Source organism: Eriocheir sinensis, unplaced genomic scaffold (assembly GCF_024679095.1).
Source record: "Eriocheir sinensis breed Jianghai 21 unplaced genomic scaffold, ASM2467909v1 Scaffold12, whole genome shotgun sequence".
Classification (NCBI taxonomy): Eukaryota; Metazoa; Arthropoda; class Malacostraca; order Decapoda; family Varunidae; genus Eriocheir; species Eriocheir sinensis.
In genome coordinates this window covers 1,179,590-1,251,678 of record NW_026110518.1, presented here as the reverse complement: position 1 = coordinate 1,251,678, position 72,089 = coordinate 1,179,590, and the positions used below count along the sequence as shown (strand labels likewise).

Genomic DNA, 72,089 nt, shown 5'->3' with positions numbered 1-72,089 from the left:
CTCTAGTTTTAGGGAGTTTTCCTAGATCTAGGGTGTTTCCCCCCCCCCCCCCCACACACACACACACTAAAAAAAATACGCGATTGCGACGGATTTCGTGAACCCCACCCGAAACCCCGTGTTCCCACCAGGTCCCCAGGCTTGTATGGGGGGGAGGGGGGAGTACGGGCAAACACTTTAATTTTACCCTCTTATACATTCATCCGTAAGACGCATTACAGCCTATGCATTTCATGTCTCACCATCCTTTGCCTCACATCTAACATTCCTCCATATATGTCTACCTAACTTTTCTTCTCACGACATTACACTTTTCCTGCATCTTTTTTTGGTTCAGGTTTTAGTTCCAAATAACTATCATTAGGACTTGGTGTTAGTTCTCATTGATGATTACAATGACAAATTCAGCACAGAGAAAACCGTGACAACAAGACATATCACTCCTCTCTGAATGGTTTATTTTTTGCTGATTCCTCGTTATTTACTCTTGTTTGCACCTATTTAAGACAATACAAACCTTCCTTAATCTTTTATATGCCTTCTACATAGTTCAATACCCCTAAATGACGTAAAATACAAAAAACCTGCACTGGAGCGATGTGGGTCATATTGCTTGCCTGGATCATTTTCCTGTTTTGGGAGTAAAAGGGGAAGGTACAGCATCGGCCTTTAGTGATCTTGTTGCCTGTGGAGACTTGTTGATCAGCTTGCTCTTGATAATGTCGTGCTGTGTGTCGTCTGTCGCCTTGAAATGACTTGAACAAACTCTGGCAGTACCTGGATTTAACTTATCTTTGCGACTACACGCATGAATCCACTGGCTAACTAGGGACTTGTCTTCGGAAAACCATATCAATGATGCTTTCCTAGCTTCTTACACCTGTTGGTACAGCCGTAAACACCACACCTTGTCACTGTTCACAGCAAGAAACTTCAATCTACTACTACTGCTATACTACTACTACTGCTATACTACTGCTATTACTACTACTACTACTACTACTACTTTTACTACTACTATTACTACTACTACTACTACTGCTACTACATCTATTAGAGTTGCGTTGTGAGCGGTATATTCTCTTATATCCTTTCACAAAGCAATTCATTGGCCCCACCCCGCCAATGACTGTGGCCGACAACCATCTTTATTTAATATTACAAACTTTACTACTACTACTACTACTACTACTACTACTACTACTACTACTACTACTACTACTACTACTTTTACTACTACTATTACTACTACTACTACTACTACTACTACTACTACTACTACTACTACTACTTTTACTACTACTACTACTACTACTACTACTACTACTACTACTACTACTACTTTTACTACTACTTTTACTACAACATAAATGATACCTCCACCCATGTTTATTTTCCCGACACATAATCAAGGAGGGCTCCATAGTTTGGAGGTCATTAGCCCCAACTCTGTTCGCTAATGACTGTGGCATCCAACCATATCGCTAATACTACCTGACACTAAATCACCTATCGTCTATTACGTCTAGATCCCCCTTTCCTTCCCTACTCAAGTCACTCCCGACCCACCCTAATGTCACTCTCCACCACTGTGGCTTCATAGTCCATATTGGAGATGGTGGTGGCTTTTGGGCCAGAGTGTCTGGTGCCCCTGAGACATAGGATGGCCGACCTGAGCAGGGAGAACGAGAGGCGACACCTCATCCAGGCGACAACGTGGCTCCTTGGCTGATGCTTCTTTTCTGAGATTAGTTCCGCGAGGCGTGCGTAGAAGCATTGGGCCCTGGGACCCATCCCGCCGGATGTGGTGAAGACGAGGGGGGTGAAGCTCCCCTGATCCACATGTTGGATTCTTTCACCGTATGCCCTTGTCTTCTCCTGCTCGTTCCTGTGGTGGGCGGCTTGCAGGGGCAGCTCACGGTGACAGGCAGCCATCGGGTCGAATATGCGGATGTCCATGAACGCCCGCTGTCCGCGCACCCAGAATCCGCGGGCACTTACATCAACCCGTGCCTCCTGTGAGGTATTGGCTGTCCTGTACCGAAGGTGTTCGCCGTCCAGGGGAAGCAGTGCCGGCTCGGTAGTGACGTCTTGGCATACCTCCCCGAGCATGCTGGCTGTCAGATCCTTCACTTCATCGTGTCGAATACAGACGAAGCTTCCTTTTTTACATGTCATGGTGTGGGTGACATCATTTGGTGATCCACATGCACAGAGATCAGGCAGTCCCTCAATCGGCCAGCCATATCTCAGAGCAATGGCGTCGACAAATTCTTGTTTGTTGAGGCTGAAGCCCTTTGCTCTGATTGGTAATGACGTTAGCCAGTTAGAGGCGCCTGCCTCCTGTGCTGTGTGTATTTTTCTACCCATTTCTGTGGACAGGTGGTGTGTAAGACGGTCCAGCTCGTCTTTTTGGGCCTGTTGCCTTTCTTCTGAGATTTTTCTTTTAATATCTCTTATTTCTGTTTGGTCTATCTCACCCTCTGCCTCCTGAGCGATGATCCTGTTGATGAGTGACCTGGTAAGGCTGATGGAGTTTTGGTTCTCCTTATCTGCCAGCTTCTCAGGGTTGGTGATCCCCATCCCACCCAGTCTTGGGGGAAGTGCTAGCATATCCCTCCTCCTCCCCCAAAGCATGATATTTCACCAGCGCCGGCAAGAATACATTCTTGACGGCATTTTCCAGTGGTCGGAGGAGTGGACTGATGCCGGGGATGGTGCGCATCAGGAACGTCCACCGATGTTGGATGCCGTGGGTGTACGCTGAATAGGCAGCGTGTGGCTCAGTCTTGGCAATGGCAGACAAAGCTTCTATTTCCTTCACCCATTCAGCTACTTTGTCTCCCACGTACTCCTTCTTATATACCTCTGTCCCGATCACTGCACCTAAGTGTCGTTGTCCGTCTTTTGTCACAATGACGCCACTTCCTCTAAAAGTTTCTGCGGCATGGTCTTAATGTTGGTTTGACAATAAGGACAGACTTGGTGGCGTTAGGGATGTATCCTATCTCAGGGCCGGCGGTGTTCACAGTGTCCCACCACCCTTTTAAGTCTGAGATTTTACCAGCACCTGAGAGGTCATCCGCATAAGCCACCTGTTTCACCCGTGTTTCTGCGAACGCGATTTCATTTTGGAGGACTGATAGGCCCAGTGCGTACATAGCCATGGCTATTGGGTCACCTTGTGTTGTTCCCTCAGATGATTTTAACACTTTCACTTTTCCACTGTGGCTATTTATGTATAAGTCGGTCGGGTATGTATAGGTATTTTCGACATACATAGCTAGGGCACTTGGTTTTAATGTTGTGTATCATAGTCTTTCTATTTATTGTGTTGAAGGCATTTTTGGCGTCAACAAGAAGCACTGCTTCGCACTCCACGTGGTCGAATATCTCCCGCATGGCATGGACTGCTGCTTCTCCTCCTGCCTGCTGCCCCGCACAAACTTGGAGGTTCCCTGCTGCCATTCTCACATCTTCTTTGACGACAGCCATGATGCATTTGCCTACGATGCGCCGCAGGACTTCTCCGACTCCTATAGGCCTGCATCCCGGCCTCTTGTCCAGGGAAATGAGGCGGCATGCCGTCAGGGCGTCCACATAGTGGCAGCTGGAGGAGGCGAGTTTTCTTGCCAGTGCTGCAATGGTGTTGCGCAAGTCACCAGCTGCATTGCCAAAGTTTGCGCTGCTCAGCAAGCTTCGCCATCCCCGTGCATCAAGTCCTGAGGGCCCCACGCTGCCACGAGTCTGGAGGGCCTTCTTCCACACCATCTCTCCTGTTATCCTTTCGTATATAACTGGATTCGGTGGTTGGTGACATCCTGCCAGTCTCAGTCCCTTCAGGTCACTCGGTGGAGGATGTTTTTCCTTGAGTTGATTGATCGTGTCCCTGGTGAGTGGAAGCACACCCCGTGTGGAATTTTCTGACAAGGCTCGTGTTGCAGACGCAACGTTGCTTTGTCGCATTTTGTCTGCAAACTTCCGGACCCTGTCTTCTGTGGAGGTGTTGTTTTGTTGGGGTCCGGAGAGCCTCTCCTGTATGGCTCTGGCTTCTCCAAGGAGGGCATCTAACTCGTTAGTTTGCCACAAGGCAACTCGCCTTCTTAATGCCTCGATATTTTCGGCTTGTTTGGTCTTTGGGTGTGCTCTTTGGAGGAAGAGATGGGGGAGAGTGAATACAATTTTCAGGGATAGGGGCGCCAGTGGTGTGTTCTGGATGTAGTTATTTAACAGGGTGACAATTTCTTTGATGATAAATGTCGTGGCTCCACATCTGGGTGGTTCAAAAAGATTTCCTGCAGACCATCCAACAACTTCGAGGTATGTGTCATCCACCCACCTCGTTGCTTCCCCCTCCGCTAGCCCCTTCCAAGCAAAGCTTCCCCCGACCTCCGCCGCGCCCTGTCCAGTCGAAGAGGAAGAGTGATGAGGGGGTGGTGGTAGTGGTGTTGGTAGTGGCAACATTGGAGGTGCCAATGGAAGGGGTGGTACCGGTTGAGGGGGATATAGAGGTGGCGGTTGTGCAGCAGCTCCCTCCGACACCCCCTCCCCCCGCTCACTCCTTCCCCGGCGGCCCTCATTGTCCCCGCGGTGTCGCGCTTCATCGTTATCCTCCCTGCTCTGATCCCTGCCCAGGGGATTTTGGCACCTGTCGCTCTTCTTACAGCTCGTACAGCGTTTTTTCTCCTTAACACATGCACAGTTTATACATCTGTGATCTTCTTTTGTACAAACGCAGCATCTTCTTTGGCTTGGAGGGTCAAGCATTTATAAAATTATAGATATTGATATTAATGACAACAGGAATATTGGTAGTACATGTAGTAATAATGACTGATTATTGATTATGATTGAAAGTAGTAGTGATATCTACTGTGGAATGACACTAATATTAATATTCCTATTAGTTTAGCGACATTGACAGATATATAGATAGGATTATAATCAATATAATAGGCTGACACATTGTTTTCAAAGGTGAAGAGAGTGGGGATGGAGATATTATCAGTGCGATGTGGAGAAATTTGTTAGTGTCAGCATGGCATCGAGGTTACAGAGGTTAGCGTAACCAAGGGGCGGTTGGTGCGGTGTGGGGAGCGAGGGGGCCGGGGGTATGGGCGTATAGTGTGAAGAGAGGGTGGGTGGGGAAGAGACAGGAGAGGTCGGTGTGAAGGAGAGAGAGAGAGAGAGAGAGAGAGAGAGAGAGAGAGTAATAATTGTAATTGCATCAGAACAGAAGTAAACAAAGTATTAAAATTATATTAATGACACTAACGTCGATAATAATGTAAGCAGTAGTTTTGATAGTAGTGATAGTATGAACACAAGCAATATGAATAATAATAATGACAAGAATATTATACTAATACTAATAATAATAGCAATAACAACAATGGCAACGCTAATAATAGTAACAATGACAAAAAATAATAATAATAATCATAACAATAATAATAATAGTGTCACTAAATAAACGTTGTAGCCTATATCAAGGTGTATGAAATGATTAATTATTGATTTATATAACAAAATTTAAGCTGCAAAGGCGCTGTGGCTGGCTCCGTTTCTTTCCTTTACATTAACATATGTTTCCATATCAATCATTTAATTACGCTAAGTATATATTTGCTTTTTTCTGGTGGGTATGAAATATAAATGAAAATATTGATAACACTGATTCGACCATAACCAACAACAACACCGCCCCACCGCACCGTATATCAGTGGAACGCCAGCACTCCTCGGGCGAGCAGCTGGGGGGTCCTTCTGCTGCGGCGTGGTTGACCCGCTTGGTCATCCTCGCTTAGGGCCCCACCGCGGCAGTCAAGTCGACCGGTCGGCTGCTCGCCCGTGCACCGCTACGGGTGTCTGCTGGGCGCCTGCCCAGAGAGTCCGTGCCTCCGTCGCTGCTCGCCGGCTGTTACCCGTGGCTGTGGCGGCGGCGGAGGCGTCCCGCAACGAGCTTGCATTGCTCGCCCACACGAGCGGGCTGCTCCTGAGCCAGAGCTCGGAGGGCCCGTTCCTCCGTCGCTGCCCCCCGGTTTATACCCGTGGCTGAGGCGGCGACTGAAGGGCTCCCCCACCCGCCGCACGCCCGCGGCGGGTTCCCCTCTGCGACGGGCCGTCCACAGTGACAAAGGCCCGTTCCCCCTTTTTAGGGGGTAAATCTTTAAGCAAGCAAGCACCGTATATGGACAGCAACTGTGCAGGGGAGAAGAACTGGCGGAGAGGAGCTCGGCAGCCATCTTGGATAGCAGTCCCTGCTCCCAGCCAGCCTTTTTCGCCTTGAGCGCCGACCCCAGTCCACTGTGCTTCACCAGACCACTCTCAACCCTGCACGACACTCCCGGCAACCCCCTGGATGTCGTCTGACCCGGGAGGAGGCCGCGAGGCCGCCTCCACCCCCCTACCTCTCCCATCCGGCGCCTCACCCGCCGGACCCCAGCAACAGCTCCCTCCCGTGGAGGACATGGACGCCGCCACCCTCACCTCCAAACGGCCACGCTCTCCAAACGGTGACGTACCAACCAACAAAAACAAACATCATGTCTCATACCACACCCCTGACCCCACCAACCCGCTCCCCGAGCACGCCATCCTACCCGCCACCCAGGCCCTCCCGCAGGGCCCCACGGACCCCCTCCATCAACCGCCCCCCGAGGGATCCCTAGGTGGCCCTGGACCCACTCCTGCTCCCGCCTTCACCTCCAACCTTGACCCCACCGGCAAGCCACCCCTAGTGGTATTCATGTCGTCCTTCACTCACACCCGCTCCTTCATCCACCCGTCCAAGGTGGCCACTGCTCTGCATGGCTCCATCTTCCAAAAGAAGGTAATCGAGGGGACCCTGCGGATCACGCAGGGTACGTTTTGAGGTGGCAAACCTCGACAACCTACCCCAGACGCCAGAGTCCGTGACCTCCCTGGGGGAATGGCCCGTCCGTTGCCGGGTGATTGACCCAGACCCTGCCCACAAATTCACATACGGACGAATCTACCCAGTAGACACAGCCCTGACTGACTCAGACATCCTCCACAAACTAACTGTTTTGGGAGGATCCCACTCCCTCCCGAGTGCCATTTGCCGGCTTCCCGGCAAATTCGTCGACGGCACCAAGACCCCAGGACTGGCGATCCGCATCAAATTCAAAGGCCCTCTCCCATCGCATGTGGCCATTGACAGCACAGCCTACACAGTGCGGCCCCACACCCTCCCAGTCCTACAATGCTTCCACTGCCTGGCGTACGGGCATGGAACAGGGACCTGTAGGGGCCATGCCAGGTGCCGCACCTGCAGCGGTTTCCACGTTGCCAAGGACTGTACAAGAGATCCTTACTGCCTATACTGCCAGGGCGAGCACAGGCCCACCTCCAAACTCTGCCCTGCTCATGCAGTAGCAGAGGACATCCAAAATAAGCTAGCCAGGGACGAACTGTCCGTGCCAGAGTCCCGGCAGCGGATGCGGGAAATAAAACCAGGATCCTTCCGCCCTGGTCAACCACCTCAAAACCCCCCCGCTGCCGCTCTGCAGACTGCCCCTGGGGTGTTGGAGCCAGCACCCCCCTCTCACCACACTGGCGCCACTAGCCGCTCCACACAACACCTCCCCTCCCTCTCACTCCCTCCACACCGCTCCAGCACCCCACCCCCACAGCCGCTCAGCACCACAGGCCCCTCACCTGCACCCCCACGAACACCTGCACCCCACAGCACCACACCCAGAGAACCCCTGTCTCCCACACCCACCTCCAAGACCGCAGCTCACTCCCCAAAGAAACAACGTTCTCCCGACACACCTCAACCCAAAACATTATTCGCCTTACCCCACACACAGCACACCCCTACCACCCCCTTCCCAGAAGGAACTGCCCTTCACCCCATGTCTCTTACGGGACACACCTCTGCCACCCAATCCCAGCCTCCTCACCCACCCGCCCTTCTCCCAGGCTGCCCATCCCAACTCCTTTCCCCGCAGACAAACCAAGCACAACCTCCATCCCTGTCCACCACACAGCTGCCCACTACCATGCAAGCCACCCCATTCCCACCATCTCAATCAGTAAACACTGCAGAACAGCCCCCCGCAACCCACTCACTCACCTCCATCATCTGTGGCCTCGCCCCTGTCGTCCTGACCTTCTTCTCTCTCCTCTCTGCTGGACACTCCCTCTCAGAGTGCTTCTCTAAAACCCTCCCCTCCCTCATTTCCTTCTTTGGTTCATTTTCACCCTGAACCCTCCACCAACCTCCCCCTTCCTTTTCTGGAATGCCAGGTCCCTCTACCATAAACTTCCACAATTTAAAACTTATCTTTCCTCCATCTCTCCTCTTCTCATTGGGGTCTGTGAGACCTGGCTCACTGACCCCTATTCCCCGTCATTCCCTGGTTACTTTCCCTACAGGAAGGACCGCCGAGCAGGAGTTGTGGGCGGAGGCCTACTGCTTTTGGTCCGGCGGCCCCTTCCCTCCTGTCAACTATCCCTCACTCCTTACCCGGGGGGACACTTAGAGTTCCTGGGAGTTCGGGTCACCTTCGGCACGGGTCCCCTTGACGTCCTTATCCTTTACAACCCGTGTCAGGACATCTCAACACTAGAATATCGCCACCTCTTCAATCAGCTCTCCTCCCCAGCACTCATCATGGGTGACTTTAACGCCCACCACACTCATTGGGAGCCGTCCCTCCTTGCGGCTCAACAGAACCGTTCGGGGCACTCCCTAGTGGATTTCCTCACCGGCAGTGCCTCCTTCTCCCTCCTCACCCCTCCTGATCTTCCCACCCGCATTGACCCCGCATCAGGCAGGGCATCCACCCTCGACCTTTGTCTGGGTAATGGCCCTTTGCACCTCACCACCATCACCACCGGGCCCCACATCGGCAGCGACCATCTTCCTGTCATCCTTACCTTCCCTTCACTAATCCCACCTCCCCCCGCTTCAGGCCGCCCACGATGGTCCCTTAGGGCTGACAACTGGCACTCCTTCCTCGACCACCTCTCCTCCACTCCTCTCCCTCCCAACCCTTCTCCTGACGTAGCCGTAGGGGCCCTAGCAGACACCCTGGTGGAAGTGGGGTCCCATTGCTTCACCTTCTGCTCCTCCCAGCCCCCGCGTCTTCTTCGAACTCCTTGGTGGAACCGACAGTGCGAGGCTGCGGTGAGGGCCAAGCGCGGGGCATTCAATGCCTGGCGTCGCAGGCCCATCCCAGAGCTGCGCCGGAGGTTCCACCAATTGGAGGCTCGCTGTAAGCGCACGATCTTGTCAGCCAAAAGGGCATCCTGGTCCGCCTTCTGCGCATCCCTTGATTTCTCAACCTCACTCACCAAAACTTGGCTATTCTTCAGGAAGATGGTCCGGCCCCAGGCCCCTCTCATGTTCCCTCTCCATCACAACGGTGTTCCACTAGCTGGGGATGCCCAGAAAGTGGAACACCTAGCCCTCCATTTCCAAACACGGCTGGGCTCCCCAGACCCAGTTCCTCCCCCTATCCTACCCCCACCAACTCCCACCCACCCTATCGACAATCCTTTACTACCACAAGAACTCACCGCAGCCATAGCTGCGCTGCCGGTGGGGAAATCCACTGGGATGACGACATTCCTAATGAATTTCTCAAACACCTCCCAGAAGCTTACTCCCTCTTCCTCCTTCAGATCTTTAACCATAGCTGGCTTTCAGGCACTTTCCCTCATCAGTGGCGCCACGCCATCACGCTTCCACTGCCAAAGCCAGGGAAGGACCCCACCTTACCCTCCTCTTACCGACCTATCAGCCTTCTTTCCTGCACCAGCAAACTCTTTGAACACCTCGTGCTAACGAGGCTTTCTTGGTGGTTGGAACACAATCATCTCCTTCCCTCCAACATGTCTGGTTTCCGGCCCCACCGTGGTACCCTCGACGCCCTCCTTGACCTCGACCATCATGTTCAGGAGGGCTTTAGCCGGGGGCGCTTCACGTTGGCCGCCTTTCTTGACCTTGAAGGAGCCTTTGATTCTGCCTCACACAATGCTATCCTCTCTAAACTTTCCACTCTGGGTCTCTTCGGCACTCCTCTACTCTGGATACGCTCTTTCCTCTCGGGTAGAACCTTCTCTGTCTCTATTGGGAACACCTTCTCCCACCCCTATCCTATCCGTAGAGGGGTTCCCCAAGGCTCGCCCCTAAGCCCTCTCCTCTTCAACATTCTTCTGTCTGATCTGCCTTCCCCTCCTGGCACTCATACCTTCCTCTATGCCGACGATATTTCCCTCCTATGCTCTGCCCCCTCTCTCCCTGAGGCACAAACCCTCCTCCAGAGGGGGCTCGACACCATCAGCCATTGGTGCACTCAGTGGGGCCTCACCCTCTGTGCACCAAAGTCATGCCTCATGTGCTTCACCCGTCGCCGCATCCCTGCCATCCCTCAAGCACACCTAACAGGCACAGTCATCCCTTTCCGCACAACACACAGATTCCTGGGTCTAGTGTTGGATGGCCCTCGCCTTACATGGAGGCACCACATAAGTGACCTCCGAACCTCCTGTCTGCCCCGGCTGAACCTCATGAGGGCCCTGGCGGGCGTCAAGTGGGGAGCCAACAGAGTCACACTCCTCCACTTCTACCGTGCCTACATCCGTAGTAAAATAGACTACGGATGTGAGGTTTACGGCTCGGCTTCCCCGACGCTCCTTCAACAGCTGCAGGTGGTGCAGAACACCGCACTTAGGATAGCCCTCGGTGCCTTCAGGTCGTCACCCACCCTGGCCCTGCAGGCAGAGGCGGGCCTTCCCTCACTAGACCACAGGCGCAACACCAAGACAGTCACCACCTTCCACAGAATAACATCCTCCCCTCACTCCTCCCTTCACACTGTCCTATCCCAACACCGACCTGACCCACTTCCAGCCCCACAGGCCTTCCGAGCTCACACCCCATTCATCACTCGAGCCCTCTCTATCTACACCTCCCTCTCCGTCACCCCTCCACCATTCTCCCCCCTAGCACACCTCTCTCCCCTGGGTCCATGGTTCCCCTTTCCCTCCTTCATTTCCCTTGACCTTCAGTCGCCGTGGACCAAAGCAGACTGCCCACACCAGGGGAAGGCCCTCTTCCTGTCCCTCCTCTCCACAAAATACAAAAACACCTTTTTCATTTTCACCGATGGCTCCCACATCCCCTCCCCTCCTTCCACCAGTGCTGCCGTTTACCTCCCAGCCCTACACACCTCCACAAACTGGAAGCTCCATCCCCACACCACCATCCTAGGGGCAGAGCTCTTTGCCATCAGGGAAGGCCTCACAGCAGCAACAACACTTCCCCCACACCAACCTGTCTCCCTCTTTACAGACTCCCTCACTTCCCTTCAACTCATCTCAACTCACAAACCTCACACACACCACACACTATGCTTTGCCATCCACTCCCTCCTGGCACAGCTGACCTCCGGGGGCAGACGGGTCCACCTTCAGTGGGTCCCTTCCCATATTGGCATCGCGGGCAACACCGTGGTGGACCAAGCGGCCAACCTGGCACACTCACACCCCCAGCCAATAGATAGACCACCAGACCACAGTGACCTACTGACCCACCTCCGACAGTCCTCCAACAGACACTGGACCACCAGACTAACAGTTGACCTCAGACAGCTCACCCTTGGACGATACAGACACACCCCTGCCCAGCACTGGCGGACCTACTCCCCCAGTCGTCCCCTCGACAAGGCCATCACCCGCCTGAGGATTGGCCACACCCGCCTCAACGCTCACCTGCACCGCTTGAACATGGTCCAGGACCCACACTGCCCATGGTGCCCCACACAACCCGACACACCAGAACACCTCCTCCTCCACTGCCCGAGATTCTACTCCCTCCGCACCAACCTCAAAGCATCCCTAACCAGCCTCCACATCCACAGGCCAACCCTAGAGGACCTGCTGGGCAGCGACGCCCTCAACCCCAACACAGCCTTCCAAGTCATCAAGTGTACGCAAACCTTCCTGCAGAAGTCGGGGCAACTCGACAGAATCTAACTCCACCCTGGTGACAGAACGACAAACAAAAACCTGATACCAACTACCACTGACGGGGCTCTAGAGGCTGTGGCCCCACAGCCTAACTAGCCCCATAAAACCACCCAAGAAGAAGAAGAAGAACTGGCGGAGACGGTACAGAACGCCCAGCCTCGAGGAAGCTGATTTAGTAAGAGATGAGATATGAAGTTTCCAGTTGAGATTTTGAGTTAAGGATAGACCGAGTATGTTTAGTGTTGAGGAAGGTGATAGCTGGGTGTTGTCAAAGAATAGGGGATAGTTGTTTGGAAGATTGTGTCGAGTGGATAGGTGGAGAAACTGTGTTTTTGAGGCGTTGAAGGACACCAGGTTCTTCTTGCCCCAATCGGAAATAATAGTAATGTCTGAGGCTAAGCGTTCTGCAGCCTCCAGCCTTGAGTCGTTAAGTTCCTGAAGGGTGGGTCTTCTATTAAGTAGCCTGGGGTGTGACCTGGTAAGAAGTCTTCAGGCCAGTGTCTTCAGCGAGGGGTTAGTTATGCTGGTAAAGGTTTGATAGCAGTGCAGCAGAGTGTTTAAGTAGCCTGGGGTGTGACCTGGTAAGAAGTCTTCAGGCCACAGTCTTCAGCGAGGGGTTAGTTATGCTGGTAAAGGTTTGATAGCAGTGCAGCAGAGTGTTTAAGTAGCCTGGGGTGTGACCTGGTAAGAAGTCTTCAGGCCACAGTCTTCAGCGAGGGGTTAGTTATGCTGGTAAAGGTTTGATAGCAGTGCAGCAGAGTGTTTAAGTAGCCTGGGGTGTGACCGAGCCACAAGTCTTCAGGCCAGAGTCTTCAGCGAGGGGTTAGTTATGCTGGTAAAGGCTTGATAGCAGTGCAGCAGAGTGTTTAACAAGCCTGGGGTGTGACCTGAGCCACAAGTCTTCAGGCCAGAGTCTTCAGCAAGGGGTTAGTTATGCTGGTAAAGGCTTGATAGCAGTGCAGCAGAGTGTTTAAGTAGCCTGGGGTGTGACCTGGTAAGAAATCTTCAGGCTACAGTCTTCAGCGAGGGGTTAGTTATGCTGGTAAAGGCTTGATAGCAGTGCAGCAGAGTGTTTATGTTGTCTGGGGTGTGACCTGGGGTGGGTGGGTGTGTCTGGCCGTCAGGGTGGAGGAAGGAGTAATGGCCTGGGGTGGGTGTGTGTGTCTGGCTGTCAGGGTGGAGGAAGGAGTAATGGCCTGGGGTGGGTGTGTGTGTCTGGCCGTCAGGGTGGAGGAAGGAGTAATGGCCTGTGGGGATAAGGCTGGCAGCGGTGAGGTGACGGCGGCGTGGCATGAACCAGCTGGCACCTGTGATGGTCTTAAAGCCCTGGAGGAGTGCCAGGCCAGGGTAGAGTCCCTTGATAGAGAGAGAACCAACATTGGCGGCCCTGTGTATAAAGCTTCTGGGCGCTTTTAGTGGCCCATCGAACACTGCGAGATATTAAAAACATAATTTTACCTATTTTGGAAGCGGATTTGGCTGCTTTTTAATGTGGCAACTCCTTGTAGCCTTGCCTTTGGCTGTAGCAACAGGCCACAGAGGGGATACAAAATTTATGAATTTCCTGCAAGCCCGCTGAGAAGATAGAGTTGTGCTAACTTTTCTTTTTTCGTCTTGGGAGGAAACCCTCTCATTGGTCAGGCTTGTGCCAGACATGCAGTGTGTGTGTCTTGCTGTCATAACTGCCCTCCTGCTGTCCTGATATGGAAATCATTGTGAGAGAGACACAGCTACAAGGACTGGAGCAACCCTTCGCCTCGGGCCCATCGACATCCAAGCTGATGAGGGGAGCTGTACGTCGCCCTTATGACCAAAATTATTAGATTTGATCTCCCCCTCAGGGCTCTAGCTGCTATAACAGACTCACAATGAATACTTCAGTCTCATTGGCTGGACGTGTTACAAAATTTTAGATGAACAGAAGGTAGCTTTTGGGTGTGCCTTACCTGCATTGATAAAACTCTAGAATCACACCCAACCCACTCTAATGACTAACACTATTTTTTTTTAATTGTATTTGCTAAGCATCACTCTGATAACTCTTCATTATTATTACTCATTTCCATAGCTGGGCTATCGCGATAAGTTATCGCGATAATTTAACCCCTATAACAAAATCGGATTATCGACCATCCGCTACTTATATAAATATATATTGGTATCTTCGTTACTTTTGTAACCAAACTAGCGATAATCGCTACTTCTTTTCCGCCTCTCAGAAAAAAAATGTTGTCTCCTTACTGCGCATGCGTGGCCCGGTGTTATATAAAAAACTTCGGGGTATGAAATATCTTCAGTGATGAGATTTCATACTTAGGTCATGAAAATTAATACACTAGGTTATTTTTTTATGCTACTCAAAAATCAATATATCATAGAGTGCCGAAAAAGGCACAGACAACTCTTCTGTTCCAGGGTGGACCTCTGACCACATGCTTCCCCTTCCCTGTCTCCGTTAAGTTTTTTGCTTTTTTCAACAAGTCCTGATCCTATTGTCTTTCCCTCCTGGTTAAGTCATAGGCCACTCTAAAGTTCTTCAAGTTGTCATCCTTGGCCAATTCTTTAACGTTTCTAAATAAATCATTTCTCACTTCTGGATCAGTCAACACAGTTAGGACGGAAAGATTGTTTCGAAGGTTAGGAACTGGGCATACCCTTCAACGGAAACACACTCTCTAAGAGACGCTTCGACGAAGAGGGAAGAGCTTCACTGAGAATATGGCCGAAAGCCTCGTCCGGCCAGGCGCCAGGCGGGAAGTGTTGCCAACTCGCACATACTTTTGCTACATGATCTTGTATGATCTAAAATATACTGTAACATTCTAGACTGTACTGTTCTGGATGTATATAGGAGAAGAGGGCGAGAGGAGTCCGAGTCCCAGTCATAGTAAGCTAGTGGTAATTGTGAAGAGTCAAAGTGAAGTGTACTACTAAGGAAGAATATTAAACTACAGAAGCTGTGCAAAGTGTTTACATATCTCCCTCCCACGGAGTCTCCTGACGGCGACACGGAACCCAAGTAACACGTCCGGCATAACAGTATTGTGCGCGAGGCTGCAACAGCCTTACGTACGAGGAAGAAGAGGACGACACCATTGGAAATTTTTTATTTGAAAATGAACACACCGAACAAACGAAAACAACAGTACACAAGTTTTGGACAATAAGAGAAAAAAGAATGAAAGAAAAAGGAAAACAATAGACCCAGACAGCAGACACATCAGGGAGTGCCGTTACAAAGGCAAAACTCCGCTCCCGACCGACTACTACTACTACTACTACTACTACTATCTTGAATCCGGCATCCTCATCATTGCAGGTATTTTACGCTATATCCGAGTATTGCTACAGTGCTCCAGCCTTCAGCAGCTGCGTACGAGACTTCACAGACAATGGCAGCCCTTAAGTAAACCGCTAAAGGCGTTGAGGAGGGAAAAAGGTGTTTGTTTACCTCTCGGCCGCCGGGGCAGTGTGTCGCATGGCTGTGTGAGTGTTGGGGCAGGTGTTGGGGCAGGTGTTGGGGGCTGTGTGAGTGTTGGGGCAGGTGTTGGGGGCTGTGTGAGTGTTGGGGCAGGTGTTGGGGGCTGTGTGAGTGTTGGGGCAGGTGTTGGGGGCTGTGTGAGTGTTGGGGCAGGTGTTGGGTGATGTGTTATTTTTGGGGCAGGTTTTTGGGGCTGGGTTAGTGGTGGGGTAGGTGTTGGGGGCTGTGTGAGTGTTGGGGCAGGTGTTGGGGGCTGTGAGAGTGTTGGGGCAGGTGTTGGGGGCTGTGTGAGTGTTGGGGCAGGTGTTGGGGGTTGTGTTAGTGTTGGGGCAGGTGTTGGGGGCTGTGTGAGTGTTGGGGCAGGTGTTGTGGGGCTGTGAGAGTGTTGGGGCAGGTGTTGGGGGCTGTGTGAGTGTTGGGGCAGGTGTTGTGGGGCTGTGAGAGTGTTGGGGCAGGTGTTGGGGGCTGTGTGAGTGTTGGGGCAGGTGTTGGGGGCTGTGAGAGTGTTGGGGCAGGTGTTGGGTGTACAGGTGTGTGGTGAGAGTCAAGGTGGGGCGTGTGTTCTACTAGGGAGTTGTTTCTTTAATGTTTTAGGTGGCTGGTTATATGAAGCCCGGCCAGCAGTACAGGTTGTTTGGCATGGTATGTGTTGTGTGTTTGGGGTAAATAATTTATAAGCTATACAATGCCAGTTCCATTTCAAGCATGCTTGGTGGCAAAACATGAGACACACATGTATGGGTTTTCCTCACACACCTGACAAAGTGGACACCTTTTATGCTATCTTTGAAGCCACCTTGCTGCCTTCATTACTGATATCATTTCTGTCCTGGAGGTTGAATCAGATGAATCATCCAAACTTGCATCATCATCGGGGTCATTGTCATTCTCTGCAGATGACGCGGAGTGGCTGTAGAACATCCGTCTATCCATATTTTATACTCTGGAATATGTGAAGGGTGAAGGGTAGTCAGCCGCGCTGCACTAAACATGTTAAACTAATCTAATTTAACAACCTACCTAACGCCCCCCCCCCTGTGTTTTCATGTTTTGCATTGTTATATCAAAATTTCTTCTAATAACTGAAAGTCATTCTTTACTGCATTGCATTCAGGGACAAAAAAAGCATCCATAATGTAATTTAACACAGCAAGAGGTGGCTGACCCTTTTTCAACAACAGCCAACATTTCCTTTATTGCCGCTCCTTAGTGTTAGTGTAATTTTTCTGCTAATATGGCACTAAAGGCAGCCCTCTCGTAAAATATGATGATGACCGTCGCTTCCTCTTCTGCCATGGTCAGCAATGGTGTATCACATATTTATTGTAAACAATTGAACTTAACAAATTTGATAAATCAGAATCTAATATAATCTAACCTGACCCTCCGCTGCCAAAATACGATGAGCTAGGCTGCGGTCATTAACTTTATACATCATTATTTTGGTATTCAATTTTCCAAAAGTCATTAGTTAGTAGTTACTGCACTGCATTGAGAGTAATGATACAACACATAATGTCAGAGTTAGCCTCATGTGGGATGGAGGCTGATATGGAAATAAGGGCAGCCATCTCGCATGAGGCTAATTCTTACATTATATTATGTGTTGTACGGTATTATATACTCTAGTGCAGTGCAGTAATTAATCCTTTCACGCACCGTGATGTCATTCCCGTCAAAATGGAATCGTCTGCATCTGAGCTTTTGACTCGAAACGCGTCAAAAAACTTTTTAAAAATTCGCCAAAAATAAAGTATCGTTCAAAATTGCATCAAAATTTTTTGAAACAAAGATTCAAGCTAGACCTATAAAATAAACTAATGGTCAACTCTCTCGTGCCTTTGGATTTGATGTGATAATTGCCCGTGGCTGAGCTGCCTCTCAGCAGGCAGCCTGTGAGCGCGGACTGTTGCCCCTTTAAATTGTCTCTGGAGCCTGGTAAGGCTGGATTACAGTTTGATGAAATTTATTCTTACTTCCAATGTAAAGTGATCATGCCGTGATACGATATTTTGTTTTATTTTCCTAGGGACAAGTAACTGTTATATTAGAAAATCTGGCTAAGAAACTATCAAGTAAAGAGAATTTGAGACACATTTGTACAGAGCATGATGATGATTATGATGGTGATGGTGGAAACAGTAAAAACAAACTCCAGCAGAGAGTGTCGGGGAGAGACTTAGTGTTATTTATTATGATTATTATTGCGTCTGGCGAAGTTGTTCCAGACAGCAAATAAGTGCGGTGCGCTAATAGTTATGTCTGTTATTATTATCAAAACTCTATTCCAGACAAAATTGACTTCTGTTTTGACCGCCTTGACCTGCCCGTTGTGTTGTGTTTGCTGCCCTTGGCTGTTTCTTCTACTGGAGAGAACAGAAGAGATAGAAAAATAAAGTTTTCCTCCATTTTCTCAAGAATTACTGGTCGTATGAAAATTCCAATAATAGCGTTGGAATCCTCATAAAAATAATCCTCTTTTATTGGCATATAAATCATAAAAAGTCGTCTCCAAAAGTTTTGAGCTACGAGGTGATGAACGTAAGCATTTATTATTTTTCTTTAATCAATTTTTTTTTTCGAAGTTGGTAAACTTTGCTATTTATTTGCATTTCTTGATATTTTTTCCTTCATAAGGCAGAATCTCTTCCAAAATGAACGATGTATAATAATGCCAGGAAAAAAGAATACCCGTGGCTGAAATTGATGACATGAATTTTTTTTTCGCCGCACAGTCAGGCCATTCCGCAAAGCCCCCTGGGGAGCCCCAGACGGATGTCGCAGTGGAAAGAGAAACTTATTAAACTTTTGGTGCGTGAAAGGGTTAATACCCTACAGAAAACTTAAGAAACTGCAAAATATTGATTTATAACAGTATAAAGTATAAGAGTGCGGCCTAGCACATGGCAGCTTGGGGGGCTAGGTTAATTAGGTCATAGTTATGTTAGATATGCTTTAGTTAGGTTTGGTCAAGTTAGGTTATATTAGGTAGGTGTTTGTTTTGATTAGGTTAGATAATCGGAGCCCTTTCATGAATCTCGGTAATAATGATGATAATAATAATAATAATGATAATAATAATAATAATAATAATAATAATAATAATAATAATAATCTAATTAGACCTAACGCCACATAACAGGAGCATTCCTCCACTTGACTCCCGTTCAGCCATTTCCATGGACAATAGTAGGAAAAGAAGCTGAAGAGTACGTTTTGTCCGAGCAAAAAGTGTCAAGCTCTGATGTGTTGTTGAAATAAGAGAAGCCAAGTATGTAAATCTAGTAAGGTATCACAGTGGGGCCAAGGAGAGAGGGATGGGGTATTTCTCTGGGTGTGTCATTCAGTGCAATGCTTGTCCCCAGGTGTGCAGTGTAGGGGAGAGTAAGCACCTGCCAGGCCGCTCACAGTGATAGAGCCCTCAAGAAGACTAAGAAGCTGTGTTGCCGAGGACCACGTCTGGCTCCAGCAGCTCAGATGAGGAGGCGTCACGGTTCAGGGAGGCGTGTGACCCCACCCTGTGGAGGACGGCCGCGCAGGGAGCCGCCAAGAATGAAATCTGCAGAGTGGAGGCATCTGATGAGAAGCCCCAGCCAAGGTGACCAGAGGCAGGCCTTCATGCTGCTGGAGAAGATGCGCACAACCCTTGCCGAGGCGCAGGGCAAGGCAGGTAAGCAAGCCAGTATTCTTAAGCACTCTGACCTCTCGTTTGGCCACTTTTTACTAGGGATGTGCTGATGTATTGGTATCGGTGGTATCGGCACATTTTATGAATATTGGTATCGGCACATTATATGAGTATTGGTATCGGCTGATTTTCTGCTGATACCGATACCTGAACTAGTTTTGTACGTCGCATGTCACTCGTTACAAATATAATTTTGTTCAATAGAAATTGGATTTTCTAATTTACTGAAAAAATATTAGAAAAATGTAATTATCTAGGATCATGATACTACATAGTTTGGAATTTACCGCGATTTAATTTTCATCACTTTAAACAATATGATTCATATTACTTTCAATACAAGCACAGTACCCTCTTGAGTTTCGCGCTATCCGAGTTTCGCGATCCTCTAGTTTAACGCTTAATCCTAAATTCTTACCATCACGAGTTTCGTGCATTACCGCCACGAATTTTGCGTTGCTCTGAAATATACGGGTCACGTCTACCTACCGTCGGCGTCATGCGTGCTGCCTTAAAAGGCGGTGTCCAACCATTGGGGCTATGGGCAACCACGGTTGCCTGTGTGCCCAACCGGGAGCAAGTTGTTGGTTGTCCTTACGAATGGAAAACGGTTGTGAGTACGAGCGTGGGTACGTGGGTACCTCACGGCTGCATGTAAACAAACAGACGACGGCAGTGGCTGAGGAGCAGTGGAAGATGGCCCACCAAGAGACTCGTAAATTGGACTGGCAGAGCTGCTTTGCTTACTACTTGACTAACAAGATAAGAGAACACCCCGTGCTGGGGAACCACAGTCCAGAAAACTTTTTCTCCAGTCAATGAAAATTGTAGATCTCCCGGTGTTGTTTCCTCTTCTTCTTCTGACCTGTAATGCATGGCAGCGACGGTGAAAAGTAATAGTGAAAAGTAGCAAAAGGGCATAGAACAGCAAAATCAGCGAGAGAAAAGGACAGAAAAACACCTAAGCTCAGGGTGAAGTGTATAAGTGCGCACTGTTAAGTAACTTAGGGCTGCTTTCACAGTCACTTTATTTGTTTTGATCGTTACCAATGGCGCCGATCGCCGCTCACCGTTGCCAGATTGTTGTACTCAAGCATAGTATTTATCGGTTTCTGACGCCTAACTATTGCCAGGAAACATCTAACTCTTTTAACGATAACTATAAATGAGTTTCGTTATTGGAGCCCAGAAGACAGTTTAGGGGTAAGATGTCGGGAAATATAATCGGCTGAGTACGACAATCTGGTAATGTTGTGACGTCGCTTAGTATTTCACGTGAAACTGGCCGATGGGGTAGTGGCGGCTGCACACGAGGCGAGAGATGCTGAAAGTGTTTGGTTAGTGCGGTGCTGGGCTAACCCTGCAGCCACCACTGCCCATCGACCAGCTTCACGCGGAAATACTATAGCGGCGATCGCCGCCATGGTTAACGACCAAAGCAAACAAAATGACTGTGAAAGCGACCCTAAGTGCATGTTGTGGAGAAGGAGGACCTAGGATGCGATACTAAGCATTACAGGTTAAAGAAGAAGAACGTCCACTACATCGCCGGTGTTGTGAGAAATATCTCCCTCAATGAAATTAGTAATTCTGTGTCCACCACACGTGTGGGAATACGCATTAAAAGTATTAATTTGCCTGGTTTTTTTCTAGTATGTCCGGGTGTGATCTTTGTGTGCGCTGATGGAAATATGGCAACTGTAAGCAAGTTGAGCCTCTCTGGGAGTTATTTTGCGGTGGCGGCAGCAGTTTACATTCAATAGGCATTGAAAAGTCAATCATGATATGAGTGATTAATAATTTTTTAACATAAAGAGTTAGCAGATTATTTCACAACACAGAAAACTACCAGAAAAATATAGGTTTGTCCAACTGTCCACGGGTGACCGCGAGCGATCACCCTTACTTTAGCAGACAACACCACGTGGATCACAAGCGTGTATTCAGAGTTTCAGAACTGCCAGAATTGTGAGACAGCCTTCAACTGCGGCTTAAAACAACCTGTTCTCACTTCCCATTTTCTGCCTATTACCAAGGTACGTATTTTGAGATAACAAGGAGTAAAGTCGAAAAATTGTGATAACAAGGAGGTAAAGTAAAAAAAAAAAAAAAAGCGCTCTTACATGGATTTCAATACCTCGAGTTTCGCGATCCTCGAGTTTAGCGCCATAACTTCGGAATGAAACAAGCGCGAAACTCTAGAGGGTACTGTGTATAATACTTAGTACAGTGTAGCCTTTGGCTGCGGACGCGTACAATACACAGGTTTAGTAGCTTCGGCGCGGGATTGGCGGAGCCCCTCCACTCCACCTCACTTGCCTCAATTGGCTGCCTCCAGTCGGTCAGATTGTCGCTCCCAGCGGAGCACGCTGCCAGGGTCTGGGATCTCTTCACAGTCTTCTGCCCAAAATGTGTGTGCAATTAATAAAGCTAACCTAGTTGAGTCAAGTAGACCTCATGAGGCGCCTCCTCTCGCCCCTTGTCGAAACTCATGGGGTGTGTGTTGCACTTCCTTGTATGGTGGAGCAACGAGTAGTGGGTCTTTTTTTCTTAACATTTGATGTTGCCCTTTAGCGGCTGGAGTTGTTGTATAAAAATTTAATCAGTGCACAGGTATCGCTATCGGTCAAATATTGGGGTATCAGTATTGGTCAAAATTTTGGTGTCGGTACATCCCTAGAGTCCAACCAAATTGTCGGGTCCGTTTGGACAGGCTCCAGAGTCCATTCTCCCTCCGCTCTGCCACACAGTCCCAACACCTGTCCCTTCCTCTCCTATGTTACCTTTGCCTTACATGAGAGCAAGAGACAGGTGTTGGCTGTCAGAGCAGAGGGAGAAGGAGGAGCCCAAATGGGTTCCATTGTATTCAGCCGCACGGGATTCAGCCCACGGAATTCAGCCCACGAATTCAGCCCACACGGATCAGCCCACGGAATTCAGCCCACACAGGGATTCAGCCCACGGGATTCTGCCCACGGAATTCAGCCCACACAGGTAGCCCACACGGATTCAGCCCACGGAATTCAGCCACGGGACGAGTTCAGCCCACGCGGAATTCAGCCACGCAGTTCAACCCATGGAATTCAGCCCGCAGGATCAGCCCCAGGTTCAGCCCACGCGGGTTCAGTCCACAGGATTCAGCCACACGAGTTCAGCCCACTGAATTCAGCCACACGGGATTCAGCCCACACGGGATTCAGGCCACGGGATTCAGCCCACACGGGATTCAGGCCACGGGATTCAGCCCACACAGGATTCAGCCCACACGGGACTTAACTCACGGGCCCACACTGTTGAGTTGAATAGGGGTTTAATTGACATGGAACCCTTAGAAATATGACCATTTCTACTGAACGGATTTTAGAAAAGAAAAGTAAATAACTTAAAGCAATATTATTCTTTTGACTATTCATTATTTTACAGTAGTTAGTGCTCTATTCGCCGAACCCAGCTTGCACCACGAGGAGGTTGAGCACTATAGCAAACCTTTATATATATATATATATATATATATATATATATATATATATATATATATATATATATATATATATATATATATATATATATATATACGTGATGAGAGAGAGGGTGTGTTCACATTCGCAATTCCGAGGGCTGAATCCGTGTGGCTGAATCCTGTGGCTGCATCCCGCGTGGGCTGAATCCCGTGTGGGCTGAATCTCATGTGGGCTGAATCCGTGTGGGCTGAATCATGCGTGGGCTGAATCCCGCGTGGGCTGAATCCCATGTGGGCTGAATTCCGTGTGGGCTGAATTCCGTGGGCTGAATTCCGTGGGCGGAATCCTGTGGCTGAATCCGTGTGGGCTGAATCCCGCGTGGGCTGAATTCTTGGCTGAATCCGTGTGGACTGAACTCCGCGTGGGCTGAATTCCGTGGCTGAATCTCGTGGGCTGAATTCCATGGGCTGAATCCGTGTGGGCTGAATTCACGTCCACCGCCCAAATGGACTCCACAATTTGGCTGGATTTTTTTTTTTTTTTTTTTATAGCTAAGGAGAGACGCTCAAGGGCGCAAAGAAAATAAAGAAAAAGGCCTGCTACCACTGCTCCCGAACAGAGGTTAAAGAAGTGTCCAAAATCAGAGGTTAATTTCGGGAGGAGGTGTCCTGATACCCTCCTCTTGAAAGAGTTCAAGTCGTAGGCAGGAGGAAATACAGATGAAGGAAGATTGTTCCAGAGTTTATCAGCGTGAGGGATGAAAGAGTGAAGATGCTGGTTAACTCTTGCACAAGGGGTTTGGACAGTATAGGGATTGTTTGACAAAGTTCCTCATCAACGACTGTTGCTTAAATTACAGGCTCACGGAGTAGAGGGTAAAGTTTTGAACTGGGTCAAGGCGTGGCTTAGCAATAGGAAGCAAAGAGTGCAAATCAATGGTAAAAGATCTGACTGGGGATGTGTTACGAGTGGGGTCCCACAAGGCTCGGTATTAGGGTCCACTTTTGTTTATTATTTATATCAATGACTTAGATACAGATATTAGTAGTGATGTCTGTAAATATCCTGATGATACCAAGATCGGTAGTGCAATTAGGTCGGATCAGCACGCTAGTATTCTCCAGGATGAACTAAACCGATTGTATGACTAGGCGGGGACATGGCCGATGGAGTTCAATATCAGGAAGTGGAGTATTCTGAGTGTTGGTAGTAACAACCCATCACATAACTAGTGATTAAATGACACTCCCATAAACAGGTCTGGGTGCGAGAGGGATTTAGTGGTCTTAATGAACTCTTATCCGTCCAAAGCCACAATCCATTCAAGCTAGAAATTTAACGAACAGGGTGCTGGGATTCATTTCAAGGATCGTAAGCAACAGGAGCGCCAGAGTCATCCTCAGGCTTTAATTAGCATTAGTTAGACCTCATCTTGACTATGCGGCTCAGTTCTGGTCACCTTACTATAGAATGGATATCAAAATGTTAGAATCGGTGCTGAGAAAGATGACTAAGATGATTCACGGGTTAAGAAATTTGCCAAATGAGGAAAGACTTAACAGTTAAACTTGCTTTGTCTAAAAAACCGAAGGGTGTGAGGAGACTTGATCGAGGTTTATAAATGGATGAAGGGCTTTAATAGGAGACATTCATAAGGTTTTGTTGGTAAGAGAACCGGGTAGGACACGAAGTAACGGGTTTAAACTGGATAAATTCAGATTCAACAGGGACATAGGCAAAAAATTGGTTTACTAACAGGGTGGTGGATGAGTGGAATAGGCTTAGCAGTCATGTGGTGAGTGCTAATACAATTGTCACATTCAAAATAGACTAGATAAATTCATGGACAGCGATATTAGGTGGGGTTAGATACACGGAGCTAGGGGTCAGGAGCTGCCTCATGCAGGCCTACCGGCTCTTGCAGACTCCTGCGTTCTTATGTTCTTATGTTCTTATGAGCATGAGTAGAAAGTAGAGTGCAGCGGGGCCACTTGGGAGGGGAGGCATGCAGTTAGCAAGTTCAGAAGAGCAGTCAGCGTGGAAATATCGATAGAAGATAGAAAGAGAGGCAACATTGCGGCGGAATTTAAGAGGTAGAAGACTATCAGTATGAGGAGGAGAGCTGATGAGACGAAGAGCCTTAGCCTCCACTCTGTCCAGAAGAGCTGTGTGAGTGGAGTGGAGTGAGATGCATACTCCATACGAGGGCGGACAAGGCCCCTGTATATGGACAGCAACCGTGCAGGGGAGAAGAACTGGCGGAGACGGTACAGAACGCCCAGCCTCGAGGAAGCTGATTTAGTAAGAGATGAGATATGAAGTTTCCAGTTAAAATTTTGAGTTAAGGATAGACCGAGGATGTTTAGTGTTGAGGAAGGTGATAGCTGGGTGTTGTCAAAGAATAGGGGATAGTTGTTTTGAAGATTGTGTCGAGTGGATAGGTGGAGAAACTGTGTTTTTGAGGCGTTGAAGGACACCAGGTTCTTCTTGCCCCAATCGGAAATAATAGTAAGGTCTGAGGCTAAGCGTTCTGCAGCCTCCAGCCTTGAGTCGTTAAGTTCCTGAAGGGTGGGTCTTCTATTAAAGAAGTTGAATAATGCAGAGTGGAATCAATGGCGTAGGAATGGATAGGACAGTTCGTTTTTGAAAGAAGATCATCAATGAACAACAGAAAAGAGGAGATAGGACAGAACCCTGTGGGACACCACTGTTAATAGATTTAGGGGAAGAACAGTGACCGTCTACCACGCAGAAATAGAACGGTCAGAAAGGAAACTGGAGATAAAGGTACAGAGAGGATAGAAACCGTAGGAGGGTAGTTTAGAAAAGCAAGATTTGTGCCAGACCCTATCAAAAGCTTTGATATGTCCAGCGCAATAGAAATAGTTTCTACGAAGTGGATTAGAGAGGATGACGAAGAGTCATTTAAGAAGGCTAGGAGATCACCAGTAGAACGCCCTTGCGGAACCCATACTGACGATCAGATAGAAGGTCAGAAGTGGAAGGTGCTTTTGAATCTTCCGTTAAGGATTGATTCAAAAGCTTTAGATAGACAAGAAAGTAAAGCAATAGACGGTAGTTTGAGGATTGATGGTCACCTTCTTAGGTACAGGCTGTATGAAGGCATACTTCCAGCAAGAAGGAAAGGTAGATGTTGACAGGCAGAGGCGAAAGAGTTTGACCAGGCAGGGTGACAGCACGGAGGCACAGTTTTTAAGGACAATAGGAGGCACTCCATCAGGTCCATAAGCCTTCTGAGGATTGAGGCCAGAGAAGGCATAGAAAACATCATTTTGAAGAATCTTTATAACAGGCATAAAGGGAGTCAGAGGGGGATGAGTAGGAGGAATATGCCCAGAATCGTCCAGAGTGGAGTTTTAGAAAAGTTTGAGAGAAGAGTTCAGCCTTAGAGATAGATGAGACGGCAGTGTTGCTGTCAGGACTGAGGAGTGGAGGGAAAGATGAAGAAGTGAAGTTGGAGGAGATGTTTTGGCTAGATGCCAGAAGTCACGGGAAGAGTTAGAGAAAGCAAGGTTTTGACATTTTCTATTAATGAAAGAATTTTGGTTAGTCGGAGAATAGATTTGGCACGATTTGGGAAGAAATGTAAAGTTCATAATTAGCATTAGTTTGAAGGCTCTGGTACCTTTTGGTGAGCTACCTCTCTATCATTGACAGCACGAGAACAAGCATGATTAAACCAAGGCTTTTAGCGTGAGGAGTAGAGAAAGAACGAGGAATGTATGCCCATTCCAGAGAGATAATCACCTCTGTGATGCGCTGAGCACACACAGAGGGTCTCTATCCTGGAAGCAATAATCATTCCACGGGAATGGAAAAGTACATCTCAGGTCGTCCCACCTAGCTGAAGCAAAATGCCAGAAGCATCGCCTCTTTGGTGGGTCCAGAGGGGTGTACAGAGCGATAGGACAGGATGCAGAAATAAGATTGTGATCGGAGGAGCCCAATGGAGAGAACAGTGTGACAGAATAAGCAGAAGGGTTTGAGGTAAGGAAGAGGTCTAGAATGTTGGGCCGATCTCCAAGACGGTCGGGAATACGTGTAGGGTGCTGGACCAACTGCTCTAGGTCGTTGTAGGCTTGTTCACCAGGATGGTCAGTGAAAGAGGATGAAAGCCAAAGCTGGTGGTGAACATTGAAATCTCTCCTAGGATGGAGATTTCAGCGAAGGTAGAGTGGGTCAAGATGTGCTCCACTTTAGAATTCAAATAGTCAAAGAATTTTACATAGTTGGTAGAGTTAGGTGAGAGATAAACAGCACAGATGTATTTAGTAATAGAGTGACAATGAAGTCTTAGCCAGATGGTGGAAAATTCAGAAGAGTCAAGGTCGTGGGCACGAGAGCAAGTGATGTCGTTGCGCACGTAGGCGCAACATCCAGCTTTGGATTGAAATTTATGATAGAGATAGTAGGAGGGAACAGAGTAGAGATTGCTGTCAGTAGCCTCAGAAACCTGTGTCTGTACTTCTCTCTTTTATAGGAACAGCGATTAGTGGGCTTTTTATACACTTTCTTTTTGTTGTCCTTGATCTCCTTCCTTTATTGTTAAAACAAACAAAAAAATTACATTGTCAACTCTCTCTCTCTCTCTCTCTCTCTCTCTCTCTCTCTCTCTCTCTCTCTCTCTCTCTCTCTCTCTCTCTCTCTCTCTCCCTTCTATTTTTCTCTCTCTCCTTACTTCCTTCTCTCCCTCCCTTCTTTTCCCTCCCTCTCTCCTTACTTCTCTCTCTCCCTCCCCACCTTTCTCCTTCCCTCCCTCCCTCTCCTCCTGCCTGTACCCTTCACACAGCCAACAGCCAGGCCCGGTCCACTCCCCCAGCAGTCTCTTTGTGAGCAACTCCCCCTCACACACTGCCCTCCTCTCCTCAGGGTGTGTGGGGCTGAGGCACAAGGATGGCCATGGCCCCGGCATACAGGGCAGGCCATCGTCAGGCAGGGCAGAGGCCAGCACAGCGAGGGTGGCCACGGCTGCCCCATCCACACTCTCCCTTTCTGGCCAAGCAGCTCACCTCAAGACTGGACGGGTGAGTGCTGTGTAGTAGTAGTAGTAGTAGTAGTAATAGTAAATTGATTTCTTTTGGCCACTCCTCAACTTTTTTATAGGAGCAGTGATTGGTAGGCTTTTTTTTCATTATTGTTTTCTTTCTTTGGCCCCTAAGCTGTTTCCTTTATTGTAAAAAAAAAAGTAGTAGTAGCAGATGGGATGGCTGAGAGAGAGGGAGAGGAAGGGAAGTAGATTTGGACAAGCTATGGGATGGAAGTGATAACATTGCTGGAGTGATGTCGCTCTACAGTAAGATTTAGAATGTCATGATGCCTTACCTTCAATACAACCCTCTGTACTTCACCACTAGAGTTCAGTCCAGCACAAGCCGCCCGTGTTCCATCACTAAGGCTGTGTGTGTGTGTGTGTGTGTGTGTGTGTGTGTGTGTAGTAGAGGCATGCTAACTTCTGAGGACTTCCTAGACCACAACGAAATCATAACTTTAGTGGTGAGGTGCACAGAGTTTTGGTGGCTTGGCTTGTTGTTCTGGAGGCAGTGGGTTGTGACATGCTGTAGAGTTGTTATTTAAAACCCAACCCCTTCCTCTGTCATCCCCTTTCCTGCTCCTGCCTCTGTCCTTACCCCCACACCTCACCCAACCAACCTCCCTACCAGCCTCCACTCTTCGATACTACTTTCTACTACTATAGTCAATCCAGGAGGAACTGGCAGATGGGGGTGAGAGGTGGGTCAGCCTCAGCCCCTGCACCCTGCCACACACTCTCAACACTTCTCGCTTCCTCTCATATGCCAGTTATTTACTACCTTTAAATGAATTTAATTGAATAATTGGATAATCCAATAAGGTCATATAGCGTTGATTGTTTCGTTTTTAAGATAATAACAAATATTTTGTATAAATACCACGACGCTTGACAGGGTTGTATTCCAACGTTGTCATTCTACACATCCAGAGCCCAGGTCACTTCTCTCAAGGTCATGGAAGGGTCAGCTGGTGGGCCCATGGGTGGCCTGCTCACCTCTCCCTCCTCCCTCTCCCTGCCTCTCCACGTCCTTGGCTGCACAGCCGCGAGAAAGAACTCATTTACAATGTAAACAAGTACTTTTTAGACGAAAAAACAACAGAGGATTTATCATACCACTCACAAGAGTAACTGCAAGAACAGCAAGAGCCACTAATGTTAGTGAAAGAACTGTTGAAAGAGTCTGCGCCAAACTGGATCATGAGTGCACGACAAACAGCCTGTATTCTCGTCCCCGAAGAAGAGAGAGAGAGAGAGAGAGAGAGAGAGAGAGAGAGAGAGAGAGAGAGAGAGAGAGAGAGAGAGAGAGAGAGAAGAGAGGAGAAGAGAAGAGAAGAGACGAGAAGAGAGAGAGAGAGAAGAGAGAGAGAAGAGAGAGAAGAGAAGAGAAGAGAAGAGAAAGAAGAGAAGAGAAGAGAAGAGTAGAAAAGAGAAGAGAGAGAGAGAGAGAGAGAGAGAGAGAGAGAGAGAGAGAGAGAGAGAGAGAGAGAGAGAGAGAGAGAGAGAGAGAGAGAGGAGGAGGAGGAGGAGGAGGAGGAAATGAAGGGAGGGTAATGGTGGTCCACTTAACACCTTGACTCTAATCCCACAATTGGAGACAAGAGATGTGGCAGCGTGGTACGGGAGGAGAGATCCCCGCAGAAACCCCCCAATCCACCAGTTCCTCGTGGATTCACTATACTACTACTACTACTACTACTACTACTACTACTACTACTACTGCCCAAGCTCGCTCTCTCACACTCCCTGCCCAGTTCCCTCTCTCTCCCTCCCCTCTTCCCTCTCTCCCTGCCCAGTTCCCTCTCTCCCTCCCCACTTCCCTCTCTCTCCCTCCCTTCCTCCCTCTCTCCCTCCCCACTTCACTCCCTCCCTCCCTACTTTCCATTTTATCTCCCCACTTCTTTCTTTCCTTCCCCATCTCCCTCTCTCCCTCCCCACTTCCATCTCTCTCCCTCCCTTCCTCTCTCCCCCCCCACTTCCCTCTCTCTCCCCACTTTCTTTTCTCTCCCTCACCTCTCTCCCTCTCCACTTCCCTCTCTCCCTCTCTGCTGGATTATGTTTATCCATTAACTTTTTCCTCAACAGTGACTCATCGATGACGACCAGAATGTTAGAGGTGTAAATGCTCACTTATTCTGCGAGAAACACTCACAAAAGAAAAGAATGATGTCGGGCTCAGGTGTTCTCTGCTCTGTGGTTTTAAATGGTGTACATACCTAGTTGTATTTACTTAGTTGTGATATACATGATACATGGGGTCCTGTCTCCAAATCTCAGTTTATCAAGTTTAGCTTAACCCGTCCGCTGTGATGGTCATGGATTTGGCCTTCACTGGTAGCCTGGTAACATATAGTCCCAGGTCTTTCTGTGCCTCTGTGGTGGATAGTGGAGTGTTTCTCATGTGGTATTGGTGTGCTGGATATCCCTTCACTTGTAGCCTGGTAACATATAGTCCCAGGTCTTTCTCTGCCTCTGTGGTGGATAGTGGAGTGTTTCTCATGTGGTATTGGTGTGCTGGATATCCTTCACTGGTAGCCTGGTAACATATAGTCCCAGGTCTTTCTCTGCCTCTGTGGTGGATAGTGGAGTGTTTCTCATGTGGTATTGGTGTGCTGGATATCCCTTCACTGGTAGCCTGGTAACATATAGTCCCAGGTCTTTCTCTGCCTCTGTGGTGGATAGTGGAGTGTTTCCCATGTGGTATTGGTGTGCTGGATATCCCTTCACTGGTAGCCTGGTAACATATAGTCCCAGGTCTTTCTCTGCCTCTGTGGTGGATAGTGGAGTGTTTCCCATGTGGTATTGGTGTGCTGGATATCCCCTCCCAAGGTGCAGGACTTTACATTTTCTTCATATTGAATTGTAGCAGCCACTTTTTGTCCCATTCCTGTAGCTTGGTGATGTCTTCTGTAGGAATCCATAGTCAAGGGGTTAAGGTGTTTTATATTACTCATGACAAATCAGTCAGAAGTCTATTATTTCAGCAAAACAAATCTGGTGCTAGGAAAGTTGTAAATGGGAAAACTGGGTGAAGTTTCTGGGATGGAGGCAGCAATCAGCCCCTTATATGGGTATGTATTTCAAGATCACTTAAATAATGCCATTTTTCAGACACCAATTAAATGCTATTGGTGAGGCACACTACTTTTTTTCAGGTACATTTGCTCTCATGAGTGGTCAAACCTACAAACAGTGATGTGTTCTGTTGAAGGATTACAGATCTTTTTTATGACTGAAGTGGCAGTGGTGCGTGCAGAAACACAAGACTTAACAAACACCCACAAATGTAACCCGTCCGCTGAGATTGGCACGGATTTTGCCTTAACAAACACCCACAAATGTAGCCCGTCCGCTGAGATTGGCACAGATGTCGCCTTCACTGGTAGCCTGGTAACATATACTCCCAAGACTTTCTTTGCCTCTGTGGTCGATAGTGGAGTGTCTCCAATGTGGTATATTGGTGTGCTGGATATCCCCTCCCAAGGTGCAGGACTTTACATTTTTCTTCATTGCATTGTAGCAGCCACATTTTGCTCCACTCCTGTAGCTTGGTGATGTCTTCTTGTAGGAATTCGCAGTCAAGGAGTTAAGGATAAATTGGAGCAGAGGAGACATGTAGACAGGACAGTATGAGCACCACTATTCCTGCACAGTGTAGCCTGATCAGCAGAACAAGGCCAGCCAGTACAGTGTTGATTTCAGTCCACCTTTTCAACAGGAGTGTGGAGTACCAGGGTGACCAGGAGCACAGACTGACCAAGGATGGCAGTGGTGTGGGTGGTGGTGGTGGTGGCCAGCCCCTCCATCATCCCCTCCGCCTCCTGACTAACCTGCCGCTCGCCCCTCAAGGCATCACTGACCCCACACACGCAGCAGCCAGAAGGAGCAGGCCGGACAGAATCCCCGAGACGCTCCTACTTTGACGGCTGTGATGCGGTGAGAGTCCTGGGTTGTGTCTGTGGGTGTTTCCATGGGTGGTGTTATGAGCCCAGTAATAGCTTTGGCTCTGGTAGAGGTTGTTGTGTTTGTACTTCCATGGGTAGTGTTATGAGCCCAGTAATAGTGTGACAAGGCTTTGGTAGAGGTTGTTGTGTTTTTACTTCCATGGGTAGTGTTATGAGCCTTGTGATAGACTGACAAGACTATCATAGAGGTTGTTGTGGGTACTTCCATGGGTAGTGTTATGAGCCCAGTAATAGTGTGACAAGGCTTTGGTAGAGGTTGTTGTGTTTGTACTTCCATGGGTAGTGTTATGAGCCTTGTGATAGACTGACAAGACTATCATAGAGGTTGTTGTGGGTACTTCCATGGGTAGTGTTATGAGCCTAGTGATAGTTTGACAAGGCTTCTTCTGTACCATGAACATGAAAAACACCCACAAGAATCAGGTACAGGAGGCCGTGCCCCTAACACATGATGCCTCCCAAAGGAACTGGCGGTGGCTGAGTGCTTAGCGTGGACGATGCGGGTTCGAATCCGCTTCTACCACCTGGGATTTTCCAGTCACCGCCGAGTGGCCTACGACTACCCACATGTTGTCCTGAAGACCACCCATCAACCCGGACTCTAGAGGAACTGTCCAAGTGAGTCAAGTATGAGCTCCGGGGGGCAGCATGAGCCAAGAACAGATGGCGCCACTATAAACACTTGCCTGCACCACGCCCCCTAAAAAAGCCCACCGGTGCTAAGGTCAGGACGTAAAAAAAGGGAAAAATGGGTTGTGTGCTAAATCAAAATGAACAACTGTCAAGGTAGAGGAGATGAGGAGCAGAAAACCCACTCCTAAGAATTAAATTGTGGTGTGAAAATGAACGGCTGTCGAGATGGAGAGAACAGAAAAGCCTCCTTGTTGGTTAGTCAGTCAGTGGCTGGAGCACGCCAGCACCAAAGCCGCAGAGTAGGAGAGTGTGACCACCCTCATCACAGGCTGTTACCTAAAGACCAACGCAAGATTTAAGTTCAACATTATAAGGAGGTTTTTAAAATGAAATGCACAAAATGGAGGCTACAGTACAGGGAGAGAGTGAGGTCAGGAAGAAGGGACAGAGGGAGGGAGGACGGGACGAAGTTGTGGGGGGGGGGAGGGAGAGTGAAGCCCAGTCTCAAGACCATCTAATTGTACAGCTGTTGGGGAATCGCTGTGTTCCAATCTGGCAGACCAGTTTTAACCCCTTGACTATGAACTTCCTACCAGAAGACCTCACCAAGCTACAGGAATGGAACAAAAAGTGGCTGCTACAATTCAGTGAAGAACACTGTACAGTCCTGCACCTTGGGAGGGGATATTCAGCACACCAATACCACATTGGAAACACCCCACTATCCACCACAGAGCCAGAGAAAGACCTGGGACTATATGTTACCAGGCTACCAGGGAAGGGATATCCAGCACACCAATACCACATGGGAAACACCCCACTATCCACCACAGAGCCAGAGAAAGACCTGGGACTATATGTTACCAGGCTACCAGGGAAGGCCAAATCCGTGTCAATCGCAGCGGACGGGTTAAGGACAGCATCTTGCACCCAGAGCCACAGAATAAGAGAGCACATACCAAAGGAATTGATGCTAAATGGATATCATGGTAAATAAAGGTTATTTTAATGTTATTTCAATGGTATTTACTGGGTGTGAACTGTTGGGAGGGAAGAGAATTACTGATTACTAGATATACATTTACTGACATGCAGAAACAAGGAAAATTGAGCATATGGTGCTATGGTCAAAGTAATGTGGGAATGTTGAAGCAAGGGATTGATGAGGACAAGAACCTGACCCTTAGTGCATGCTGCTCACCCCACCCTGGCCCTATCCCACCCTGGCCCCTCCCCACACTGGCCCTGCCCCAAACTGGCCTCGCCCCATGTTGCCCCTTCCCCACCCTGGCCCCGCCCCACACTTTTACTCACCCACACTTCTGCTCCTAACTGTTTCCATGTTCTCCAGTGACCAAGTGGTGTGTTGGTGCCTACCTCTGGCTGGCCGGCTGTTATGATAGAATTATGAAGAGCAAGCAGACAGCGCTGAAAGAACGGGGACTTCTTCTTCTTCCACAAACAACTGCTGATGAGAGAGTGAAGCGATGAATAACAGGGCACTGAATAACAGGTAGCCACGCCCTGTAGATTTTGTGTGACATTTATAAGAAGAACATAAGAGCATAAGAACATAGGGAGACTGCAAGAGGCTGAATGGCCTACACAGGGCAGCTCCAGATTCCCCCCACTGCCACCTGTCATCCTCGTCCATGTAGCTATCAAGTCAACTCATAAAACAAGCTGTCATCCCTGCACTCACTAGTATGTGATTGCTGAGTCTATTCCATTCCCCCATCACCCTATTACTAAACCAAGGCCTGCCTATTTCCCTCCTAATTCTATACTTTTCTAATTTAAATCCATTACTGTGTGTTCTATCCTGGTGGCAGTGTGGGTTGCCTGCTGCCAGCACGTCATCTGGGAGACACACTCGGGTGACAGTGTAAGCAGCAAGCCTTCCATTTAGTGAGCCTGTGTTACAAAATCAGCTTAACCTTCAGACGGCTACAGGAACAAAGAAGATGCCATAAAAATTGCATTGGTGTGAAGATCAAACCCCAGGATCACATTAGACTTTCTGTTCAGTATTCAGCCAGTCAGTTTTGTGAGGCAGAAATAAAACAACACTTCCAGATTGCGATTGAATCTATATATAAACAATAGTTAAAACACCCCTTATGTGGTGTAACTATACTTGTGCTGCGGTCCTAAGGTCGGCAGTGACTATATATAGACCATTCATTTTGGGGAGCTTTTCTTCTAATACTGCCGCCATCTGAGTTAATCGGCATGATAAACCCACTGATCATTTTTTATAGTACAAACATTCCTATCATTTCTAAAAACAACTTCCAGTGCAGTAAACAATATCTTTTGCCTCTACAGTCATGCCTTGGTTTATGAGTCTAATTCGTTCTGGAATTTTGCTCGCAAATCAAAACACTCGTAAGACAAAACAAATTTCCCATTGAAACTAATGTGAATCCCATTAATGTGTCCCATATCCCAAAAAATATTAACATAAAAATCATTTTACATGTTATTTTACACAGAATGAAGATAATTCTACAAACAACTAGCAATGATAATCAATATTTTTTTTATAATATAGTATAATAATATAACATTATATCTAAATAATACAGTGCTGAAAACACAAAGATCGCACACTGGAGCACAAACGTACGCGGACAGGAGCGCGCGGTGCTACCCTTGAGAGTGTGCAAAGTGGACTAAGGCGGTGTCACACTGGACGTTTTCCTCCAGCCCTTGGAGCAAGAAGGAACCGTGGTTGCCTGTACGGTCAACCGGAAGTGAGTTGTTGGTTTGGGTAAATACTCCTGTCCTCCCGTCTCTGAAGCCATGATCGTACCCACAACGGCTTCTTCCTTCCAATAAACTATAGCGACAAGCTTATAGTTTGAGTGGCAGCAGCACAAGCCACAACAGCTCTTACTTTTGCAAACGATGCCGTGAAGAGTGGACCGAGAGGAGGAGGACCTAAGAAGCGATACAAAGTGTTACAGGTCCAAAGAAGAAGATGTGAATACAGGGCGACTGGTTTGTTTACGTTGTGGATATGGGCAGCCGATCTTGGTCGTGTGTGACGCACGTCATCTGGTAATCAAGAGTTACCCCCCTTCCTTGAGACTGTTTTCCATCCCCCCTGTGATCCACCAGAGCGCTCTTTCTTGTCCATATAACTAGATGAACCAACACAATTTCTCATTTTGTCACTCATCAAGGACATACGCATTGGTTTAGTCAAAGTTATGAGATCTCCAGTTCATTAGGAACCTTTCTCTAGCTACTTTGCGTCACTGCACGCGACGGAATTTTTCAAGACGTCCTTTTCTCAACAAAATACTGACCGATGGCATCGCTTCACTTTCTTGTTTCTACTGATGACGATGATGTTTTCATACCTACAGTGATGCTTTCAAATGGTCTGTGGTGCAGCAGTAACACAACAGTAGCATCGTGAATCTGTATGCACCCCCACCTGGCAGGGTTACCCGTAAGAATCTCAGGAAATGGTCATCGCCTTTGGCCTAAGGAGGTGCGGTGCGGTGTGTTTACCTGTGTCGCCAGCCCCGCCGCGGCTTGTGCCACACCCGCGATTCTTGCCAAGAATTGGGGGACTTCTTGAAAATCTGACACACGAGAACAAGAAACGCAAGGATTTCTCAAGATTTGGGTAAGTCTTGCTCGTGTTGGGGTATTTCTTGATCGCCAGATAACGGCTTAAAGCTGTAGCTGCCTGTTGCGCCTACCACCAACACGGCTGGAGGAAAAAGGTCAAGTGTGATACCAGCTTGAGACCCTATTCCCATTGTTTTCCGCTCTGAGCGCTCTTGTCTTGCTGCGAACAACAGGAACCCACGCTCACGTCTCGACTTGTACGAACAGGATGCTCGTACGCCAAGTCACCGCTCGTAAACCAAGACATTTATTGTGATTATCTTTTGCTCATAAATCAAAACGCTCATAAAGTAAGGCACTCGTAAACCAAGGTGTGACTATTTGGTAGTTCCTCGCTCCTCTTGTCATCATTATCTTAGAGATGAATCATATTTGCCGGCACTGAAGATGTCCTTTCTTTCTTAAAATAAGACTTGAAAAATTAGCATGCTGTGCACCATTACAAGCTTGTCATGCTGGTGGTGAGGCTGACCCTGATTGTGCACCCCACAGGAGAGGCTGAAGGCGCAGTGCAGGGCTGTGGCGGTGCCCTCAGAGTGGATTCTGTCCGGGCAGGCGGTGCACCCCAGGCCACACCCCAAGAACGTCAGGTGAGTAGCAGGGACACACACACACACACACACACACACATTGTTAAGTGGGAGTGACAATCTAACCATGATGGGGTTTTCAATTGCAAAGAGGCATGTTGGGAGGAGTGGACATCAGAGGAAGGTGAAACTCTATGAAACTCTTTATTATACCTGCATGGGGAAATAGCTGCTGAGGATAGGCAATGGACAACACTTATGCAATGGATCAAGGAGAACACACACACACACACACACACACACACACACACACACACACACACACACACACACACACACACAGACACAGACACACACAGACACAGACACACACACACACACACACACACACACACACACACACACACACACACACAGACACACACACACACACACACACACACACACAGACACACACACACACACACACAGACACACACACACACACACACACACACACACACACACACACACACACAGACACAGACACACACAGACACACACACACACACACACACACACAGACACACACACACACACACACACACACACACACACACACACACACACACACACAGACACAGACACACACAGACACACACACACACACACACACACACACATACACACAGACACACACACACACACACACACACACACACACACACACACACACACACACACTCCTCCTCCTCCTCCTCCTCCTAAGACAAACAAGCAAAAATCTTCAGTTTCCTCCCAAGTGGAAGTACCGTCAGGTGTGATCCAACAGGACGAATTGGGTGTGGCAATGAAGAAAATACTATACGTTATAAGAACATAAGAACATAAGAACGCAGGAGTCTGCAAGAGGCCGGTAGGCCTGTACGAGGCAGCTCCTTTGACCCTAAGCTCCCGTGTATCTAACCCCACCTAATATCGCTGTCCATGAATTTATCTAGTCTATTTTTGAATGTGACAATTGTATTGGCACTCACCACATGACTGCTAAGCCTATTCCACTCATCCACCACCGTGTTAGTAAACCAATTTTTGCCTATGTCCCTGTTGAATCTGAATTTATCCAGTTTAAACCCGTTACTTCGTGTCCTACCCGGTTCTCTTACCAACAAAACCTTATGAATGTCTCCCTTATTAAAGCCCTTCATCCATTTATAAACCTCGATCATGTCTCCACGCACCCTTCGCCTTTCTAGAGAATGCAAGTTTAACTGTTTGAGTCTTTCCTCGTATGGCAAGTTTCTCAACCCCTGAATCATCTTAGTCATCCTCCTCTGCACCGATTCTAACATTTTGATATCCATTCTATAGTAGGGTGACCAGAACTGAACCGCATAGTCAAGATGAGGTCTAACTAATGCTAAATATAGTTTGAGGAAGACTTGGGCTTCTGTTGCTTACGCTCCTGAAATAAATCCCAGTACCCTATTAGCTCGATTTCTAGCTTGAATGCATTGTGCCCTTGGACGGAGATCAGAGCTCACTAAGACCCCTAAATCCTCTCGCACCTAGACCTACTTATGAGAGTGTCATTTAAGCAATAGTTATGTGAGGGTTGTTCCTACCTACACTCAGAATACTGCACTTCCCTACATTGAACTCCATCTGCCATTTATCCGCCCAGTCATATAATCTGTTGAGTTCACCTTGGAGAATACTAGCGTCCTGATCCGACTCAATTACTCTACCGATCTTGGTATCATCTGCAAATTTACTAACATCACTACTAATTCCTGTGTCTAAGTCATTGATATAAATAATAAACAAAAGTGGACCTAATACCGAACCTTGGGACCCCACTCGTAACACATCCCCAGTCAGATCTTTTACCATTGATTTGCACTCTTTGCTTCCTATTGCTAAGCCACGCCTTGACCCAGTTCAAAACTTTACCCTCACTCCGTGAGCCTGTAATTTAAGCAACAGTCGTTGGTGAGGAACTTTGTCAAACGCTTTACTAAAATCAAGATAGATTACATCATAATTTTCATCTCTGTCAACCGCCTCAAATACTTTATTGTAGAAGGACAAGAGATTGGTGAGGCATGACCTACCTTTTGTGAACCCATGCTGCGAGTCGTGAATTAAGCTATGTTTCTCTAAATGCTCCCGAATGTTCCTGGCTATTATGGACTCCAGCATCTTCCCTATAACCGATGTTAAGCTAATTGGGCGATAGTTTGAAGCAACTGACCTGTCCACCTTTTTAAAAATCGGCGTCACATTAGCTACTTTCCATAGGCTCGGCACATAGCCAGTATTTACCGACATCTTAAAGATGTCGGATAGTGGTCTCTGATTATATCACCTAGCTCCTTTAATACCCTCGGAAATATCCCGTCAGGACCTGGCGACTTGTTCTTCTTAAGCTTATCTATCTCATCCTGAACTACTTGCCTGGTAATTATTATATCCCTCAATTTATCGCCATCCCCGCCCTCGTACACCTGAACTCTTTCCGGTATAGTCGTTCGATCCTCCTGTGTGAATACTGAAAGGAAGTAGTCGTTCAACAATGTGCTCATATTTTCGTAATTTTCTACTAGCTCCCCTGTGTTTGATTTCAGCGGTCCAATTTTCTCCCGTGTTTTTGTTCTAGACATCTGAAAGAAGCCCTTAGGATTACTTTTCGCCTCATTTGCTACTTTGATCTCATAGTTCTTTTTTGCTATCCTGGTGTTTTTCTTAACTAATCTAGATAGTTCGACGTACCCCATTCTTTATTTTCTGATAAATTCCCTTCTTTAACCCAATCTCGTGTTTTAGTCCACGAGTCATCCACTTAGGATCATTGTTTTCTTTTCTAAGTGTTCGCTGTGGTATATGCTGTTCTTGCCCCTCTACTATTACTCTAACTAAATTATTGTAAGACATTTCTACCTGGTTCTCCTGGCTCTCCAATCCGCAGTTCTGGCCCTCATGAATCCCTAAATTATCCCAGTTTACCCCTTCAAGATGTCTTCGAAGCCCCTCGTAGTTTGCTCTTCTAAAATCTGGCACTAACACTGGGTTTGGATCGCGGGTTACCGCCCAGTCTAACCTAAAACGAACCGTTCTGTGATCACTATTTCCTAACTCTCCGCCCACCTCCAACTCACGTAGCAAGTTCCCATTATTGGTTAGGACTAAGTCTAATATGTTATCTCCTCTGGTAGGCTCAGTAACTACCTGCTTAAGGAAATTATCTTGTATAACTTCAAGAAAGTCCTCGGCTTCCAGGTCACCCACTAGATCTTCCCAGTCTATATTCCTATAATTAAAGTCCCCATTACGCAGACTTTTCTACTCATACTCTCCCTGCCAATCTCCTGTAGTAATATACTCGTGTCCTGCCTGTTAAGGTTGGGTGGCCTGTATATAACTCCTAGAGTTAGTTTTTCTTTCCCTTTGTAAACGTCCACCCAAACTGATTCTGAATCCATGTTAGTTTTGACTGAGTTGTTAACTAAACATTTAAGTGAGTCTTTAACATATAGCGCAACTCCACCTCCCTTCTGCCCCTTCTGTCTTTGTGAAACATCTGATAACCCGTTATTTCAAATTCTGACCTAAAATTTCTATTAGCAAAGTCTATCCATGTCTCAGTGATCACTATTATGTCAAAATTTTCTGAACAAGCTTCACCCCTTAGTAAGTCTATCTTGTTTCTGAGGCTCCTGCTGTTAGTATAGAAGATTCTTAGCCCGTCCTCTGTTACTCCTCTAGAATTACTTCTAAGCTGCCTGGTTATATTATGAGCTAGATGTCCCCTCCCATTACTCCTCCCATTGCTCCCATTACTCCTCCCCCCCTCGCCTATACTAAAAAATCCCCCAGGGTACCAAGTGCTCGCTCAAGGGAGTCTGAGAGAGCCTCAACACCCTTGAACGTCAAGTGTATCCCGTCACGGGCGTAGAGGGCGTCGTTGCCAAAGAAGAGGTCCCAATTGTCGACGAACAGCCACCCATTGCGCTCGCAGTGCTCAGCAAGTCTGCTGTTCACTGCTATCGCCCTGGACAGCCATCCATCGCCAACGCCCCTCCTTGGCAGGACTCCACACACTACTGGTGACCCACCAGCGTCACGTATCCTGCCTAACAATTCTCTAAAACGCCTGAAAAGGTCCTCGCTTGGCACACGAGAAACGTCGTTTCCGCCACAGCTGAGAAAGACAATGGGGTTCGATCCCTCGCTTGCCATACACGCCTCAATCCTGTCTGATATATGGCCCACCCCTGCCCCTGGGAAACACACCCTCGTCCTGTTCTTATCCTTGGAGCAAAAATACCTGTCAACATAATGTTGGATTTCTCAAATTTGACATCTCTAGGAAAGTGACTATATCAGATGCATTGCAGACAGAAATTTTAATGAGAGGCTCAAGTTTTTTCCAGTATATGTCCGGGGCGTTTGCAGTTAAAAACAAGCGGTCAGTGACTACAGCATGGTTCAAAAACACCTTGGCAAAGGAAAAGGAGAAGTGCTTTGGTCTTGGTTAGTCTATTCAGCTGTCAAAAGTGCAGTGTTTTGCTTCTCGTGTTTCTGTTTCCCTCGACAGAGACTGCCAGCCACTGTTCTTCCCTAGAGCTAGAGGGAGGTTTTAGGAGCTGGAAAAAGCCAGAAAAAATCATTGCACATGAAAATAGTCAGAGACATCGTGATTCTTTCACAAGATGGAAAGAAATGGAAAGGCGCCTTGTTGAAAAGGAAGGACTAATTGACAAACAGCTTCAAGAGCACATTGCCACAGAGAAGGAATAGTGGCGACAAACCCTCAAGATAATTCTGCACTGTATTAGATATCTGTCCAAACAAAATTTAGCACTGAGAGGTCACAGAGAGAATATAACCTGCACTGAAACAGATGAAAATAATATTGGAAATTTCAGAGGCCTTTTAAAACTAATTGCAGAGTTTGATCCTGCCATGAAAAACCATCTGGACTATGTCTGTCAAAATCCAAGGTCCCCTTCATATTTGTCTGCTGAAGTCCAAAATGAATTCATCCAGATTATTGCATCTACTGCTGGAAGCACTTTACTGGGTGACATCCGAAGAGCTGAGCACTACGGTATAATGCTTGATTCAACTCCGGATGCTGCACACAGGGAACAAATGTCAGAGATCATAAGATATGCAGAGATAAACTAGGAAGAAAAAACAGTTTGTGTGAAAGAAAGTTTCCTTGGATTTATCCAAGTACACCAAAAGGATGCAGCAAGTACTGTAAATGTAACAATGCAGCAGCTGGAGAAAGATCACTTGCCTTTTGAAGACTCTCGTTCTCAGTGTTATGACAATGCTGCTGTCATGTCTGGACACAAATAAGGAGTACAACAAAGACTTGTTACAGTGAACCCTAAAGCAATATATGTGAACTGTGACAACCACTCATTAAATCTGGCTGGGGTTCATTCCGCTAGTCATGAGGTGGTGATGGTCACATTTTCTGGAACTGTGCAGGCAGTGTATGTTTTCTTTTCAAGGTCGACCTATCGATGGGAGACACTGAAGAAGAATTTGCCTATATCTGTGAAAGCTGAATCTGAAACACGCTGATGCAGCTGATCTAGTTCGACCCATACATGAAAATGTGGGGGATTTGGTCCAACTTTTAGAGACCATCGGAAGTGATTTGAAGGAGACAACAGATACCAGAAGTGAAGCAACACAGCTGTTGAGCAGCAGAATTTTGACATTTGATTTCTTTGCTGCACTAAGTTTCTGGAACATTTTACTTACCAAGATTGACAGAGTCCAGAAGCGACTGCAGGATCCAAAAATGAATTTCCATGAGGCAGCACAAGATATCCAGGCGTTGCAAGTTTATTTCCTTGCTAATTGGCAGGAAATCTGCCAGACATCTATCAAAAAAGCAAAGGAGCTCTGTCATGCTTGGGATGTAAGAATTGACAGACGACGTAGAGTGAAGAAAAAATTGCCTGGTGAAACTGGTGATGATGCAGACCTCTCAGCAGAAAATGAGATGCAACGTCTGCTAAAAGGTACTATTGACAGAATGCATAATGAAATGGGCGAACGGTTCATCAGATTGCTTAGCTTGGATTCAAAGTTTGGCTTTCTTTTGGATATTAAGGAGTTGCTATCTACAACCAATGAAGCATACATCACAGAAAGGTGCATTGATGTGGCAAGTTTCTGTGACACTGACTTAGATGGCTTGGAACTGTTCAGTGAAACTGTAGATTGCAGAATGCTGCTTAAGACATGAGATGATGTTCTGATCACTAACACACAGGAATTACTTTGTGTCGTTGTACAATATGGGGATGAAAGTGTTTTCCCAAACCCTCGGGTTGGCCTTAGATACTGCTGACCATTGCAGTATTAATTGCTAGTTGTGAGCGATCATTTAGTAAATTGAAACTTATCTTGTCGTACCTTTGAACGTCTATGGGGCAAGAAAGGTTGTCGGCCTTAACTCTACTAAGTGTAGAGCAAGAGATCGCAGACAAAATAAACTTTGATGACGTGGTAGATAAATTTTCAGCTGTAAAAGCTAGAAAGATAAATACATTGTGTCGTGCATCAGTACTTGATATCCTTCAATTCATTGTCAACCCTTTTCTTTGGTTTGGTTTTCTGTTATCAATATCTGTCTAATTACCTTTTCCCTTTAAAGCTTTATACCGTTTTATTTCCTTGCATATTGTTGACCCAAAGCATCCAGCACTTTAATCTTTTTGTGTTCATTAGTTTGCCACATGCTAAAACATTCTCTAAAGAAAAGTAAGGTTTATAATTAGTGAACTAATTCATCTTTGTTCTTATCAGATTTCTTTCCAGGCATTATAACTATTCAGTCTTTACCACAAAATACATTTTTTTCTAATATTAACTTCTATACTGGCAACAATTTGTACATTTTCATGATTTTCTTAGCCCCTGTTTTTACTAAAGTTTATCTCCTATTTTAGTCATATCTGTTTAATTTGCCATTTGTCTCTGGTTATTAAGAGTTACTGGTTGCTGTGATGCCTTACTATAGTCTACATCTTATTTATCTTTTCAACATTTTGGAATTTATTTATGAGGGCTAATAATTAATTAATTATATCTATTATTAATAAAATAAACTATTTTAGTTAGCGAATTCGGTTTGTGTTCTATCATCCCAGAATATTATTATGCAAATTAGAATGCTTTGTTTTCAACACAGTATATCTGAAATAATAAAGGCAAACATTTCCTGCCAAGATTAGTACACTCAAATGAAAAGAGCTCTTCACCCCTTTGGGGGCGCCATAATAGACTTTGCCCCCGGGCACCAACCACCCCCCGACGCCACTGACAGCGCCACAGTGATAGGAGACTTTGGCCACCTCCATTCCCCCCCATTCCTTCCCTCCCTCCCAAGAGTATATAAAGGAAAGGGAGTAAGGGGAGAGTAAGGAAGAAAGGGAAGGGAGGAAGGGGACGAGAGAGAGAGAGAGAGAGGGTGATTGAAAGGGAAGGGAAGGAAAGGAAGGAAGAGGAAGGGGAAGAGAGAGAAGGAAGAGAGAGGAGAGAGAGAGAGAGATAGAGAGAGAGAGAGAGAGAGAGAGAGAGAGAGAGAGAGAGAGAGAGAGAGAGAGAGAGAGAGAGAGAGAGAAGGGATGGGATGAGAGAGAGAGAAGGGAAGGGAGGGGGAGGAAGGAAAAGGAAGGGAAAGAGAGAGAAGTGGATGAAAAGTGATGGAAAGGAAAGCGAAGGAAAAGGAAGAGTAGAAAATAAAGGAGGAAGGAAGAGGAAAGGGAAAGAGAGATAAGAGGGGACAAAAAGTGTTGGAAAGGGAAGAGGGGGAGGCGTAATCTTTTCCCTCACCAAACCACATTCTCACACCTCGGCACTTTCCAGGTATTTGGAGGAGTACAAGTTGAAGGAACGGTGCGCTGACGGAACCATTGTAGCCGTGCCGTGCTCCCTGCCAGACAACACCAACACCACTGCAGGGAAAAAGAAGAAAAAGAAATGTGTGGTGTGTGAGTCTCAGGCTGGGAAGGAAGACAGCGATTTGTCACACCAGGAGGAAACACACACTGGCCTTCAGATGGTGGTGTCAGTGAGGGTTCAAGCACAAAGAGGAGAGGTGTGGTGTGTGTGTGTGTCTCAGGCTGGGAAGGTAGACCCCACATTACCACACCAGGAGGAAACACACACTGGCCTTCAGATGGTGGTGTCAGTGAAGGTTCAAGGACAAAGAGGAGGAGAGGTGTGGTGTGTGTGTGTCTCAGGCTGGGGAGGAAGAGGAAGGAAGTTCACTGGAGAAGCAGGAGGAAGCACTTAATGGCCTCACGAATGGCGGTTCTGGCTCAAATACCGATGTGATTAAACATAGGAAACAAACCCGAAGGAGAGAGAAGTTGAAGGGAGGCGATGAAGTGGCCGTACCTTAGAGGAAGAACAAGGATGGATAGAATATGAAAAAGCACTAGTTACCCCTCACAATGGCAGCGTTGGCTCAAGTACTGATGTGAGGAAGCAGGAAGCAAACCCAAAGGAGAGGGAAGAAGTTGAAGGGAGGCGATGAACTTGCTGTGCCTTAGAGGAAGAACAGGGATGAGTAGAACATGAAAAAAACACTAGTTACCCCTCACAATGGCAGCGTTGGCTCAAGTACTGACGTGATTAAACATAGGAAGCAAACACGAAGGAGAGGGAAAAAGAAGAAGTTGCAGGGAGGTTATGAAGTTGCCGTGCCTTAGAGGAGGAACAGGGATGGATAGAATATGAAAAAAAACACTAGTTACCCCTCACAATGGCAGTTTTGGCTCAAGAACTGATGTGATGAAGCACAGGAAGCAAACCCAAAAGAGAGGGAAGAAGAAGAAGTTGAAGGGAGGCGATGAAGTGGCCGTACCTTAGAGGAAGAACAGGGACAGATGGAACATGAAGGAAGAAGAAAACACTAGTTACCCCTCACAGTGACAGCACTAGTGAAAGGAAGAGAAAGAAGGTGGAACAGAGGGAGTGTAGTGTGGCTTGTGTGTGTTGAACTTAAGAAGGGACACACTGCAGGGTTTGAACAAGAAGAAATGCTTACCTCACAATGACAGCACTAGAGGAAGGAAGAGAAAGAAGACAAAACAGAGGGAGTGTAGTGTGGCTTGTGTGTTGAACTTAAGAAGGGACACACTGCAGGGTTTGAACAGGAAGAAATGCTTACCTCACAATGACAGCACTACTGAAAGGAAGAGAAAGAAGGTGGAACAGAGGGAGTGTAGTGTGGCTTGTGTGTGTTGAACTTAGAAGGAAGACACTGCAGGTTTGAACAAAGAAAAACACTTACTGACGATGGCTGAGTGGTCGGTGCCTGGATGCCATGACCCCAAGGACCCAGGTTCAAGTCCCACCGCAAGACACTGACAATTCTTAACCATCGGCGAGTGGTGGAATATTACCCACATGCTGCCCAGGTCTTCAATCAACCTTGACTTCAGCGACTTCGGTCAAGAGGAGCACCGGGGGGCAGCATGGGCCAAGCAGAGTCATACATCACAGCAGCCACTATAAATTAAATTCGCCTGTGCCACGAACGGACTGGGGTCTTCCAAGTGGTCCCTCGAGAGAGCCTACTGGTGCTATAGGCAGAGGAGAAGGAAGAGGAAAAATAAAAGAGGAAGAATTCTGTGGCACTGGTGAAGGAGTAGAAGGAGGAAGAGGATAAAAAGGAAAGAGAAAGAAATCTGCAGCTACAATGGAAGAGAGGAAACACAGAAAAAGAGACACATGAAGAGACGGAAGGAAAGGGAATGGACAGTTACGACAAGAAGCACTTAATAGTCCTTATAATGGTGGCACTGCTGAAGAATAAGAAGGAAGAGGAAGAATGGAAAAATATGTACCTTGTGATTTTGGGCTGTGAAGAAGCTGGAGGAAGACAAAGTAATGGAGGGAAGAGAACAGTCAGTCAATTACAACAAGAAGAAGCACTTACTAACCTACAGAATGGTGGCACTGCTGAAGGAGAAGAAGGAAGAGGAAAAATAAAAGAGAAAGAAATCTGTGCCTTGTGATTTTGGGCTGTGAAGAAGCTGAAGGAAGGCAAAGTAATGGCAGGACCTTGAGGGGAGAGAACAGACAGTCAATTACAACAAGAAGAAGCACTTACTAATCTACAGAATGGTGGCACTGCTGAAGGAGAACACAAAGTAATACAAATGAAGAACAAACAACAGCAGACCTGCTGGTCCTTACGAGGCTGTTTGTGGCAAGCTACACTAACTATCTAATCAAAGGTGGAAGATGAAGGACAGCAAAGGCGAAGGCTCCTCCCCACCCCCCATCCCTCCAGCCAAAGCTGGCAAGAAAGGAAAAAGAACCATGCAGCATGGAAAAACTGCATGGAGATTATGTAGGAAAGAGGAAAGAACTACCATTACTGCTACCACAAACCGGGCGATAAAAGCGGACAAGGACAAGAGGAAAGAAGGAAGAAGAGGAAAAAGGAAAGAGAAAGAAATCTGTGCCTTGTGAATTTTATGCTGTGACAGTTACAATAGGAATTACACTTACTCTCCTTCACAGTGCTGGCATGTGCTCAAATTATGACACACAAAGGAAACAGTCGCCTTCACCATTACTCTTTCCTTCCACTCTTACAAACACTTCTCCCTCCCTCTCCCTCCCTCCCAGCCAAACACTGTCATGGAGCCATCTGGTCCCATAAAGCACTAGTGGAAACAGTCGCCTTCACCATTACTTTTTCCTGTCTCTCCACTCTTACAAACACTTCTTCCTCTCCCTCCCTCCCAGCCAAACACTGTCATGGAGCCATCTGGTCCCATAAAGCACTAGTATTTTTAGAATGGCAAAAACATGTATAATGAGCTCACAGCGAAACAGTGCGCGCGACCTTTTGTATACTCGGACTTTTGTCACGGCGGAAAACATACATGATATACAGACAAACAGACAACATTGAGGGGAGGCGATGAAAAGGCGGTCCCTTCAACTTGACGGGGGTGGAAGGAAGTGTGAGAGATGAAGAAGGAAGGAGAAAGAGAACATCCCATCACACTGCCCTTCACAACACTGGTGCTAAGAAAAGACAAAGAAGAAAAGTAAAATAAGAAAGAAAGGTGTAGCTTGTGGCTCTCAGGAATGTTAGTTAGGCTGTGACACTTGCAATAGAGAAAACACTTTAGTGGTGGCGTGGACTCAAGTTCTGACTCACACGAAGAACAGCTGAAACAAATATGAAATAAAGTATGTGTGTGTGTGTGTGTGTGTGTACCTATTTGCAGTATACAGGGCCTCAGCTCAAGCATGGTCAGTCCTGTCTCCCAATCTATATTTGTCTAGCTTTTTCTTCATTTTCTGGTCACTGCCCGCCTCAACAAGGTCTTTGCTTAGTCCATTCCATGTATCCACACTCCTCTATGGAAAACTGCATGTCTTTCAACAAGTCCCCTTTCTCAATTTCTTACTGTGTCCTCTTAGTTGCCTCCTCCCTTCCATCGCGATTAAATCATTTCTATCCAACACTTCCATGCCACTCGTATTCTCTCATAAAAATTACATCTCATCCCTTCTCCATTTTCATACAAGACTAACCATCATATTTTTGTAACATTTCGGCGCCCAAGCACACAGATTCAACAAGGCTTTCGTATGAGTTGTAGGAGGCATTTCCAGGGGTAGTTTCATGGCCCTGGTGGTAGTTTGACCCTTCTTCTGTAACAAGAACTTAAAATACCACCCTTTAGAGCCTGACTGATCTCCTTTTATGCCTTTGGAAATAGTTGATGTGAGGGGCGGAAGTGTTTGAGAATACCAACCCTCTTAGTATCTCCATCTCTCCAGTGCTTTCATCTCCTGTATGACAATCTTCTCTCACTTAAAAACTAATTCTCATCCTTCTCCAATTTCCTATAAGACTTAGTGTAGCTCTTTTATCTCATTGTAATGAACTCCATCTCTTTGATCCTTTCCTCTCTTCCTTCTTGTGTTCCTTCAGGTTGTCTTTAGAGGGAGAATTAAAGGTTGGAAACTGGACTCTGAACTCAGACCCTCAGAGCTCAGCATTCACCACTTCCAGCCATTGTGTAATATAGTGATATCTGTAGAAGTAGTAGTAATAGTAGTATCAGGTCCTCTGCATGCTTCTAATTATTCCAAATTTCTTCTTTTCTCTTATTTTTACATCATATTTCTCTCTCCTCTGCGCCGGCTCCATTCAAACAAGACTTTCTGTATCCATATTTATTCAGTTAACTTACATTGTGTTTACATTAATGCAAGAGAGAGAGAGAGAGAGAGAGAGAGAGAGAGAGAGAGAGAGAGAGAGAGAGAGAGAGAGAGAGAGAGAGAGAGAGAGAGAGAGAGAGAGAGAGAGAGAGAGAGAGAGAGAGAGAGAGAGAGAGAGAGAGAGAGAGAGAGAGAGAGATTTATGTCACTCAGCATTGCACTGTCACTACCAGGCTGCTCCTAACGTGCCACTCACTGGAGGTCAGTGATCAGGTGTGTGCAGCCAGGCTTGGGCGCCACATTTGACCCAATGTGGACAAATTTCCCACGTCCACACATGAGGTCAATCTACCGCCCATGCCTGGCTGCAGACACCCACCCTAATCAGTGCGCTGCTAACACGTCCGCTGCGATTGGCACAGATTTGGCTTTCACTAGTAGCCTGGTAACATATACTCCCAGGTCTTCCTCTGCCTCTGTGGTGGATAGTGGAGTGTTTCCCATGTGGTATTGGTGTGCTGGATATCCCTTCACTGGTAGCCTGGTAACATACACTCCCAGGTCTTCATCTGCCTCTGTGGTGGATACTGGAGTGTTTTCCATGTGGCACTGGTATGCTGGATATCCCCTCCTAGGGTGCAGTACTTTACATTTTTCTTCATTGAATTGTAGCAGCCACTTTTTGTTCCATTCCTGTTGCTAAGTGATGTCTTCTTATAGGAAATCCGCAGTCAAGGGGTTAACGGTGACAGCATCGTCTTAGTGCCAGCCAGACAGTGACAGTTCCCAGGGCAGCCAAACAGTGACAAACTGCTGTGGGAAGCTTTAAAATTGGTGCATCAGGAATGAGAGCATTTCAAGCTTACGACACATATCCCTTACATCAAATCAAAATATATTAGTATTTCCATGAGAGAGAGAGAGAGAGAGAGAGAGAGAGAGAGAGAGAGAGAGAGAGAGAGAGAGAGAGAGAGAGAGAGAGAGAATCCTTTTCCCAACTCAGACTTTGGTGAAGAGATTAAATTTGTATTAGTATTAAGTAAATAAATAAATGATAGAAAAAAATGGCTTGAGTCTAGGCCCCTGAGAGAGAGAGAGAGAGAGTGTTGTGCTTGCCACTCATCTTTTTCTTGTATATTTAATTCGTGAAGCATCAGTGACGCGGCAATAACAGTTCAAAATTTCAAAGTGTGTACCTCACAGTGCTGGGGATGGACCCGGACCCTTGCAATAAAAGTTGGGGGAGCATATCAACTGAGTCCCTTATGAGCTCCTCCTCCTCCTCCTACTTATCCTCCTCCAGATCCCCTTCCTCCTCCTCCTGTATAATATGGAAGCAGAAGGAAGTGTAATTGAAAGTAAAGGAGTGTATTGAACAAGTGCATTAGTCTCATCATCAGTCATCATTCCCTCAATGTCCACACTGTTAGGCTGGGACGTCAGGTGTAGTGCCGCAGAATTGGCCCCTGGCACGATGGTTGAATTTGCTTGCTGCCCTGGCTTGTACTCTGAAGGCCTGGGTTCCCTCAGTGCACGTAGGAGACTAGTGAAACATTATTATTATTGTTATTAGTATTATCTGTCATGGAAATACACAATGACAAAACTAATGCATTGGTTCAATATACACCCATGCCTTAATATACTTTCTCTTGCATGCAAATTATAGGGGAAGGAGATGGGAAGATTTAGAAGAGGAAAAATAGGAGGAGGAGGAACTAAGGAAAAATATTATAGATGAGGATTTGTAGGAGAGGAAGAAAGGAAAAAAACATAGAAAATAAGAAAGAGGAGGAGGAGGAGGAACAGAAAAGGAGGTGAAGTGAAAACTGTGAAAAGAGGAATATAAGAAAGACGTAAGTTTAGAAGAGGAGCAGGAACAGGAAGAAAATTATAGCTAGAGGAGGATCCGTAAGAGGAGAAATGACGGACGAAAATAAATGATGGAAATAGAGAAAACAAGGAAGAGGAGGAGAAGGAGGAGGAAGAGAGAAGTATAAGAAATACATAAGTTTAGAAGAGGAAGTGGAGGAGGAGGAGGAGAAATGACGGACGAAAATAAATGATGGAAATAGAGAAAACAAGGAAGAGGAGGAGGAAGAGAAGTATAAGAAAGACATAAGTTTAGAAGAGGAGGAGGAGGACAAGTAGGAGGAGAAAGGAAGGATAAAATTAAGGAAGGAAATAGAGAAAACAAGGAAGAGGAGGAGGAAGAGAAGTATAAGAAAGACATAAGTTTACAAGAGGAGAAGATCGAGGAGGAGGAGGAGGAGAACAAGTAGGAGGAGAAACGGAGGAAGAAAACTAACGCTGGAGATATAGAAAAAAAGGAAGAGGAGGAGGAGGAAGAGAAATGAAGATGGAATGAAAAACGGAGAAAAGGAAAAATATATAAAAAAAACTGAGAAGAAGAAATAATAAGCAGGAGAATAAAGGAAGAAAGGGCAGAAAGGGGGAGAGAGGAAGGAAGAGGAGAAGTAGAAAGGAAAAAGACATAAAATTATAGAAAACGAATCCCAGGAGAGGAAGAGGAGGGGTCAAAGAAGGAAGAGGAGGAGGAGGAGGAGAAGGAGCAAAGGAAGAAAAGTAAGAAAGGAAAGAGGAAGGAAGAGGAGGAGAAGGAGGAGGAGAAGGAGCAAAGGAAGAAAAGTAAGAAAGGAAAGAGGAAGGAAGAGGAGGAGAAGGAGGAGGAGAAGGAGCAAAGGAAGAAAAGTAAGAAAGGAAAGAGGAAGGAAGAGGAGGAGAAGGAGGAAAAAGTAGAAAGGAAAGAGAGATAGCTACATGAGAGAAAATGAGTCATATAGGAAGAGGAGAGGGAGGGGAAGCGATAAAGAAGGAAGAAGAGGAGGAGGAGGAGGAAGGATAAAGAATGACATATATCAGAAATGAAGAAAAATAAAGGAAAGAAGAAATAACAAAATAATATAGGAAGAAAAGAAGAAGAAGAAAAAGAAAAAGAAGAGGAGAAGAAAATATATATTAGGAAGGAGGGAAAACACGAACAGAAGGAGAGAGAAGATATAGTAAAAGAGGAGGAGGAGCAAGGAGGAGGAGGAAGAAGAGGAGGAAGAGGAGGAGGAGGAGGAAGCTCTTGCTACTATAAATCTTGCAAACTACTACTATTATTACTACTACTACTACTACTACTATTACTATTACTATTATTATTACTACTACTACTACTACTACTATTACTATTATTATTACTACTACTACTATTACTATTATTATTACTACTACTACTACTACTACTACTATTACTATTATTACTACCACTACTGCTACTATTACTACCACTACCACATGCATTCACTACAGTAAGGTCTGTATATAATTCTTGCTGTGGTGGTTCTGCTGCTGGTATCACATTCCCTCCCTCATTCTTGTTGTGGTTCTGTTGTCTCATTCGACCATTCTTGCTGTGGTTCCAATGCACATTCATTCATTCTATTCCCGTCACTGCCTGTTGCTTGCCGCCCGCCTCGCCTGTGAATGGAAGGATGTGTGAATGTGTGTGTCATGGGAAGAATGTGTGAACCATCTGTATGTTACGGGAGGGAAGAATGTGTTAACCATCTGTATGTTACGGGGAGAATGTGTGAACCATCTGTATGTTACGGGAAGAATGTGTGAACCATCTGTATGTTACGGGGAGAATGTGTGAACCATCTGTATGTTACGGGAAGAATGTGTGAACCATCTGCATGTTACGGGAAGAATGTGTGAACCATCTGCATGTTACGGGAAGAATGTGTGAACCATCTGTATGTTACGGGAAGAATGTGTGAACCATCTGTATGTTACGGGAAGAATGTGTGAACCATCTGTATGTTACGGGAAGAATGTGTGAACCATCTGTATGTTACGGGGAGAATGTGTGAACCATCTGTATGTTACGGGAAGAATGTGTGAACCATCTGTATGTTACAGGGAGAATGTGTGAACCATCTGTATGTTACAGGGAGAATGTGAACCATCTGTATGTTACAGGAAGAATGTGTGAACCATCTGTATGTTACAGGGAGAATGTGTGAACCATCTGTATGTTACAGGAAGAATGTGTGAACCATCTGTATGTTACGGGTAGAATGTTTGAACCATGTGTATGTTGCGGGAAGAATGTGTGAACCATCTGTATGTTACGAGAAGAGTGTGTGAACCATCTGTATGTTACAGGAAGAATGTGAACCATCTGTATGTTACAGGAGAATGTGTGAACCATCTGTATGTTACAGGAAGAATGTGTGAACCATCTGTATGTTACAGGAAGAATGTGTGAACCATCTGTATGTTACAGGAAGAATGTGTGAACCATCTGTATGTTACAGGAAGAATGTGTGAACCATCTGTATGTTACAGGAAGAATGTGTGAACCATCTGTATGTTACAGGAAGAATGTGTGAACCATCTGTATGTTACAGGGAGAATGTGAACCATCTCTATGTTACAGGAAGAATGTGTGAACCATCTGTATGTTACAGGAAGAATGTGTGAACCATCTGTATGTTACGGGAAGAATGTGTGAACCATCTCTATGTTACGGGAAGAATGTGTGAACCATCTGTATGTTATGGGAAGAATGTGTGAACCATCTCTATGTTACGGGAAGAATGTGTGAACCATCTGTATGTTACGGGAAGAATGTGTGAACCATCTGTATGTTACGGGACGAATGTGTGAACCATCTGTATGTTACAGGAAGAATGTGAACCATCTGTATGTTACAGGAAGAATGTGTGAACCATCTGTATGTTACGGGAAGAATGTGTGAACCATCTGTATGTTACGGGAAGAATGCGTGAACCATCTGTATGTTACGGGGAGAATGTGTGAACCATCTGTATGTTACGGGAGGGAAGAATGTGTGAACCATCTGTATGTTACGGGAGGGAAGAATGTGTGAACCATCTGTATGTTACGGGAAGAACGTGTGAACCATCTGTATGTTACGGGAAGAATGTGTGAACCATCTGTATGTTAAGGGAAGAATGTGTGAACCATCTGTATGTTACGGGAAGAATGTGTGAACCATCTGTATGTTACGGGAGGGAAGAATGTGTGAACCATCTGTATGTTACGGGAAGAATGTGTGAACCATCTGTATGTTACGGGGAGAATGTGTGAACCATCTGTATGTTACGGGAAGAATGTGTGACCCATCTGTATGTTACGGGAAGAATGTGTGAACCATCTGTATGTTACGGGAAGAATGTGTGAACCATCTGTATGTTACGGGAAGAATGCGTGAACCATCTGTATGTTACGGGAAGAATGTGTGAACCATCTGTATGTTACGGGAAGAATGCGTGAACCATCTGTATGTCATGGGAAGAATTAATGTGTGAACCATCTGTATGTTACGGGAAGAATGTGTGAACCATCTGTATGTTACGGGAGGGAAGTGTGTGAACCATCTGTATGTCATGGAAGAATTAATGTGTGAACCATCTGTATGTTACGGGAAGAATGTGTGAACCATCTGTATGTCATGGAAGAATTAATGTGTGAACCATCTGTATGTTACGGGAAGAATGTGTGAACCATCTGTATGTTACGGGAGGGAAGAATGTGTGAACCATCTGTATGTCATGGAAGAATTAATGTGTGAACCATCTGTATGTTACGGGAAGAATGTGTGAACCATCTGTATGTTACGGGAGGGAAGAATGTGTGAACCATCTGTATGTTACGGGAGGGAAGAATGTGTGAACCATCTGTATGTTACGGGAGGGAAGAATGTGTGAACCATCTGTATGTTACGGGAGGGAAGAATGTGTGAACCATCTGTATGTCATGGAAGAATTAATGTGTGAACCATCTGTATGTCATGGAAGAATTAATGTGTGAACCATCTGTATGTTACGGGAGGGAAGAATGTGTGAACCATCTGTATGTCATGGAAGAATTAATGTGTGAACCATCTGTATGTTACGGGAAGAATTAATGTGTGAACCATCTGTATGTCATGGAAGAATTAATGTGTGAACCATCTGTATGTTACGGGAGGGAAGAATGTGTGAACCATCTGTATGTCATGGAAGAATTAATGTGTGAACCATCTGTATGTTACGGGAAGAATTAATGTGTGAACCATCTGTATGTCATGGAAGAATTAATGTGTGAACCATCTGTATGTTACGGGAGGGAAGAATGTGTGAACCATCTGTATGTTACGGGAAGAATGTGTGAACCATCTGTATGTCATGGAAGAATTAATGTGTGAACCATCTGTATGTTACGGGAGGGAAGAATGTGTGAACCATCTGTATGTTACGGGAAGAATGTGTGAACCATCTGTATGTCATGGAAGAATTAATGTGTGAACCATCTGTATGTTACGGGAGGGAAGAATGTGTGAACCATCTGTATGTTACGGGAGGGAAGAATGTGTGAACCATCTGTATGTTACGGGAGGGAAGAATGTGTGAACCATCTGTATGTTACGGGAGGGAAGAATGTGTGAACCATCTGTATGTCATGGAAGAATTGTGTGAACCATCTGTATGTTACAGGAGGAAGAATGTGAACCATCTGTATGTCATGGAAGAATTAATGTGTGAACCATCTGTATGTCATGGAAGAATGTGTGAACCATCTGTATGTTACGGGAGGGAAGAATGTGTGAACCATCTGTATGTCATGGAAGAATTAATGTGTGAACCATCTGTATGTTACGGGAGGGAAGAATGTGTGAACCATCTGTATGTCATGGAAGAATTAATGTGTGAACCATCTGTATGTTACGGGAAGAATGTGTGAACCATCTGTATGTCATGGGAAGAATTAATGTGTGAACCATCTGTATGTTACGGGAGGGAAGAATGTGTGAACCATCTGTATGTCATGGAAGAATTAATGTGTGAACCATCTGTATGTTACGGGAGGGAAGAATGTGTGAACCATCTGTATGTTACGGGAAGAATGTGTGAACCATCTGTATGTCATGGAAGAATTAATGTGTGAACCATCTGTATGTCATGGAAGAATTAATGTGTGAACCATCTGTATGTTACGGGAGGGAAGAATGTGTGAACCATCTGTATGTTACGGGAGGGAAGAATGTGTGAACCATCTGTATGTCATGGAAGAATTAATGTGTGAACCATCTGTATGTTACGGGAAGAATGTGTGAACCATCTGTATGTTACGGGAGGGAAGAATGTGTGAACCATCTGTATGTCATGGAAGAATTAATGTGTGAACCATCTGTATGTTACGGGAGGGAAGAATGTGTGAACCATCTGTATGTTACGGGAGGGAAGAGTGTGAAAATCGGTGTCATTGCTTAAAAAGAATAGATGAAAACTGCTACGATTTTTTACCATAATTAAGAATGAGAGAGGCCAATGAGGAAGGTGAATGAGATACGGAGGAAAGAATGAGAAAAATGAGACCAAGGAGGAAGTAGTATTTTTTTTTTTTTTTTTTTACGGAAAGGGAACAGCGCATGGGTAAACAAAATAATAAATCCACTTCGTACATTTTGGATGGAGAGGCGTCTGGAAGGGGAGAGGGAAGGGAATTTTTAAAAGGAGAGGGAGATGATGTTACTCTAGAAAGGCAGCCAGGAATGCTGCCTTACCCTGTCTACCCGGCCTACTAAGCAATCACGAGTGTGGAGTCGGATATAAGAAATTTCGACTCCGACTCCGGAAAATTTTAAGGTTACGACTCCGACTCCAGAAAATTTTAAGGTTACGACTCCGACTCCAGAAAATTTTAAGGTTACGACTCCGACTCCACACCTCTCTAAGCAAAACACATCGGCAGAGGGACGCAGTGTCTTTAATATTAATTGCCTATCACGTTTGAACACAGCCTGGCGCGAGACAAGCCCACGGGGTTAGTAAGTTATCACAAGAAACAGAACGCGATTTAAAAAAAAAGTGCAATTCACGTACCTGACACCACTCGACCCTCAGAGTGGTGTCAACGGTACATTTTTTTCCCTTCACAAAAATATTAATGTAAAATACAAATGATGTCTGCAAATGAACCCAATCAATTCAAACCAATAATCTATAACATATTTATTATTTTAACTCTAGTAGCTAATTTTTTATAAATAAAGAAAAAAAGCAAATTCCATGAAGAGCTCCTCTGAGACGCCCTCTGAAAAATATAACTTGAAACAAACACATTATTTCGGCAAAACATTTGGTTAATAAACACTCACCACTCCAACGAGGCCAAGGTGTGTGTGTGTGTGTGTGTGTGTGTGTGTGCAGGGCCCGTGAGAGGGGGGTGAAGCTGGTATCTTTACACCAGGGCCCGGTCTCAAAGGGGGCCCGGCCTCAAAGGGGGCCAGCCACCAGACCAGGAGGGAAAAAAATGGGAGAGAGAGAGAGAGAGAGAGAGAGACCATAAACATGATATATATATATATATATATATATATATATATATATATATATATATATATATATATATATATATATATATATATATATATATATATATATATATATATATATATATATATATATATATATATATATATATATATATATATATATATATATATATATATATATATATATATATATATATATAATAGAAGTTTCTACAGTTTATCAGTAAAATAATAGTTGTTGAAAACCTTTTTCTAAATAATCTTAAGCCTGGAGTGACACCACGTAATTACGTAAATGAATGCAGCTCAGCTGTGTTGGAATATAAGCGATGTCAACTCTCCGTCTCGCTCAGTCACCATCATTCTGTGGCAGGCCAAATGGTAGGGGCCCAATGACACTCATAGTACCAGGGCCCAGTGATGGCTCTCCCTGGCCCTGTGTGTGTGTGTGTGTGTTTCACCACGGCCTGATGACGATATGGGCTCGTCGTCGCCAACAATTATATATATTAAGTAGCCTCCCGACCCAGGAAGCTGATTATAGCAATCACTGGGTACTGCTTATAGTTCACACACCACACTCCCTTGATCATCCTTGCTCATGGGGGGACAGTAACCGCTCCTCGCCCCTTTGCATGCCGGCAGCGAAGCCTGGCAGCACAGAGCTTTAACCATTGAGCTACCGAAGCGGTGTGTGTGTGTGTGTGTGTGTGTGTGTGTGTGTGTGTGTCAGTGTGTGTGTGTGTTTACCTATTGTTGTAGAAATATCAATACAATATTGTGTGTGTGTGTGTGTGTGTGTGTGTGTGTGTGTGTGTTTTACAGTAAATGAGGCAACTCTAATCAATCAATCGCCTCGCCCACCCTCCGACGCCACCCCCGGGGTCTCTCCGGACAAGTCTCCATGCCGGCCCCTCCATCCCAAGTAGGCTGCCTCATGGCAGGATCCGTCGACCTGCTCAAGCCACGAACTCTGTGGGCGTCCCCTTGGTCTCCTCCACTCGGGATGGTCAGAACAACCTGGTAGTCCAGGATCCAGGCTACATATCCGTAAAAAAATGGTTGTGCATGCACGCAGTTTTACTGCAGAAATAGGTTCTACAGTAGCTAATGAATTAAATGAAATTGGGTAGACATTTCACTCTTTGGACATTTTCATTCTGGCGGCCATGTTGAAAAAAATGTGAAATTGTCATAATATTCTCCTTTGTTGTTTACTTGCAACAATAAACTATCAATCAATCAATCAATCTTAACTGAACCAAATAACTCCAAAATACTCATCTTTAAAATAACTCTTTTGATGCAATCAGACATTTTTGGGTAAGAAATATTTTTAGGTTACTGTGAAAACATACAAAGTTGAATGTTCAAATTAAAATCTCAAATTTAGATTTTTAGGGAGTCTGTTCGATGTTGTGAGATTGTATTTCCGGCCTAATATGTATGTACTCTATGACATTTCTAGCTCAGATGATGGCTAACGTAACGCCTTTTCTTTGTAGATGTTCACATAATGGAATCCAAAGAAGCTTCAATTCCAGCGGTTCATCTGGACGTCAGCGAAAGCAGTCCGCGCCAGAAGGACAGATGCATCGTGTGTCAAAAGAAAAAATGTACAAAGCTTTCCTTTACTGACGGTGAACATAAACGGTTACGTGAGGCGGCATTTTTAAGAAAAGATGACGTGTTTAATCGGCTGAAGATAATCCCAGAAACTGAGAAGTTATATTCTCATCACTATTCAAAATTAACAAGTCCCAACTGTTACTCAGGGTCGGCTTCTGGGCAGCGTGCCACGTGCCCGTATAGTTGGAGCGCTGAAAATTACCGATCATATAGGTAATATGCCTCCATTCAGTCTCATGGAGTAATCGCCGGTTTATCACAGCCGTTCCCGTGATATATCATGATTTTGCCTAAGGGCCCTAGGCAGTCTATTTTCAAACGCATCCCTTCATCTCTCCAAGTCACTATTCAGTGTCCATGTCTCACAGCCATAGAGTAAGAGAGGGGGCACAAGGGACTTGAAGATCTGGATCTTTGTCGTTCTGCACAGGTATCGACAATGCTATATACTCGTGCTCAGCGAGTCCATAACACCGTGGGCCAGACCAATCCGCCGAAAAACTTCCTGGCGAGACTCACCGTTGTTATGAACTACGCTACCAAGGTATGTGAAATCTTTCGAGATCTCAACGTCCTCGCCACACGCATGAACAGACTGTACTGTGTCATCCAGCAAGCCTCCAAACACCTGTACCTTGGTCTAGTCCAAGGAGACCTTAAGTTCCAAGGTCTTCGCCTCCTCGTGCAGTGCCTCGAGAGCATTCACCAAAACCTCCAGCGACACCGCCAGGATTACTGCATCATCGGCAAAAACAAGGTCGGTGACCCTGGTATTGCCAATGGATGCTCCGCAATGACTCTGGTCCACAACTCTGCCTAGTATGGTAGTACCCAGTCCATACAAGTGTTGAAAAGCGATGGGGCAAGGACACAGCCCTGCCTCACTCCCGCATTCACGGAAAAGAAGCTGGACAACAGCACTTTGTCCCAGAATACAGGCCAGTCAGCAAACCAATAGTCCTCGCAGGAATCCCACGGAGTCGCAGAGGATCCCAGAGTGCCCCGCGATGCACCGAGTCAAACGCCTTCTTGAGATCGACATAGGCTGCAAGCATCCCCTGTCGAAACTCACGTCGGCGCTCCACCAGTACACGAAGCGCTAGGATACCGTCAGTTGTCGACTTACCAGGCATGAAACAAGGGGCGGGATTCATCAAACCATTTACCGGACCTCTGTCTGGTAAGTCTCGCGGTATCTCCGCCCACCCGGTAAATCGGCATTCATCAACCACTTACCGGAGCCGTGGTAAGGCCAAAAGTTACCGCGGCTCCGAGCACCCGTAACTGAGTTACCACAGGCGTGGTAAGTGCCTAGACACTGCCGCGGCTCATGTTCGGAGGCGATTTTGAGCCTATGTATTTTTTACCTCGTGACGTGCCCTACACCATCAGAAGCAGAAAAGCATGCAGATTTAGGATCTGGGCTTATAGAAGCGATGTGACGAAAACCAGCTGAGTACGAAGGAGTTGAAGAGAAATAATGCAAGAAAATGTGTACTCCCTATTCATTTAACTTTGATTTTCGTATGTGTATTTACACATTAATGTTACAATTTTATGCTAGTTTGATGCAGAATTTTCTCAGGAAGATGATGGTGGTTTCCATTTTTCTCAAAAGTGAATGTTGGGGTCAGGAAACGGGGTGGGAGTGAGGTGTGTGAAGTCGTCGGTTTGGGATGAACTGGGCAGACCCGTGCACGGCCTCAGGCCGGCTTCACTTGCAGGCCGCACTCTATAGTATGTACGTCTGTGGAACTGTCCACCCACATGACTTTTCCCTACTTGTTAAAACACTGCAGAGGGAATAATGTTCTGTCTGTGACAGTCATCCCCCGTCTCAAGTCTCCAATATTCTTGCTGTGGAGTTTAATGTCGTAAAATTTTGCTCTGACCTCCACACTACTCACGAAGCCACTCGATCACGCCATTCACCTCAGCAGCCACAACTTCCCACGCCCACACCCATTGCTTGGCTGCACCAGTGAGGCATGATGACAATGGCCCCCTAGACAATTTTGGTTGCGAGGGGTTAGAATAATACCCAATCTTGTGATAGCGAGGCACGCAGCTGGCGTTGGCGACGGAAAACTATGAAGGTAACATACAAAAATGTTCAGAATATAGCTAGGCTACATAAGCGAGTATATTTTTATTTCAAGAATAGATATACAAGTAACGTGCATTCATTCGTGAAAAACGGATCTAATTGAGGGATCACCACGCTAATTATTTGTTTTAAGGCAGTATTTACGCCTGTACAATACACATGTCTTGATTTTGAAGTCTGTGTATTAGTAACAAACGACACGTGAAAGCTGAAATACAGCATCAAAGGTCGCACGTGATTGGCTGTCCAGCCCAACCAATCGTTGCTAGGGTGCGAGTTACCGGAGCGTTACCATACCGTTGATGAATCCCGTGTTTGAAAGATGCCGCAGCTCTGGTAGCGCTCCGGTAAATGTGAGAGATACCGGAGGCGTGGTTGGTAAGATTGATGAATCCGGGCCCTGCAGGTCTCTGCAGCTTCAGCAGCTGACTGAAAATCTGCATCAGCAATAGGCGGGCGAGCACCTTGCCTGGCACACTGAACAGTGTAATACCACGGTTGATGTTGCAGTTGTTGCAGAACAACGAAGTCTCGCCAGGAAGTCTTACAGTGGATTAGCCTGGTCCACGGTGTTATGGAATCGCTCAACACGAGTATACGGCGTTGTTGATACCTGTGCAGAAGGACAGAGATCCAGATCTTCAAGTCCCTTGTGCTCCCTGTCTTACTCTATGGCTGTGAGACATGGACACTAAATGGGTACTTGGGGAGGTGGACCTTGTCAAACCGGTGACTACTCCGTGAGACTGATTCGCGGCTATTACCTGCATAGTTCGTCAACGCCAACTCCGGCTATACGGGCACGTGGCACGCTACCCATAAACCGACCTTGCTCATCGGGCTGTCTCTGTAAAGCCCCGTTCACACTGTGCCGACCCTTGGCAACGACAACACAGCGACTTTTGCATTTGACAAGTCAACTCCCACACTCCAAGAATTTTTTGGCGTCTTGGTGTCGGCTACCATGGTTGCCGACTGTTTGGGACATTCGGCCAACTTGTTGGCAGAATGTCTGCGACATGCTGCCAAGTAATCTCAAGACGAGTCTCAACGGTCATTTTTTTAAATGGCGCCATGTCTACAGCAACCACGAATCTGCCGGCTGATTGGCCGACAGTCGCAGAAAGTCTTGACGACAGTCTTCCAGATAGTCTGTCAACTGTTTGGCTGACTAGCTGGTCGACAGTTGCCAAGGAGTTGGCCGACGATCTTCATGACGGTCTTCGCGACTGTCTTGGCGGCAGCCTTGCCGTTCCTCAAAATACGGAGTCGCTCTGTATACGAGACTGAAATGTATCGTTCCGTTTTGAACCAATACGAAACGGCATTTGTTCCGTACGGTATTTTATCATCTGAATGGTCAAGCAGATAAAATTTAGTATCTCAATATTGTAGTGAGCGCATTTTTCGGTTAATCACAAAACCAGTCCGTTAAATTTGTCAAAGGTTCGTCCTAAAATACGTGTAAAACACGCGACGTAACGTCCCTCTCCCCTCCCCCTTGCCTCCACCAGCAGCGTGCTGCGGCTGTCACTCATTGCATGCTCCAGAAATTTTAGGGTTGCCACCCGTTCCTCTAAATATGGATCCATTCCGTATTGGAGGGTGAGATATTGCATTCCACATTTTTCTGACCTCAGGGTGGCAACCCCAGTTGTGTCATTCAACACGAGAGAGGCAGCGCGGTGCGTGAGTGCTGTGCGGCTCCCAAGTTTGTGCCAGCGAAATGTAACCATGCCCATAAGTTGTTATTGTGCTTGTGATTACAAAATAAAAATATAAATGTCTTGATGGCGGCAGTGTTAGCCAATATTTCTGAGCCGACAGTCGTCGCGAACGTCCTTCATCAGGCGAAGACTGTCGTCACGACAGTCCCTCATCATTCTTAGGTAGTCGGCACAGACGACTGTGCCGACAGGAAACTGTAAAAAATTGAAAAATGGCCCCGACAGTCGTCACGACTGTCTAAAAACAAGCCAAGACTGTTGACGACTGTCTTGACGACTGCTCCCGACCTCCCTCAGACCTCAACCGGAAGTGACGGTTGGTCCATACTCTTGCCGACTCTTGTTGTGAAAGTTTAGCATGGAATACTTTTTTTGCGCTACCCCTCACGACTCCAGACTCCCGTCACGAAGTCTATGCAGCATTCAGCAACAGTCTCAAGACCTCTTTCAAGACATGCCCGACCCTTTCACATCAACACCCAAGACCTCGTGTACCCTCGAGTTGTGGGTTGTCTTGGCCCAGAGTCGCACAGTGTGAACGGGGCTTAAGGGACATTACTGAGTGGAGGAGGCGAAGGGGACGCCCTCTGAGTTCGTGGCTTGAGCATGTCGACAGATCCTGCCAGGAAGTACTCAGGATGGGAAGCGGGTCTGCATGGATACTTGCCCGGAGTGACCCCCGGACATGGCGTCGTAAGGTGGGCGAGGCTACGCGGCCCCCGGCGTATGCCCCCATTGGTTGAAAAGAGGCAGCTCAAAGGTAAAATTGATTAAAAAAAAAACTATTCCGTTGGCGCTGCTCCTGTGAGAAGTTTTAATAGTAATCGGAAGTGTTAAAATCGGAAAGGTGTTTTGATACACCCCTTTTGAAAGCGTTCAAGTCGTAGGCAGGAGGAAACATTAGGAAAGGCAGTTCTAGAGTTTACAAATGAAAGGGATGAAATAAGGAAGATGCTGGTTGACTCTTGCATGAGAGATTTGGATGTCATAAGGATATTCAGTCAATGAATGGGGGCGTGCTAAATGCCCGTATAGCCGGAGACGGACAATGAGGGTAATCGGGTCCTCCTCTTTCTTTCTCTCAAACATCCTCCTCATTCTCCTCCTCCTTGTCTCCCCACGATATATATGTTTTACCCTGAAAGCATCGCGTCGCAGTCTTCCAACATAAAGCTTGTTCCACGGTCCAACATTCCCCCCCCCCCTCCCCTCCCTAATTTATCGCCTGAGCCATCCCCTCTCTCTCTCTCTCTCTCTCTCTCTCTCTCTCTCTCTCTCTATCTATCTATCTCTATATCTTTCTCACACACAGAGAGAGAGAGAGAGAGAGAGAGAGAGAGAGAGAGAGAGAGAGAGAGAGAGAGAGAGAGAGAGAGAGAGAGAGAGAGAGAGAGAGAGAGAGAGAGAGAGAGAGAGAGAGAATTACATAGATTTACATAGAAAACCAGACCACACAGACCCCATGGTCCAGACTAGGTGGTCTGTCCTTAAACATGAGTGAATCTACACTAATCATATGGCTCCAAAACGTTGCTTTTCTACTTTAGTTAATATTAAGTTCAAGGAAGTGACAGTCGAGCTTGTTTTTAAAGGAGTCAATCGTGTTACACTGGACGGTGGGAGCTTATTCCATTCTCGCACTACAACGTTGGTGAAGGAAAATTTGGTGCAGTCTGAATTTACTTGTCTACATCTGAGTTTTATGCCATTGTTCCTCGTTCGCAAAGTGTCATTGATCATAAACAATTTTGTTCTGTCTACATTCGTGAAACCATTAAGTATTTTAAAACATTCGATCAGTTTTCCTCGGAGGCGACGTTTCTCAAGAGAGAACATGTTAAGGGTGGAAAGCCTTTCTTCGTAGGATTTGTTGTGCAAGGAAGGGATCATTTTTGTTGCCCGACGCTGAACACCTTCTAATTTAGTAATGTCCTTTGCATGGTGAAGAGACCAAAACTGTACCGCATATTCCAAGTGGGGTCTGACTAAACTACTGTAGAGCGGAAGTATTACATCTTTATTCTTGAATAAACAGTTTCTTTTAATGAAGCCCAACATTCTGTTCGCTTTATTTGCTGCATCGATGCATTAATGTGAGAATTTGAGGTTTGACGCGATTTTGACCCCCAGGTCCTTAACGCATTGAACGCTTGTAAGTTTAACGCCGCGCATTTCGTATTCGAACTTCTTATTTTTTGTTCCAACTTGAAGGACCTTGCACTTGTCTATGTTAAAGGGCATCTCCCATCTATCCGACCAAGCTGAAATTTTGTGCAAATCCTCTTCGAGGCTTTGCCTGTCTTCGTCAGTGAGAATCGAGTTACCAATCTTTGTGTCGTCTGCAAATTTACTAATGCGATTATTGAGTCCAACATCCACATCGTTGATGTAAATAATGATGAGCACTGGGCCAAGAACCGAGCCATAAGGGACGCCACTAGTGACCGGCGCCCACTCCGAGTTAAATCCGTCAATCACCACTCTTTGTTGTCTGTTGCTCAACCAATTCGCGATCCATTGGTTTACTTGACCGTCAATACCTATTTGCTTTAATTTATAAAGTAATTTATGATGTGGGACTTCATCAAACGCTCTCTGGAAATCAAGATAGACTACGTCCAATGATTTGGTTACGTCATAAACTGAGAAGAGGTCGTTATAAAAGGTCAATAGGTTTGATATGCAGGATCTTTTGTTACGTAAGCCATGTTGTGAATCCCCAATTAATGAGTGGCTTTCGAGGTAACTCACCATTTTGTCTCTAATTATGCTCTCAAGTAGCTTACCTACAATTGAAGTTAGACCAATGGGTCGGTATTTTTTTGTCTCCTTTCTTAAAAATCGGTGTCACGTTAGCCTTTTTCGAATCCGAAGGGACGATGCCTTGTCGCAAGGACATATTGAATATGGTTGTGAGGGAGGAGAGTATTTCGCTCTTTGTTTCTTTAAGCAGTATAGGATATACTTTATCGGGTCCGGGACTTTTATTTGTTTTAAGTGAATGGAGAGCTTTAAGGTTTTCATCGGTTGTTATTTCAAAATTAGGCAATGCATGCTCGAGATTTAAATTAGTACTGGTGTTGGTGGTAGTGGGAGGAAGACTGTTAGTATTAAACACCGAGGAAAAGTAATTGTTTAAGAGATTTGCAATGTGTTGGCTGTCAGTCACCAGTGCACCGTCGCTGTTTGTTAAAGGTCCAATTCCACTTCTGATCGCCTTTCTGTTGTTTATGTAACTGAAGAAAGATTTCGGATTATTTTTACAGTTGGCTGCAATATTTTCTTCATATCTACGCTTTGCCTGACGCACTAATCTTTTTACTCGTCGCTTGGCACCATTATAAAGTCTAATGTTTTCGGGCGTGCTTTGTTCTTTCTTTAACCTGTAAGACAATTTTCTCTCCCTGACTGAGTGTTTAATTTCGCTATTAAACCAAGGTGGGCTTTTATTAGTGTTAATTCGCTTCTCGCACAAGGGGACGAATGTGTTCTGAGTGAGTATATGATTTTTAAAGTTTAGCCAGGCTTCCTCTACATTGCCGTCATCTGATAGTTGTATTTCTGTTAGTTTTTGTCGGATTTCTACGAAGTTAGCTCTTTTGAAATTAGGCACCTTTATTTTCAGTCACTGATGTTTGAGCTCTAATGTCGACGCGCACTGATTTATAATCGCAAGAGCCGAGGTGCTCTCCTACCGTGACACTACTGACTAGGTTATCTTGGGTCGTTACAACAAGGTCGAGTATATTATTTTGTCGAGTTGGCTCAAGAAACCCTTTGGCTTAGATAATTTTCTTCTAGAAATTCGATCATTCTATGTGACTCGCCTTCTGTACCTGACAGTGTCGCCCAGTCGATATGAGGGAGGTTAAAGTCTCCTAATATCAGTGAGTCGTTGTTATTAAGTGACTGCCTTAAAACGCTGTACATTTCAAGGTCGTCATCGAGTGATTGCCCGGGAGGCCTGTAGGTGACCGATATATTTAAATTGACTTTTGCAATGTTTACTCGCACGCACAAATGTTCAACATTACTGTTTCCCGATGTTCTGTCAGTGGGTTGCAAATACCTTTTTACATAAAGGGCGACGCCACCGCCTCTACGGTTCACACGATCTTTGTTGAAGAGTCTGTAGCCATCTATGTTGTACTCGGAACTTTAATCAATATTTGTGGTGTCGATAAATGTTTCGGTTATGGCAATTATGTCAAAATTTTCTGTTAGAGCAAGACATCTCAGTTCATCAAATTTGTTTCTTAGGCTACGCGCATTGAAACTAAGGATTTTTAAGTTATCTAAAGGCTTGATAATAGAGGTGGTGGTACTTGCGGGATCACGGTTACGGGTTTGTTGCGATGCACGGCGTCTATTTACACGGGCGGGGTGGAGGGACGTGGCTGAGAGTCGTTTTTTGATCGAGAGAGAGAGAGAGAGAGAGAGAGAGAGAGAGAGAGAGAGAGAGAGAGAGAGAGAGAGAGAGAGAGAGAGAGAACAATTATTTGACGTTAGAGTCAGGGTCTTTTTTTTTCTTTTTCTTTCCCTACTTCCCTTTTCCCTTCTACTTATTTCCTTAATCTTTCTTTTTATTGCCGTGTCAAATGAAAACAAACACATCGTAAATAGACAACGGCAACAGAGGAAAGTAAAACTGAAAACAAGCAAAAAAGAAATTCAATAATAATCACAATCAATCAATAATCAATGTCTGAAAGCATCAGTTTGCCGGCATAACACACTCAACAGCCATCCACCATCAACTCGTCACTGAAGTCCATATATTATTAAAAGTATCGGGCGCCCATTACGACCATTCCCAAGGCCACGGAGAAAGTTGGAAAGTTTCGTTTAGTCGGCGCAACATCTGTGGTCATATGCCGGAGAGAGACAGAAGGGGAAGGAATTATAGGAGAAGGGAACAGTTGGAAAGTTTCGTTTAGTCGGCGCAACATGTGGCCATATGTCGGAGAGAGACAGAAGGGGAAGGAATTATAGGAGAAGGGAACGGACCCCAGGAGACGGGACACAACCCCTGATTAATACTTGGTACCCATTCACTGCTGGGTGGACAGGGGCGTAGGGTATCTGAAAAGCCGCCCAAATTATTCCACTCCGCCCGGGAATCGAACCCAGGCTCTCTCGGTTGTGAGCCGAGTGTGCTAACCACTGCACCACGAAGCCCCCTGCCACGAAAAAGATTAACCAAGTTTTCAGGGGTGATTTTTCCCGTTCAAGATGCAAAAGTCGTGTAAAACTATCACATTACAAAACAGTCCATGAATATCCCAGCGACTTCTACGAGAGGCTATTCAAACAGGCGAACTGCGGTGCCGAGACGCTGAACAATAAGAACATGTTTGCCGGGCTCCCACTACGACCATTCCCAAGGCCACGGAGATTAACGAGGTTTTCAGGGTGATTTTTCCCGTTCAAGATGAAGAAGTCGGGTAAAACTAAGGTATCGGGCTCCCATTACGACCATTCCCAAGGCCACGGAGAAGATTAACGAGGTTTTCAGGGTGATTTTTCCCGTTCAAGGTGCAGAAGTCATGTAAAACTATCACCAGCGTCACAAAACAGCCAACGAACATCCCTTCTAGGAGAGGCTTTTCAAACAAGCGAACTGCGGTGCTGATACGCTTAACAATACGGGCTAAGAGCTTGTTCCCCACCTATCGTCCTTGCCTCATAACAAACCAACAGCCAATCGACAGCAACTTGTTATTAAGAACATGTTGCTCATCTCTTCTCTGCCTCACAAAACACTACTGCTCAGCTCCCGTCCTTGCCTCATAACACAAAGCAAGCAACCGCCACCAACTCGAATGTTCCTCACCTCTCGTCACCGTAGCGGCCTCCTCGTGCGCATAATATATCCCTTCGAACGTTGCTTCCTTATAACGCGTCAACATTCACTCTCCACCAGCTCACGTCACCGCGAATGTTATATTGCTCACCTCTCGTCCTTGCCTCATAACACACAAAACAGCCGCCTGCCATCAACTCGTCACCAAGAACGTCCTGTTGCTCACCTCTCGCCCTTGAATCGGCCTCCTCGTGCGCAGAAAACCCTTCGTACGACCAACACCCACACCCACGGCACACCCTTGGCCATATAAACAGCAGCAGATGAAGTTCACCGGAGGCTCGGTTCTGACGTCACGGCGTACTACCTTGTGATTGGCTGGAAGCCGGAAGGTGAAGCATTGACGGAGGCCCCTCATTGGCCCTCGGGATGGCGGGGCAGACGAGGAACGACAAGCGTGTGGAAATCAATACAAAAAAGTACCGTGAAAACGTTTACTTTAAGGAGTCACTAAGTATTTCTACAGCATGCTTTTTTTTTATGCGTTTGTGACAGGAAATTCAACCTTGGATTAATACCCTAGTACGTGGTGAGCCCGTGGACCTAGGATCGAGTCCCACCTAAACGCGCTGATATTTCAAGCCATCGCCGAGTGGATGATGATTACCCACATGCTGCCCAGGCCTTCAATCAACCCTAACTTCAGTGATTTCGTCCAAGAGGAGCACCGGGGGGCAGCATGGACCAAGCAAGAGTCATACATCACGGCAGCTACTATAAAAAAAAAATTCGCCTGCGCCGCTAACGGGCTGGGGTCGACCAAGAGGCCTCTCAAGAAAGCTTGCAGGCGCTATTGGCAGCATGTAAAAAAAGTTGTTAAGTTTGCTTGATATAAAGTTGCTGTCTGACTTACGTAAGTTACTGAGAGTTTTGAATGTTTACTGTTGACTCATCAGTCTAGCTGTTGGTTAATGATAAATTTGGTGCCATTATTAAACTTTGCATTTTGTTTTCATAAAATATTTCGTAAATTTAACTGAGTGTGTTACTGGACCATGCTTCCCCGGCCCCCGCTGTCCAGGCCGTGTGTTCCCTCGGGCGGGTCATAGGGCGTGTCCTCGAGCAGCAGGCCCCACCCGTAGAAAAGTGCCCGAGTGCTTCATCGGATGCTACTCCACGCCAGTTTGTACGATCCTGAGCAAGGCCCAGAGTGTAAGGCTCCACACCATGACGCCGGCCACCATGGAGACCCAGACAGTACCTGAGGGAGAAATGACGCATGGCACCAACGCTTGACTGAACACACACACACACACACACACACACACACACACACACACACACACCAACGCTTCTCAACCAGCCCAGACACAGACACATCCTCCCACCCGCAGTGAACCGCCCTAAGCACTCAGTGAGACACCACAACATTATTGCCCCGATACGGGCACGGACTGACCGCTATAAGAACAGCGCAGTGCCCATGATGGTCAAGTATATTAACAATGCAAATTAAGAGCAGCACTATTTGTATGTTTTGTAAATATTTTTCATTAGCATTTATTGTTGTTGTTATTATTATTGTTATTATTATTATGAATATTATTATTATTATTATTATTATTATTATTATTATTATTATTATTATTATTATTATTATTATTATTATTATTAGTATTATCTTTACTATGATTATTGCTATTATTGTTATTTCTATTTTCCTTTTTAGTTTCAATCATACTACTTTGTTCATTTGTCTCATTCATTTCATTTCATCTTCCATTGATGTATATTTTCAGCTCTAGGGCTGCCTGCTACTTCATGCAATAAACCGTTTATTATTATTATTATTATTATTATTATTATTATTATTATTATTATTATTATTATTATTATTATTACACACACACACACACACACACACACACACACACACACACACACACACACACACACACACACACACACACACACACACTTTAGGAAAACAAAGTGAACTTTAACATTGCATTGAGAGAATATTTTCAAAAATGAAATACTATACTTAATTATTCCAGTCGTACTGCTTCATATACGAATAATTGTGTGTCTACTTCTCAATATTTGCCGAGCAGTGTGAAATAGCCCTTCAGTTTTGGCAGGAACCGGAGCTGCTTTCGACGAGTCCTAATAATGAAAGGTTTCACGTGGCTACTTGAAACACTTTTTTATATACTCAAGGGAAGAGGAGTACGGCCGCCGTAGCTTTAAATTGCACCGACGGTCTTGGTTAGGCTGTGCACGTGTTGTGTGTAAGAGTAACATAATTATCATAAGAAGATTTCAAGATGATCGGACAAAAAAATATTTTACAAAAAATGACGCTGGCTATTTGTCCTCAGCAAGTTCCTTCTTACCCGCACATCGATACTTTTCTATCATCCTAACAAGCTTATGTGATTTCCTTTTCAATATGTTTTCATTTATCATTTGAATGTTTTTACATAGCATGGAAAAAACATGACGTTTAAAAAAAATCTAATCACATATATTTCTCCTTTAAAATTTGAACTTATAAAAGTTTTATTGATTTCATGCAAACCTGACAACACCGTTAGCCAGACCGATGTATTTATCTGACAATGTATGAGAGAGAGAGAGAGAGAGAGAATGTTATAGAACCATCTCTTACTTTCTAAGGGCCTGAAAAGAGAGAGAGAGAGAGAGAGAGAGAGAGAGAGAGAGAGAGAGAGAGAGAGAGAGAGAGAGAGAGAGAGAGAGAGAGAGAGAGAGAGAGAGAGAGATATACATAGATTTACATAGAAAATCAGACCACAGACCCCATGGTCCAGACTTGGTGGTCTTACCTAAAACAAAAGTGATCTTACAATAATCAGAAGACACAAAAACATTGCATATCTACTAAAGTTGATATTAAGCTGAAGGAAGTGACGGTCGAGCTTATTTTTGAAGGAGTCAATCGTGTTACACTGGACCACTGATGATGGGAGCTTATTCCATTCTCGCACTGCAACGTTGGTGAAGAAAAATTTGGTGCAGTCTGAATTTACTTGTCTACATCTGAGTTTTACGCCATTGTTCCTCGTGCGCAAAGTGTCATCGATCATAAACAATGTTGATCTGTCTACATTCGTGAAACCATTAAGTATTTTAAAACATTCGATCAGTTTTCCTCGGAGGCGACGTTTCTCAAGAGAGAACATGTTAAGGGTAGAAAGCCTTTCTTCGTAGGATTTGTTGCGCAAGGAAGGGATAATTTTCGTTGCCCGACGCTGAACACCTTCTAATTTAGCAATATCCTTTGCATGGTGAGGAGACCAAAACTGTACCGCATATTCCAAGTGGGGTCTGACTAAACTGTTGTAGAGGAGTATAACATCTTTATTCTTAAATAAAAAGTTTCATTTAATGAAGCCCAACATTCTGTTCGCTTTATTTGCTGCATCGATGCATTGCTGTGAGAATTTGAGGTTTGACGCGATTTTGACCCCCAAGTCCTTGACGCATTGAACGCTTTTGAGTTTAACGCCGCGCATTTCGTAATCAAACTTTTATTCCTCGTTCAACTTGAAGGACCTGGCACTTGTCTACGTTAAAGGGCATCTCCCATCTATCCGACCAAGCTGAAATTTTGTGCAAATCCTCTTGGAGGCTTTGCCTGTCTTCGTCAGTGAGAACCGAGTTACCAATCTTTGTGTCGTCTGCAAATTTACTAATGCGGTTATTGAGTCCAACATCCACGTCGTTGATGTAAATAATGAAGAGCACTGGGCCAAGAACCGAGCCCTGAGGGACGCCACTAGTGAC

At 46.0% G+C, this 72,089-nt stretch overlaps 1 protein-coding gene across 6 annotated transcripts; it reads left to right on the top strand.

Moving 5' to 3' along the window:
• The first annotated feature begins 15,058 nt into the window (after window positions 1–15,058).
• Window positions 15,059–47,062, top strand: LOC126989514 (uncharacterized). 6 transcript variants are annotated; one of them, XR_007743400.1, is made up of 8 exons: window positions 15,059–15,322; window positions 18,850–19,154; window positions 27,524–27,678; window positions 31,402–31,619; window positions 32,113–32,266; window positions 33,633–33,794; window positions 36,419–36,516; window positions 44,332–45,501. XR_007743400.1 is itself a non-coding variant. In XM_050848091.1 (5 exons), the coding sequence occupies exons 2-5, from the start codon at window positions 18,962–18,964 to the stop codon at window positions 44,759–44,761; spliced, it is 876 nt and encodes a 291-aa protein (XP_050704048.1). In that variant the 5' UTR covers window positions 15,061–15,322; window positions 18,850–18,961; the 3' UTR covers window positions 44,762–45,501. The 6 variants fall into 6 exon arrangements, 1 of the variants encoding a protein (XP_050704048.1); XR_007743401.1 differs by lacking the exon at window positions 32,113–32,266 and having other exon boundaries at window positions 15,061–15,322; XR_007743399.1 differs by lacking the exons at window positions 31,402–31,619; window positions 32,113–32,266; window positions 33,633–33,794 and adding an exon at window positions 45,679–47,062 and having other exon boundaries at window positions 15,061–15,322; window positions 44,332–45,430.
• The last annotated feature ends 25,027 nt before the right edge of the window (window positions 47,063–72,089 follow it).

Coding starts and splice junctions, on each gene's coding strand:
- LOC126989514 (XM_050848091.1), top strand. CDS start 18,962: ATGAGGAGGCGTCACGGTTCAGGGAGGCGTGTGACCCCACCCTGTGGA. Junction 19,155..27,523: donor CGAGGCGCAGGGCAAGGCAG/GTAAGCAAGCCA, acceptor TCCTCTCCTCAG/GGTGTGTGGGGCTGAGGCAC. Junction 27,679..36,418: donor CTCACCTCAAGACTGGACGG/GTGAGTGCTGTG, acceptor TGCACCCCACAG/GAGAGGCTGAAGGCGCAGTG.